General features: G+C 38.8%; 2 protein-coding genes across 3 annotated transcripts; both read left to right on the top strand.

Moving 5' to 3' along the window:
- Positions 1-27,556: 27,556 nt before the first annotated feature.
- Positions 27,557-33,053, top strand: LOC145114993 (B-block binding subunit of TFIIIC). Its single transcript, XM_079051129.1, is given in 11 exon segments — positions 27,557-27,754; positions 27,837-27,908; positions 27,998-28,666; positions 28,779-29,822; positions 29,903-30,058; positions 30,133-30,482; positions 30,575-30,980; positions 31,054-31,742; positions 31,744-32,051; positions 32,141-32,687; positions 32,763-33,053. Coding segments are annotated over 10 exon segments (4,311 nt in total). The 3' UTR covers positions 32,560-32,687; positions 32,763-33,053.
- Positions 33,054-36,238: 3,185 nt separating this feature from the next.
- EER4 (Transcription initiation factor TFIID subunit A) lies at positions 36,239-40,881 on the top strand. Of its 2 annotated transcripts, none has more exons than XM_079074936.1 (8): positions 36,239-37,004; positions 37,179-37,400; positions 39,142-39,678; positions 39,761-39,835; positions 39,916-39,994; positions 40,223-40,287; positions 40,375-40,410; positions 40,505-40,881. In XM_079074936.1, the coding sequence occupies exons 1-8, from the start codon at positions 36,411-36,413 to the stop codon at positions 40,700-40,702; spliced, it is 1,806 nt and encodes a 601-aa protein (XP_078931062.1). In that variant the 5' UTR covers positions 36,239-36,410; the 3' UTR covers positions 40,703-40,881. The 2 variants fall into 2 exon arrangements, with proteins under 2 accessions (XP_078931062.1, XP_078931061.1); XM_079074935.1 differs by having other exon boundaries at positions 36,240-37,004; positions 39,133-39,678.
- Positions 40,882-72,089: the final 31,208 nt, after the last annotated feature.

Here is a 72,089-nt window from a genome sequence, read left to right as displayed (position 1 = left end):
TGGTCTACCAGTGAAATGAGTTTCTCATTGGTAATGGGTGACTCAGCCTCTCTTTTGTCAACCTCCAACACCTCCTCTATAGCTTCCTTGACATCCTTCTCCACTTCTACTTCTTCCTCTTATTCCTCATCTTCAAATTGCAATCTTGGGTCATCAAAAATTTTCCCATCGTTCAATGTAATGGTAGAAACGGTATGGATAGGTTCCTCTTCAGTTTGCGATGATAATTTGCCTTGAGTTTCCAATATACTCACAGATTGAGTAAGTTGTGCAATTTGTTGCTCTAAGATTTTGAGGCTAGCTTTGGTTGTTTCTTGGAAGATTTGGGTAGTAGTGGCAATGCTTTTCACAATGTCTTCCAAGGACATGCTCGACATTTCAGGTTGTTGAGGAGGTGGAGGATATGGTTGTTGGAACTGTGGAGTTTTTTGGTATTGGTCATTTCCCCAAGCTTGGTATGGGTTTTGGTATTGGTTGTTTCCCCAAGCTTGGTTGTTGTCCCACCATTGATCATGTTGTGGTTGATCATAACTCCATTGGTTTGGCCAGTAGTAGCTTCCCATTTCTTGCACTTCTTCCCATTCTCCTTTTAAATATGGACACATGTTGGTATGAGGTCCATTTTGAGTGCAAAAATCGTAAGGAATAGGTGGGGGCTGCACACTTAGGTAATTTTCGATCATCATAACTAACTGGGATAACTCAGAAAGTTGATCTTTAATGTAAGGAGTGTTCATTCCAAGACACTTTTTTATTGTTTTTTTTTGTTGTTTTTTTTTTTTTTTGGAGATGTACCTGCTCACAAAATGCTTGGCATAAACGATTAGTAACTCCGTGTCCCCTGAAACGGCGCCAATTTGTTAGGCATGTCAAACCCAACAAATAAAGGGTACGATATACTCCAAAAGAACACTACTATATTGCACTAAAAGATAGTACAAGGCAAGCAGGGTCGATCCACAGAGACACGGAACAAATATTTATACCTCTTTGCGCAAGGTACTTTGATCACCAACAATAAGAGGGGGGATTTTGAATGCAATGATTAAACAAACAAATTTAAGACACAAGTAATCGACCAAATAAGTAAATTAATTTAAGAAATTGTAACGACTCCAACTCTATGTATGACAACTTAGCAATGCAATTCAAAGATGACAAGATGTTTGGTCTATTCTATCTAAGTTGGTACTTGAAAGTGTTAACAAGCTCTAACACCTCCCATTCACCACATTAATTAACCAAAACAAGCTCTTTGATTAACCTTGACCTTACCAACCTAATCTAAACAAGCTCTTATAATTAGATCAAAAGATTGCATTAAACTTTATGTGAATGTTCCCAACAACACCCCATACTCTTCAAAAGCTCGGGAGCGTAAGAATGTGTGAATAAGATTTACACTAGATTTATTCAAAATAATTCAATTTAGTGCTTGTTACTTGTTCAATTTCACAAAACAATTACGAATTTTGCAAAAGAGATAACTTGAATGACCTAATCCTAATTCAAATGGCGAATAAGAATCACAATTAGAATCAAACATTTGATTAAAGCAAAATCAAATTCACTAGATAGAAATTAAAAGCAAACATCAAGTCATATGATTGAAATCACAACCAAGAAGTCAAAACATGAAGTTGGAGAATCTAGGGTTCTAGCCACACATGATTAGAACAAAACACAAATCCAGAAATTGAAGTTAAAGTCTTACAAATTGAAATCAAAACGAAATCCAAGTGTTTCCAGGTATTAATTGCCTTCCAAATCTTCCAGAAAATCGCCCCAAGAATTCCTAAAATTGACTTAACTTCTAATGGAACCGGTTGCCCCTTTTTAGAAAGAAGAAAAACTGTTTTAAACCCGTGACCACGTTTACACGACCGTGTAAATTAACACTACCATTTACACGGCCCGTGTAAATATAAAAGTACATTGTGCAGAAATCTACGTTTACACGGCCCGTGTAAACACAAGGCTTCCATTTACACGACCGTGTAAATCCATGTAAAGCCAAAATCTTCATTTCTTTGATATCTTGCTCCTCGGTGCTCCGCAAGTCCCGAAATTTTGTCCACAACTCTTATTTACCTCCTCCAACAAGATCCTTCATCCAATAGTCCCTGAAATATCACAAAAATATGTGAATGAAATTGCCTAATGAAAAATCCCAAAAAAAAACATGCAAAATGCATGAGTTTAAGCCTATATGCAATGCACTTTTATGAAATAAAGCTACAAAATGGGTGCATAAAATGCACCTAACAGACGGGTAAAACCCTCTCAACTCGTCGAGTTGTCTCATCAACTCGCCGAGTCTGCAACGTGTCCAAACCATCGGGTAAACCCTAACCGACTCGTCAAGTTGTCTCATCAACTCGTCGAGTCCATTAAGTCTATTTTCTCATTCAGACGTTTTTGGATAGAAATAAGGTCTCATACTCTGGATCTAGCCTTTTAAGGCTGAATCTTCAAGTAAAGCTGCAAGCTTTACGTTCATGCATGGAATATAGGGATCAAAATGCCAAAACAAGCTCCATAAAGGTTTTTATGCTTGAAGACTTGCCCAAAGCTTGATAAAGCTCGAATATTTGGGCTCATAGGGACTCATATAGCTCAAATTTGTAGTCTCAACTTCCATGACCAGCTCAACAACTCCAAACCAAAGGATGGATGGGATAAAGCCCTAAACTCTCTAGAAAGAGATCTAACAAAAGGAATGATCAAGGAGATAGCTTTTTACCTCCAATTGACAGCTAGCACCAAAAGAACACTGGATCCAAAGCTTCTTCTCATTCCAAACCTTATTGCTCTTCAATCCTCTTCTAAAAATGCACTTGAACACAAGATCTTTAGCCTTTCTCTCTCTCTTTTAGCGACTACAGCTCGTATAGGGTTTCTCTCGGTGTGTCTAAATGGTCAGGGAGGCGAAAATGAGGGCCTAAGGGCCTTTAAATAGGGTGCAAGCCCTAAATTTAGGGTTTTCTCAATACAGACTCAACTCGTCGAGTCCATCCCTTCGACTCAACGAGTAGGCTTCAAAACACGCGTGGCCAACTCAGCCCCTACACGACGAGTCGGGACCAACCAACTCGTCGAGTAGGTCCTCCAAAGTTCATTATAACTCTTAAATTTCTCATCCAGGATTCGGGGAGTTACAATAGATATCAAATCGCACTCAGCGGATGAGTCGCAAACTCCTCTGCCTATCGCACAAACATAAAACCCTGATTAGAAGTTAGGCCAGATGCTAACCCGAAAGTCCAAAACCCTAATTCTTGACTTAAGGCAAAAAGGGCTTCTTTACCCTTGCCTCATTGGGCTTCCCTCCTTCCAAGGCCCAAATCCAAACAAAGTCCAAAAAGGCATCCAAGCCCAATTATAAGGCCTCTAAGGCCCAATATGGCCTAACAACCCTCAACATGACCTAAGGCCCAAAAATAACCTGCTACAACCAAGTGGGCCCGAGGCCCAACTTAAACAATTCCAAACCCTAACACCAATCGATACCAAAAACCATTTAAGCCCACAGACCGCGTACGCGCGCGATGTATTTGGCTTGTACGCCCAGCGTACGCTGGTGTTGATTCGGAGTCGGGATGCTGCCCAGTACGTACAGCGGACACTGGAGTACGCATGGCGTACTGGTCTGCTAACCCAAAAACACTTCCATGACTTAATCCATTAAGCCCTAACGTCCAAAACTTAGATCCAAGTTCATAATAACGTCTTAAGCCATAAAGTTGCAAACTTTATGCTTTTGCATGCAAGGATGGGACTCAAACCATGAATTAAGTTCATTAACTCACTTGGATGGTTACTAACACTTGCATGGTGGAGTCTCAACCACCAAGGTCCGATTTTTATGACTCAAAACACTTCCAAGAGTCCAAAAAGACAGCTCAAATGGCCTAGAGTTGCTCATACTCCAAGAAACCAAGCTAAGGGACCAAAAGATGTCGTATTCTACCCTAATCCTAGATCTAAGCTTGAAATTATCAAGATTCAAACTTTATACCTTCAAAGGGCTAGAAATGGTGCAAAACTTGTGGATCTACAAGTTCATTCTTCTCCTTTGCTTCTTCTAAAACCTCCTTCTTCTTCTTCAAAACCAACAAAGATCACCAAAATACCCAAGGTTAGCTCAAAGATGCACTCAATAAAGCTAGGGTTCGAGATTTTCACTAAAAGGACAATGGAGGATGAAAGGGTAAAGATCTTGAGGGACTTAAGGACTTTAAATAGGGTGCAAACCCTAAAAATTAGGGTTTGCCCCTGGCTTGATTACGCCCAACGTATGCATGGGTACGCCCAGTGTACGTCGAGCATCCCCCCAATGGTGTGCATGCAACGAGTACGTCGTGTGTTGATAGGTGTATTTTATGCACCTATTTTGCATGTTTATTTTCTTCAGTTCATAGCATTCTACTTCAAAATTCTTGCATTTAGTTAATCAATTGGGCAATTGCATATTTTATTAAGAATTCCTGGTACTTCACTATTTTTTATTTATTTTGTAGGCATTATGGAGCATGGAGCATGGAACTTGGAGCTTGGAGCATGGAGCTTTGGAGCATGAAGAGAAGATAGATCGGTCATGCCTGGAAGAAAACATGAAGACATAACCCGAGTCCTTGTTGCATTATCATCATAGCAAAGGACTAAGTTTGAAACACGATTCATGTCACACCGACACGGGTCATGTTTGTCCTTTTATATTTGAGCAACATGAGTCATAATGAAGCTAGACTGAAGAAGGAGCCAACAGTAAAGACTTATTGGACTTTTAGCAAAAAGCATGGGCCATGCTAAAAACACATGGTCAAGACACATGGTGTAACATCCCAAAAATCAAGACCAAAAATTTCATTTTAATTCATTAATAAACCATAGTTATCAATTCAGAGTATCTTTTCAAAACACATATTCATTATATCAGAGTAAAACATCCCAGGATAAACATCATAGTGTGTGCGATGCAGTCATCCCGAGCTCTTCCCTCCGCTACCGGAAGTACCTCAAACCAAAACTGAAAACTGTAAGCAAGAAGCTTAGTGAGTTCCCCAACCTACCACATACCATACATATAACCACATACTGGGCCCCCGCCCGCTGCATCGGGACTTGCCCGACATCGGACTCGCTCCGGCATCGGGCCCCGCCCGGCATTAGGCCCCGCCTGGCATCGAGTCTCGCTCGGTATACAGATCTGTTTATCTTAGGCCTCGCCTGTCTCCCGGCCCCGCCCGCTATACATATACAATCACATAAACATACTAGCACATAAAGCAAACATACTCTACTATATTCATGTTCTAAGGACTCGCCTAACTTGGGCCTTGTCCCTGTTCTGCTACTGATGAGTCGTGGAACCCCGTCCACACTCCTGCTGATAGTGAGATATGGGCCCCCGCCCACACTCACTTCCTTCCTACCACAGGCCTCGCCCCTACTCTACTAAATGATGAGATATGGAACCCCGTCCACACTCGGCTAGTGATGAGATACGGGACCTCGCCCACACTCACCTCCCTACCAGGCACATATATGTATCACAAAGACAACAAGTATAATCTAGTATGCAACATATAACATTCCTCGAGCTTACCACGACATCGTACCCTAGTCCGGAAACATACTACCGACACATGCAAGAATCACAAAGACCTATAGCATACTAACATACCTTGGGCCTCGCCCGGCATCGGATCGTAATCCGTAACATATATCATAAGAATGTCTAGAGCTAACCCCCGGGTCTTCCTACTATACACAAACATAATGGGCCGGCATTGTGGCCGTAGACCCATTTACACAGTGAGGAGACTCACCTCGCACTGCTGAAATCTCGCAGATAAACCTCTGGCTGCTAACTGGCAATTCCCCGAACTGCTGCTCCTTAGGCTCCTCGAGCTATCAGTACCAAAATAATACTTAGCCCAAAAACCAATAACCCTCCTTAGGGTAAAATGACCATTTTACCCCTAGTCCAACTTGGTCCATATCTAAGGCCCCAATCCATAATATAAAAGGCCCAACACTAGGTAGGCTTCCCAAACCCACTAATGGCCCAATTTGCTAAATTGGGCCCAATCCCTCTAGTAGGCCTTACCCTAAGCCCAAACATGTTCTTGTCCCAAATTATCTGACTTCTGATGGCCCACTACGACCCAAAGACCCAAAGTCCAAAGCATGGCCCAACTCGAGGCCCAAAACATGCCAAGCCCATAACTGATGAGTATGTGGGGCGTACTCCTCTGTACGCTAAGCATACTGGTTGAATGGTTTGTACGCTGCGTGTACCTGCATGTACGCCCATCGTACTCCTCTGTTAATCCATTTTTCCCATTAAGCACTTAATACTCCATTCCAACGGCTATAAACACAGATCCAAGTCCTCTTCAACGTATTAATCAATAAAGTCACTGACTTGGTCACTTTTCATGACCCTAACAAGCCCAAACTCCAAAATGGCATTCTATTCTCATAAAAATGATCTTAACTCATGCATGGACCCAATAAGACCTTCAAGATGGCAACTTCCTGCCTTAGGGACTCATTTAGAACTGAGAGTGGCAACTCTAAGTCCAGGAATCGGATTTGAACCATAAAGCTCCATACTTGGGACCAAAATAACTCCAAAACCAAACTACACTAGATCTAAGCATACTCGAGGAAAGTTCCAGACTTTATACCTCAAGATGATCTGAAATGGAACCACAATCTTGGATCTACAGCCTCTCCTTTGATCCACCACCTTGTTATGCTCTTCACTTGCTTGGAAAATGGCTTCACAACTCCAAAATGCTCTCTAATGGCCTCCAAAGCTCCAAGGACACTCAAAGGAGGTTTAGGGTTTCGTGGTGGCTGTCTAAAGATGAGAGGGATGCTGATATCTAGGGCATAATGTTCTTTATATAGTGACATGCCCTAAAAATTAGGGTTTAGTGACTCTGAGCGTACGATGGGCGTACTTCTTGTACCCTGGGCGTACGCCTCTCCGCACCCGCGACTAGACCTGGAAAACGTGTCGTGTCGTGTCGGGTTCGTGTCGTGTCAAGACATTAAACGGTTTGAAAGGGCTTGACCCTAACCCGACCCGTTTAATTATCGTGTCGTGTCGTGTCAACCCATTTATTTTCGTGTCGGGTTTCGGGTTAAGGTTTAGACCTGGTAAATATGTTGTGTTATGTCGGGTTGAATTATTTTAAAGGTTGGAAAGTAGGAGTTGTGGATGCAAAAAGGAAAAAGTGAAACACTGGAGTTATGAGATGGAATGACAAAATTTATAGTAAGTTTAAAAGGAAAAATGAAAAGAGTTAAAGTTGGGAGCAAAAGGGATAGGTGGTGAGGATGACTAAATTTAAGTAACTTTGAAAATTTGAATATTACTTCTAATTCTTGAGTTTGGCCCACTACAAGTCTATAACATATAATATATTTATAAAAATATGAAATTTATTATAAATAATATATAATTAAACGCGTCATATTCGAGTCATCTTCGAGTTGAAAGTCTTAACCCTAACCCTACCCGTTTAATTATCGTGTCGTGTCGTGTCAACCCGTTTACATAAACGTGTCGAAATCTCTGACCCTTACCCGCTAATTTCGTGTCGGGTTCGTGTCGGGTTTTCGTGTCGTGTCATGTTTTTCCAGGTCTACCCGCGACCAATCGGCCTTATACGTTGGGCGTAACCCAACTTACGCTGGGAATACCCAGCCGGACACGTGCATGCATGGGGCTTGCTTGCTGAATATTTCCATTAGGGACCATTTATGCCAATAACTTCAAAGTACTATAACTTCTTCGTTCTAAGTCCGTTTCCGACGAACTTTATATCCATGAAAAGGTGGCGGAAATCCCTACGCTCTTAGTCACACCCCCAAACCTAAAACCTTACGAATAAACCCGAGACCCATAAAAGACCGAATCGCCCCTACCCTTTGGCCTCCGAGACCACAACCGAGTACTTTCAAAACTGGTTGTTACAACTCTACCCCACTTAAACTAGACTTCGTCCTCGAAGTCTTCTGCGGATACTTATCTCGGGTACTTCTCATGGGTCACAATAGCCACTCCAAACTAGCCTGAATGCTCACAACCATTCTTATACAACGCTTAACCTTGACTGCTTATTCCGATCCTCGAAAGGACCGCTACACTTGACCTCCTGAGGTCCAACCATTACCCTGCGTAATCGATGGCCTTCCCAAGGCAACTGTACATAATCGAAAACCCTTCATGTCTCTGCGAAGGACAAATCCTTCGCTGTAACTAATCTCCAGCCACTCCCAGTGCTGGTCCCTTCGCTGTTACCCACTGAATGCTTCCACTTACTATGTCCAGATGCTGCTCAACTCAGCGTGAAAATCAGATAATCCTTCAAGTAAAAGATTCATCCCTGCAACGGTTAGACTCATACGAGAGCTGCGCCACAGAGTCAAACCCTTTACTCTGAGATTATTTAATCCAACTGTGAGTGGCTTAGCACCTCTCGGTCAACTAACTGCTCCACTCCAGAATTTTCTTAGCACTATCTGTCCGAAGATCATGCTGTCTCTTATCCTCTTTTCGGATGAACCGGGACCACCCTGGTCCCAATTGGTCTACCATCATATGGGTTACTGGACTCCCACCGGTTACTGAACCCAAGCTCAATCTCTCAGTCGCTCCCAGCGACTTCCGAAGAAACTTCGGCTATCTAAAACTGCTCTATCTACCTTGCCACTCTGGCTCTATAAGTCCTGGGATCCTCGATCCCCTACCTTGACCCTACGGTCTCTACCAGGTCCCACCTGTGCTGCTATAAGTGCACGGGCCTCGCCCACGGGTCCCACCTAAACTATATCTCAGAGCGGCCTCTCCCCCAGGTCTCACCTTTCTAGGGCTATGCAGGCCCACTCCTCCTCGAATCTCAGCTTGCTATCCTTTCCTGACTCTTATCATGCTGACTAGGAGATACGGGCCTCGCCCACACTCCGCTAACTAGGAGATACGGGCCCTTGCCCACACTCCGCTAACTAGGCTGCTACTGAATGCTACGACTGTTGGATTAATGTCTAAGTCCATAACTATATTTGGTATGTACTTGACCCGACCCGGCATGGTCCATTTGGGTTGCACTTCATCGACACAATTTATATGGATAGTCTTTTGAGAATAGTATATTTATGATTTATATTAATATATTATAAGTTCTAATATATTAATATGGAATCATATTATTTAATTAGTATTGATCAAAAATTAATTTAGAATTAATTAAGTGATCAAAAAGAACTAATTAAATATGGACTCTTATATATATGGAATGGGCCAAGTTCATTTAGGTTGGGCTAAGCTTTCATGGATGGTCCATGGAGCTTTTAACCCATGGATCCTATGTAAATGAAAGGTCATGGGTATTAGGGTTTACATGGATGTAACCCTAATCCTCCATAATATATAAAGGGGTCCTTGGCTCACAAAATTGGCACAAGTGTGTGAAAAAAAGTGTGGGCCGATTTTAGTGAGCATACATATTCTCTCAAGTTCTTCCAAGGTGTTTTGGTGATTTGTGATTCCACTTGAGGCTTCCACACTATTGGGGCTAAGCTCTTAAAGTTCAAGACTTCAAGCAACATCAAAGGTATGTCATCTAAATAGAACTTTGTAGTATAGTTGCTTCATAATATGCTATTTAGGATGAAACCTTGGAATATTGATTATTTGCATGTATAATAGAGAAAACATAGATCCAAGGTTTATAGGGTTGCATGTACACCATAGGAGTGTTAGAATGCTCAAAACCCAACAGTGGTATCAGAGCCATGGGTTGTTTTCTGTTATATTGATGCAAATGTTTTATTTTCAAAGTTGAAAAAAAAGGAAAAAAAAAACATGACGTTTGTCAAATTTTAAGATAATTACTTGTTTTTGTGTAAAACTAATTATTTGTAAAATTTGAATCATTTGCTATATGAGTTGAATTAGGTCAAATTTAGTAAAAGATAAAATGATATGATTATTTTATTAGTTTTAAAAGTTTGATCTAAAGAGTTTTATGAAACCTCCATAAGTTATGGATATGAAAAAGTTTTTAAAAAAATTGATTCAAAGTTTTTTATAGAGTTACAAAACTTGGTCTTAATGTTTTAAAGAATTCCATAACTTGTTCTTAAGTTATGGAACATGAAAAGTTTCATCATAAAACAAGTATTTAACTCCATAAGTTATGGAATCCAAAAGTTTTCAAGAGTTACAAAACTTGCCCTCAAGTTTTGGAATTTGGAAAAAGTTTTTTTTATGATAAAAAAAAAATTGAATTCTAAAACTCTTGGGTTCATAACTTAAACAATTAATTAAATGGTTTTAATTTTGAATTTAATAATTGGAATTATGATGTTTTTATTGAATAATTCAATTAACTCTTATGGACTTTATTAATAGATAATTAAAGTGTTTAATTAAAAGAGAATTAATAATTCCATAATGACATGGTTTAAATTTAATTAAATTAAGAGTATAGTTTAATTAATAGATTAAACCACCAAGTATTTTAAATGTCTAAAATACACCCTTATACTATTATAATATTAAAAGTTTAATATATTATATGTATAAGAGCAAGTCGTCTTACCATTAGTAGGCCTCATTCACGAAGCCGGTCTATAAGGGGGGTATAAGGTTACTGCCTATAAAATGGCAGTTTAATGGGTGTCCACTCTCACTCACCGCTTCCTTGACCGGTGGAGGGTCGTTAGCCGAACAGGTAGGACAATGACTATAATTCTCCCTTCATTATAAGTATAATGATAAATACTAAGTAACTAAACACTTATAAATTCCCAATCTTAGTTACTTAGGAAAATGTGAATAAGGTGCTAATCCATGAAATTACACTTTGCACTTTGTTTAAGCTGTTAGTGGAGCGTGTGTGGTTAACCGGCACACTAACCTGGACTTAACAAGGTAGGCAAAGGGTAACTTAATGTTTATCATAGTATCGTTGGAGCGTGTGTGGTTAACCGGCACATCGATTGAGGGGTAAATATTAAGGGTACCAAGTATATTTGCATGGTTACTTCACACCTTGTTTTGTGATCCTCGGCATCCCAGTCACAAAACCTGAAGGGCATACTCGAGATTGAAACATGCCATTGAAAAGTTCAATGAATCTCAAAAGAATCTAGGAGTTTCAAAACCAATTAAAACCTAATAATACATTTCGTTTACTTGGTGGAAATTGGTGAATCGTCATTCACCTACCTTCAAATATTTTATAGCTGGATTACGGCATCCCTCTTCCAAGTTATAAAATAGTTTGTTGGGTCCTAGCCTTAATATATCATATTGGGTGTTATATTAAGGACTTAAATCAACTTTACGTTAATTTCTCCCATTGTTGATGTCTGGTTTAGACAACAATGATCTTCCCAAACCAAGCTTTCCTAATGAATATGACTTCTCGAGTTTGGCTCATGGAAGTCATACTTCTCTTCCTCCACCTCCTCCAACTATTCTCCCTAACCCACAAGTTCAAGGTCACTCAAGCCCTAATGGCAAGCAAGGTCTATGTGTGATCACATCTTAGAGATGAAGTCACATATTGACAAGCCGAGAGAGTTGGGTGTCAAAGTCTTGAGAAAGTTGGATGTTCAATCACTTTCTAAGTCACATAGTGAGTTCCTTTGGGACTACTATGAAACAGACTATGACATGAACCGTAATGATCATATCTATTTGCTTGGTGCTGCTGAATCAGCAATGATTTGGAACGATAGTAAAGCAAATTTGATTAGAAGATCAACTTCCCAAAAACTTTATGGACAGTGACAATGGTGACACTGGAAATCCAGAAAAAGCATTCTCTTCCCAATGGAAAGGGATTGGCCATAGTCAACCCGGTTGACCAAATGGTAAAGAGAAAGGCTAAGTCTGAGATAGTCCCATTACCAAAGGGTCCACATGTTTATTTTACCAAAGGAAGGGGCGTTGATTGCAAAGCTGCCAAATTTACCTAAGGATGTTAAAGTCAATAAGTTTGACTCTACATCAGGTAGAGCCCATTATCTAACTCTGTTAAGTTCTATTCTGAGATCCTCATTACATGATGTGACTGGGTCACATGTTGATGTTTTAAGAATCAAAGAATAGAGAGAAATCTTAAAGGAAGTATATGTTGATTCTGATCGCGAAGGTGGATTTCGATCGCATCAGAATTTTGAGCAGTTGCTCAAGAAGTTATGAAATATTGCTAAGGAATAGATAACAACAATTTTCAATGTGGATTGTAAGGATAAGTTTTTCCGCAAAGTTTTAAAAGAAAATTGTTTAATTTTATTTATTTGAAGTATCCTTACAATGGCATTTGTGGAAAATTGTTGCTTATATGATTCCACTGACAGCAATATTGGAAAATGGATTTGATTCTTTCATTTGTGGTAGTGTCTAAATTTACCAAATCAGGAAAGTTCCTCATCACCCAAGTTTCAATTGGACCGAAACTTGGAATCATGCAAGTTGAATAGTATGATGAATGAGAACTTTCAAGCATTGGAAAATCAAGACTAATTACTTGTTCACATGGATGTGTGAGTCAAGTGAAGGACTAAAGGGATCGACTACACATTCTTGTGCACTGGTCATGTCCACCACAAAGCTCGTTAATACTATTTGATTTACTAAAGTTTAGTAAATATGGTTATACTTACAAGTTTAAGTATAATTCTAAAACATTGGAAAAGTCTCAATGTATGGCAGAACGAATGGGAAGAATCAAATTAGGCAGAAAGATAAAAGTTTCTCAGATCTGAAAAGATGGGAGAGTACTTTAGTATCATGTTTGTGATCATCTTAATGATTTAGAAATCATATCACAATTAGTCCTATAAAGGTCATCTTAGTGCATTCTTATGACTAAGAAGAGGAGTCATGAACTATTGAAATGGTTAGATCAGGAAGATGAGTCATACTTCGTTCCAAAACAATTCTTAGAGTCATACTCCAAGATTTTAACTTGAGTGACATATCTTAAAGAAAGGTTTAAAACACTTGTCAAATGTAAGAGTAAAAGTGTCCTACTCTTGTACATTTGAAATTGGTAAGTTGTGATGTTTTGGATAAAACAAAGACCAACTAAGGCCAAGTGTGTGAAGTGTTTGTCTTGATAAAGAATCCGCACTATCTCTTGAATATTTTGCAAGATAGTCTTATATGTCAAGAGGATAGTCGGAGTCTTAAAGATCCTAAAAAGAATTTCAAGAACTAATCAAGAATAAAACCTGAGGTTCTTCACTAGCACACGACTTGAGGTTTATAACCTATCATGTTGACATATTTTTTGCCCATTCGAGTTAAAGTTGGCTTTGTATAGGAGTTCTGAAAGTTCTCAATTGGTTGCATAACAACTTGGAAGCAATGGCAGGCCCCGTACTGCCAGGTGGCAAGAAGTTAAGATTGCATAAGTTCAGTCCATATGAGTTTGGATTTGTCATTATCCTTGTCTCGTGACTATGATTTTGACGATTCACATGGATAAGAACACATACACCATAAAATCTAAGGGTCATAAGGTTTCTCTCTGATTCATGAAAATGATGGTGAGGAAACACTTCCACCAAGTAGATTTGAAGCAAATGACAAAAGGTCTAAACAATTGAGACTATGATTACGGCATCCCTTTTCATAGTTCTGAAATTGTTTAGACACACATGTATGCTATCTAAGGAAAGGTGTATGATTTTGATAAAGTTTTATCAAAGCATCTCGTATCAGAAATCTGAACTTTGGTAAGAAAGTCAATAACGTATTGATTTCTAGAAGTCCAGCTCATTTCTGAGTACATGTCAAAGCTAGTGGGAGCATAAGTGTTATGCTAATAATCATCATGTTAGTGGGAGCATGATAATTATTGTTAGTGTTGCAAGTTAGCAATGTTAATTATAGAAAACAAAAGTTTCAATTCGTGAGGCTGCAGGGATTGAAAAAGTTGTTTTGATATAATTAAGGGAGATGATATACTTCATTTCAGTTCTAAAGGCTTAGATTGAGACCTTAATCATCTTTAGTCAAGAATATATATATGAATTTCATGTTGGATTGGTTCAACTTAAGGAAATTCTATATATTGCGTTCTCAAAATTCGATTATGATTACGGCATCCCTCTTCATAGTCAAATTTTGAAAACATGGCAAATAAAAATATTGTAGCAAAAGACTGGTCTAGAATCATGTCTTTATGTGAGACATCATGAATCGTGTACCATTTGCTTTGGGTACAGGATCGATTGCATGTGCTATAATATTTGTCATTTCTAAATTTTTCCAAATGCCCAGAGGCATTAAGAAGGGAAAAGGTCTAGAATTGGATATGACTAAAATGATTAAGCAATTGTCGAGGACAATCTGAGGTTTACCAAAGATTGGTTGCTCAGGGACAGTTGGAAGTATAGTGCTAATTTTGGAAGGACCATATTGACATATTCTGAAAAGAGGCATCTCTTGTTCAGAAGTGATAGTCAAAATGAGAATATGGAGTTGTCTCCATAGGTGGAAGTTATCTGTGTAAGATTAGAAAACTTAATGCAAGAAGCATGTCCAAAGCAATGTACTTTGAATATGAGACTTAGTTTCCATGGAGTTGATCTCCATTGGAATACCTTATAATGACTGTTGACAAGTCTTTGTGACTTTGTACATATTCATTACAGGAGGTTCAGTGCATATAAGTTTAAAATCTAAACATATTTCGATAAATGATAGGAATTTGAAATTCTCACATTTTTCGATAAGGATTTGGGAGTGTGAAATTAGAATCATTGAAATTATGTTCAATTGGTTTATTTCACAAAGTAAGGATCATAGACAAACATAGAGTGCATACTTGGTGTATGGCAAAGCTATTGTTTACGAAAAACATAGTGTACATGCTTGGAGCATGGGACAACTAGTGTTTTTAATTCAAGTATAAAGTTGATAAAACCGAAACAATGAATAATGAGTAATCAGTATGGTGATAAATAAAAGTGTTTATTTATATTCATAGGGTTTGATACCATATTTGATTCATTTATTCTTGTGTTTCACTTTGCATGTTTTGACTTCCAGAATAACTAAGTCGCTATTTCTGAATGATTAAGTTATTCAAACCATCCATAGTCGTTCATATGTTGGAAGTAGATATGAATCAAGACTGTCATGGGTTGGTTTGTAGAGGTCCAAGTTGGTGGACAAAGTGGTGCTACAACACTCATGAGTGCTCATAAGTTCTGAGTATTGAATTCAACCCGCGCTCATTTGAATCACTTCATGGATTTTATCACGAGTGATCATGAGACGATAATATCTTATATTCTTCAAACCTAGAGATATGAGTTGTTACTATGAGTTGGTTATACATTGATTGCACGAAAACGCATTTGGTAACTCGATGTTATAAAACGTGCCTTTGTGTATGATTCAACAAGTAGTAGAACAAGCCATATGAGTCGAAGTTTATCCATTCCTTTTACCTTCGGGATAAAAGCGATATCTGTGGGCCCCTCGATGATTTAGCGATGACACATGTGAGTGCTTGGCCAAGCCAGGATTGATTTGATTTGTTCAATCAGTCAGTCATCATAAATCGAAAATCGGGAAACAACAAATGGACAGAGAGAATGATTATAATCCATGTCTCAGTCCATATGATATCTAGAATGGAGGAATATATGATCCCTTATCTAATGGACAAGTCATTGACAAGGTCAGAGTTCGACAACGGCTTTAAGAGCTACGATTGCCAGTTAGGTTTTGAAGTCATACTCAATAATAGTTTTAGACTTATCCAAGTGGGAGACTGTTGGATTAATGTCTAAGTCCATAACTATATTTGGTATGTACTTGACCCGACCCGACATGTTCCATTTGGGTTGCACTTCATCGGCACAATTTATATGGATAGTCTTTTGAGAATAGTATATTTATGATTTATATTAATATATTATAAGTTCTAATATATTAATATGGAATCATATTATTTAATTAGTATTGATCAAGAATTAATTTAGAATTAATTAAGTGATCAAAAAGAACTAATTAAATATGGACTCTTATATATATGGAATGGGTCAAGTTCATTTAGGTTGGGCTAAGCTTTCATGGATGGTCCATGAAGCTTTTAACCCATGGATCCTATGTAAATGAAAGGTCATGGGTATTAGGGTTTACATGGATGTAACCCTAATCCTCCATAATATATAAAGGGGTCCTTGGCTCACAAAATTGGCACAAGTGTGTGAAAAAAAGTGTGGGCCGATTTTAGTGAGCATACATATTCTCTCAAGTTCTTCCAAGGTGTTTTGGTGATTTGTGATTCCACTTGAGGCTTCCACACTATTGGGGCTAAGCTCTTAAAGTTCAAGACTTCAAGCAACATCAAAGGTATGTTATCTAAATAGAACTTTGTAGTATAGTTGCTTCATAATATGCTATTTAGGATGAAACCTTGGAATATTGATTATTTGCATGTATAATAGAGAAAACATAGATCCAAGGTTTATAGGGTTGCATGTACACCATAGGAGTGTTAGAATGCTCAAAACCCAACAACGACTATCCCGTAGACTGGCAACCCTTTTCTCACTGTCTGACTGCTGGTGGATGCTACGGCTATCCCGTAGTCTTACATCCTGGTTAAACCTGCGTCCTGCCGGAAATTCTCCGACCTGGTTTCTCAAACCAGCTATCTACTGTCGTGAATACACGAACTCTACGTCAGGAAGTTTCCCAAACTTCCATTTCCTGCACTCCTCTATCCAAATGGTCAGTCGGGCTGCTTCCCTACCCAACAGGATGCGAACTTATCCCAACTCGCACTTACTTCTGCTCCTGAATACTTGGATGGTTCTCCCCCACTTCGATTCAACTAACTGCTTACATCTCACAGCATTGGAAGGGATTCCCCATCCTTCTTACTGTTCAATGATCGATCTGCTCGCAATCCGACGCTCACCACTGCTAGTGATCTAACTGACCAGTACCAATCAATACCTCTCTTGAAAAAAAAACTAGCGACACATATCCCGAGTTCTAGTCACGCTTGCTACAGTTACTGCATCCTGAGAACCTTCTCAAAAAGGGAACGACCTCTAACTACTATTCTAAAATCCAAGGTATGCAGATGGCATATAACTCAATCATAAGCACGAAACATAATTCTGAAATACATTTACTAATATCGATGCAGCACCATAACAATAAAATCATAAATAAAAGCTGATAGGAAGGCAAAACATACACACCTGCAACATCTGAAGCTGCTCGCGCCTCCTCTGTGGTCAGCTGGAAAGCCCTGCTCCTCACCGTAGGCACCTCTGCCCGGCCCTAGCGATCGTCGGTGATCCTCAAAGTCGTAGGGGCAGGTGCTATCACCTGTCCTGATGTAACCAAACTCGGACAATGGGCCTTCTTGTGGCCCTGCTGACTGCAATAAAAGCAGATCAGGTCTGATCCCTGGGTGGTGGTAGCAGTACAATCCCCGCTATAATGACCGATTTGGCCGCACTTGAAGCAGCCATAATCACCACCACTACCGCTCCTACACGCACCCTCGTGTGTCCTGCCGCACTTCCCACATCTGCGGCCCTGATAATCTTTCGACCTCGAATCTGACCTCTTGGGCCTCTTGCCCGAACCCTCTGATGTATGTGCCTCATCCAACTTCCTCTTCCTCTCTGACTCTAAATCAATCTCTCTCTCTGGATCGAGCGATCATATCCTCCAGCGTCTTGCAGATGGAGCGGCTCACAAACTGTCTGATATCGCTCCTCAGCATCTCATGATATCGGGCCTTCTTCATCTCCTCGTCCGCTACATATTTCAGGACAAGAAGAGCCCTCTCTCTGAACTTAGCGGTGATCTCAGCCACCGTCTCTGTAGTCTGCTGGAGGTTCTGGAACTCCCGCGCTATCTGTTGCATGTAACGCCTGTGTTTGTAGGCTTGGCATTAATATTGACGTAATAGTCTAGGTTAACGTTTGTAACTCATTTTGAAGAAATGAAGAGTAATTATGTGATTATTATGTGAATTATGTGTTTTATGCTTAATTATTAGGATTTAATTAATTAAGAATAAAAATGAGCATCGAAAATAAATATTAGATAAAGCCGATATCTATTAAGAAAGTTGTAGTGGTCGTGACGAGGATTCCGGATATATAAAGAATACTGAAATCCGAGTTATAACGAAGAAGTTATGACCTGTCGAAGTTCCGCGACAAAACCGGCACGGTGCCGAATGACGTAAAAAGTGAGTTTTTGATAAACTACTTTTTAGCCCTAGTGATCTAAATAAAAGTCGTAGTGTTCGTTAAACCGATAGTATGCATAAAAAGAACGCCAAAATCTGACTTCGTATGACGAAGTTATGATTTTTCTAAGTTTCAGCTTAGCAGTAGACAACTAAAAAGTCGAATTTTAGATCGAATGATTTTTAGCCGACACAACCTAAACGATAATCGAAGGTCTCGTCAATAGTAGTACAACGGTAAAAATACAGACGAAAACGGACGTCGGATAAAGAAGTTATTAATTTTTAACGGATTTCCTGTCCCGGTCTGTTAAAAATAATAATATTAAAATTAAATCAAAATTAGCCGACGAAGTCTAAACGAAAGTTGTAGATCGTAATTTTACCTACGCGTGCATATAAAGAACGTCAAAAACGGAGCCCTTATGCGAAAGATATTGATTTTAGAAGTTCGGGACACAAAAATCGCGAAAATCCCAAAATCCGAGAAATTTCGCATGGTGAGACTTCGGCCACGTCACCCTCGCTCGCAGGCCGCCTCGTGTCTGCCACGTGCTCGTTGCTGGTTCAACCGAAGGAGCGGCCCGGTAAGGACTCGACACGCCTCGCACCGGTGGCAGATCCGAAGCGCGGTCCAATGGGCGTCCGACGCGTGCCCTCCTTGCGTGTCCGAGCTTCGCAGGCGCGCCACCTCTTCCCCCCTCGCACCCTAAACCTCGGTCCAATCAGAAGCCACCACCTGGAGCCTTGCATGCGATCCGCGTGTTCACTTATCCTCCCCCTCGGTCCGAAGCCTCCCCCTATAAATAGAAGGGTGCGAGACCTCCCGGGGATAATTTGGAAATTTGCTATTTTACACCCCTAAACCCATATTTCTTCCATTCCAACTTCCCCCAAAGCCCCGGTATTATACCAAACACCCAAAATACGTCCCGAAGTGCCCGAAGACCCGAAAAAATTTATCTCTTCGGTTTTGAAGCCCAACCCTCGCAGAACCCGGTTTCTCAATAAAACTCTCGGTTTTATTAGAAACGACTGTTTTAGGAAATGAAGTGCTGCCCGATTATCGTTAAATCAAGTGAGTGTGTAGTCACTTTCATCTTACACCTAGATATGAAGTATTTTCTATAAAATACGTGCTATGTGTAATTATATTAATTGTTTATTTGAGGTGACTGTTGAATTGATGTTTTATACAAGTTTTAAACTGTATATGTATTTTATCTACAAATATGTTGGGTAAAACATGGGTAGATGAAATAGTCGATGTGTGTTAAAATGATGAGAGGCCTCGATGTTGTTGTTGTTGTTGTTGTTGTTGTAGTCGTCTAGCGGAGTATAGATGACGACCACGAACCTTTCTAGACAGTCCAGTGGAACTCTAGCAGGTTTGCATCCTGTAGGTGTTGGTGAACTATATGTTCATTGGTGTACTCCATCCCCCTCATGGTTGCCTTTAGGACATGTATGGCTGAGGAGTCCCCTTAGCAGTAGTGTCCATCCCGATGATAATCCTTAGGCTAGGTCCCTTGTGATAGGTGTTTAGGGACGTAAAGTGAGGATAACGGGAATGGGTAATCAGGGTTATTGTTGATTGATGAACTTAATAAGTTTATTATTATTGTGGGTTGAAAACTCTATATGCTCACCAGGCTCCCAAGCCCGACCCACTCAGCTTTTTATATTACAGGTAGTGGACCCCGAGCATAGTCGGATGATGATGAGAGATTTTTGGATTATAGGACAGTAGTTGTAAATAACTGTTGTAAGGCTTATAATGTCTTGTTTATGCTTTTGATCTGTATCGGAACATGACATCCCGAGGTTTTGATATAAAATGAAAATATATATTTCTTAAAGAAAGGTTTTGATAAATTTTTATCATGTTTTGTTTTGGGAACAAATTCCGCAACATCTTTTAAAAGGATCACTCTGATTTTATTTAAAAAGCATAAATTAAATCGGTCTTTTCTGGCTGAGAAATTAGGGGATGTCACAGTTGGTATCAGAGCATTAGTTTAAGCGAACTAGGAATTTGTAGGATTTCTAGACTTAAACTTAGAATGCTAAGTGATGATTGTGAGATGAGTGTCTACCATATTTTAGACACGAGCACTAGTTTATTTTAGGAAATATGCCTAAAATGATTTTATGTGCTAAATGCTATATGTTTGCCATATATGACATTATTTGTTCGGATCTATGGTCTGTTGCCGACCGGATCTGGAAACCTTATGTGTGTAGGATTCTAAGCGTACGATTACGATATTAGAACTAACATATAAACGTTTCGGAGTGATAAGGAGAATTTAAATACCTATCGAGGATAAAGATCTAAATTTGCCTTATTTGGCATATAGATCAAAATGGCAAGAACTCGAAGTGGAGCTGGAAATGCAAACAGAAACCAACAACCTCAACCCCAAGTGATGGAACAGGTGCCTATAGCAGGAGCTGCACCAGAACCCATCTCCATGGTTGGAGTACAAGCCATGATTCAGACAATGATGGCTGAACAAAGGGAGGAAATAAGGCAAATGTTGCTGAACAACTGGAGTGAACCCTCAATTCCTGTTGAATAACCTGAATTAAATGACAGTCAGTCTGAAGAAGGAAACAACAGTAGATCTGTTGGTCAAACTGAACCGCTTGTGGTTGGGAGAAATAACCACGAGGATAGAGTGGAGAGGAATGGATGCAAGTATAAAGACTTTATGACTTGCAAGCCATCAACTTTCACTAGAAAAGAAGATCCCGTCGGAGTATTGGATTGGATCTCGGAAATGGAATTGGCTTTCATGACATGTGGTTGCCAAGGCAAGTTAAAAACCACATTTGCAGTGCGTCAGTTCAGAGGTAGCGCTGTTCGTTGGTGGAACACTCTGGGGAAAACTCTAAGCCCTAATGAGCCACTGCAACTGACTTGGGCAAAGTTCTTGGTGCACTTCAAGCGCAAGTACTGCTCGACCCAAAATGTGCTAGAGCTAGAAAACCAATTTCTGACATTGAAGAAGGGAAGTATGACCGTTGATGAATACACAAATAGCTTCACAGACAAAATGGAGTTTGCTTTGCGTATCGTCCTAGATGAGCTGACAAAAATTGACAGGTACGCAAAGGGACTTCCATGGGAGTACGCGGTGCCAGTACGTCAGGCACTTACTTTGGAGGCAGCTATCTTGGATGCCAAGTCTGTTGAAGATATGATTAAGGGGAGAGCCGCCAGCAAGGTTGAAGTTGGCGAAAAGAGAAAGTTTGAAGGAACTTCAGGTTCCAATAAGAAGAACAAATTCTCAAAGACTGGTTCGAGGAAATTCGGAGGAGGAGCCGAAGCCAAGTGGTGTGACAAGTGTAAGAAGAAACATGTTGGGAAATGCAGCGAGGAAGTCACTTGTTACAAATGTGGAAAGTCTGGCCATTATGCCAATGAATGCACCTTTGTTAAGAAAGTCTGTTTTGGGTGCAATGAAGAGGGGCATATTTTGAAGGATTTCCCGAAGAAGAAGGATGCAGCAAAGCCCAATCTTCCACCAAGCCGAAGGCGAGAGCCTTTCAGATGACACTTGAAGCTGCGAAAGAAGAAGCTGATGTCGCTTCAGGTACCTTTCTCGTAAACGAATAGTCTGCCCAAATTTTGTTTGATTCTGGAGCCAATTACTCCTTTATTTCGCATGAATTTGGTAGAAAACTAGCTTTGACTGTTGATAGACTAGTTAATGCTTTAATAGTCGAGGTTGCTAGTGGCAAGTTTATACCTATTAGCCATCGTATGAAAAACATATTCATTGACTTGAATGGGAATAAGTTCCACGAGGAATTGTTACCTATCGAGTTAAATGGTTTCGACATAGTTCTAGGAATGGATTGGCTTAGCGCCAATGATGCCGAAATATTGTGTAGGAATAAGATAGTAAAAGTAAAATAACCAGGGAAAGAGTCGTTTATGGTGTATGGAGACAAACGCAAAGTAAACTCTGGAATCATTTCCCTAATGAAAGCCAGAAGGTGTTTGGCCAATGGATGTACATCATATCTAGCATTCGTGATCGATGCTAAGAAGGAAAATAAGGAGGTGGAAAATATTCCGGTGGTGTGTGATTATCCTGAAGTCTTTCCTAAAGATCTTCCTGGATTACCCCCTGATCGCCAAGTAGAATTCCGTATCGACTTGTTACCAGGAACGATGCCAATAGCAAAAGCATCGTATCGATTAGCACCAACAGATATGAAAGAGCTTATGACACAACTTCAGGAATTATTGGACAAAGGTTTTATTTGACCTAGTTCATCACCCTGGGGAGCTCCGGTGTTATTCGTAAAGAAGAAAGACGGGAGCATGATAATGTGCATCGATTATAGAGAGCTGAATAAGGCGACAATAAAGAACAAGTACCCGTTGCCGAGGATTGATGACCTGTTCGATCAGTTGCAAGGTTCGAGCTATTTCTCGAAGATCGATCTGAGGTCAGGATATCATCAGCTAAAGGTAAGAGGGCAGGATATTGAGAAGACTGCGTTCAGAACAAGATATGGACACTATGAGTTCTTGGTTATGTTGTTTGGACTAACCAATGCTCCAACGACTTTCATGGATTTGATGAACAGGGTTTGTAAACCATACCTTGATAAATCCGTGATAGTGTTCATAGATGATATTTTGATTTATTCAAAAAGCAAGCAGGAGCATGACAAGCATCTGCGTGAAGTGCTAGAAGTTCTGAAAAAGGAGAAGTTGTATGCAAAGTTCTCCACATGTGAATTTTGGATTCAAGAAGTCCAATTTTTGGGTCATGTGGTTAACCAAGAAGGGATAATGGTTGACCCAGCAAAGATCGAAGCTGTGATGAAGTGGGAACAACCAAAAAGTCCTACGGAGATCCGAAGCTTTTTAGGATTAGCTGGATATTACCGAAGGTTTATCCAAGGCTTTTCTTCGATCGCTACTCCATTAACAGCTTTGACCCACAAAGGAGGTACTTATACTTGGAATGAGAAGCATAAGGAAGCTTTTGAGAAGTTAAAGAAGAAATTGTGTGAAGCACCGATTCTTTCGTTACCTGAAGGAGTTGATGACTTCGCAGTTTATAGTGATGCATCTGGAGTTGGGTTAGGTTGTGTTCTGACCCAAAGGGATAAAGTGATAGCGTATGCATCGAGGCAATTGAAAGAGCATGAAAAGAACTACCCCACTCATGATCTGGAGTTGGCAGCGGTAGTATTCGCCTTAAAGATATGGAGGCACTATCTTTATGGCACTAAATGCAAACTTTTCACTGATCATAAGAGTCTTCAATATCTCTTTAATCAGAAGGAATTGAACATGAGGCAACGACGCTGGCTAGAGTTACTCAAGGACTACGACTGTGAGATACTTTACCACCCTGGTAAAGAAAATGTTGTTGCTGATGCTCTCAGTCGGAAGGTAAACCTTGAAAAGAAAAGGCCAAGAGTGTTGAGAATTGAAGTTGTCTCGACAATTATGGAAAGTATAAAGAAAGCTCAAGAGGAAGCTTTAGAGAAAAATGACCGAAAGGAAGAACGTTTGGGAAAAACGTTAGTGTTTGATACAAACGGTCAAGGACTGAAGGTATTCCAAGATAGGATTTGGGTACCTAAGACGGGAGGAGTGAGAGATCTTTTGATGGAAGAAGCTCACAAGACCATGTACTCGATTCATCCCAGCAGCACAAAAATGTATAGGGATCTAAAACCCTACTACTGGTGGCCGACGATGAAGCTCGATGTTGCTAAGTATGTGGCCGAGTGTGTAACATGTGCTAGGGTTAAGGCACAACATCAAAAACCGTATGGGAGTTTAGAACCTTTGCCTGTACCCATGGGTAAATGGGAAGACATCACCATGGATTTCGTGACTAAACTGCCCAGAACAAAGAACGGTCACAACATGATTTGGGTGGTCGTTGATCGCTTCACTAAGAGTGAGATTTCATAGCAGCCAACGAGAAATGGTCTATGGATAAGCTTACGAATTCTTACGTGAAGGAAATTGTGAGGCTTCACGGTGTTCCGTTAACGATGGTATCAGATCGTGACAGCCGTTTTACCTCAAGGTTTTGGAGAAGTCTACAAGAGGAATTGGGTACGAAATTGTGTTTGAGTACAGCTTACCATTCGCAAACCGACGGTCAAAGCGAACGAACAATTCAAACATTGGAGGATATGCTACGAGCATGTACCCTAAAATTCCAAGGTAACTGGGATGAACATTTACCTCTGGTAGAATTTTCCTATAATAATAGTTTCCACTCAAGCATCAAGATGGCACCTTACCAAGCTTTATATGGAGAAAAGTGTCGAACGCCGTCATGTTGGCTGGAAGCTGGGGAAAAGCAGTTTATGGGACCTGAAATAGTCTATCAGACTGCTGAAAAGTTGAAAGTGATTAGGGAAAGACTGTTAGCTGCTCAAGATCATCAAAAGAGTTATGCTGACAAGAAAAGACAACCGATATCATTCGAAGTTGGAGATTCGGTTTTACTTAAAGTCTCGCCGTGGAAGGACTTATAAGATTTGGTAAGAGGAGAAAATTGAGTCCAAGGTTTATTGGACCGTTTAAAGTTCTTCAGAGGATCGGGAATCAAGCTTACAAGCTAGAATTACCAGAAGAACTAGAGGGTATTCATAATACCTTTCATGTGTGTTATTTGAGAAAGTTCACGGGAGATGTGCCCGGCATAATTCCAATTTCTGAATTAAGGTTGGATGAAAACAAGAGGTTAATTAAAGAACCAGAGGCAATCGTTAACCGTAAGACTAAGAAGTTGCGACACAAGATGGTCGATTTAGTGCTTGTGCGTTGGAAACATACGAATGGGCCAAATCTCACCTGGGAAACGGATAGTGACATGATGAGTCGCTACCCGTATTTGTTTGCTGATGTGTGATTCCGGAGACGGAATCAACCTAAGGGGGAGAGAATTGTAACGCCCTTGTTTCTAGGCTTGGCATTAATATTGACGTAATAGTCTAGGTTAACGTTTGTAACTCATTTTGAAGAAATGAAGAGGAATTATTTGATTATTATGTGAATTATGTGTTTTATGCTTAATTATTAGGATTTAATTAATTAAGAATAAAAATGAGCATCGAAAATAAATATTAGATAAAGCCGATATCTATTAAGAAAGTTGTAGTGGTCGTGACAAGGATTCCGGATATATAAAAAATACCGAAATCCGAGTTATAACGAAGAAGTTATGACATGTCGAAGTTCAGCGACAAAACCGGCACGGTGCCGAATGACGTAAAAAGTGAGTTTTTGATAAACTACTTTTTAGTCCTAGTGATATAAATGAAAGTCGTAGTGTTCGTTAAACCGAGAGTATGCATAAAAAGAACGCCCAAATCTGACTTCGTATGACGAAGTTATGATTTTTCTAAGTTTCAGCTTAGCAGTAGACAGCTAAAAACTCGAATTTTAGATCGAGTGATTTTTAGCCGACACAACCTAAACGATAATCGAAGGTCTCGTCAATAGTAGTACAACGGTAAAAATACAGACGAAAACGGACGTCGGATGAAAAAGTTATGAATTTTTAACGGATTTCCTGTCCCGGTCTGTTAAAAATAATAATATTAAAATTAAAGTCAAAATTAGCCGACGAAGTCTAAACGAAAGTTGTAGATCGTAATTTTACCTACGCGTGCATATAAAGAACGTCAAAAACGGAGCCAGTATGCGAAAGATATGAATTTTAGAAGTTCGGGACACAAAAATCGAGAAAATCCCAAAATCCGAGAAATTTCGTATGGTGAGACTTCGGCCACGTCACCCTCGCTCGCAGGCCGCCTCGTTTCCGCCACGTGCTCGTTTCTGATTCGACCGAAGGTGCGGCCCGGTAAGGACTCGACACGCCTCGCACCCGTGGCAGATCCGAAGCGCGGTCCAATGAGCGTCCGACGCGTGCCCTCCTTGCGTGTCCGAGCTTCGCAGGCGCGCCACCTCTTCCCCCTCGCACCCTAAACCTCGGTCCAATCAGAAGCCACCACCCGGAGCCTTGCATGCGATCCGCGTGTTCACTTATCCTCCCCCTCGGTCCGAAGCCTCCCCCTATAAATAGAAGGGTGCGAGACCTCCCGGGGATAATTTGGAAATTTGCTATTTTACACCCCTAAACCCATATTTCTTCCATTCCAACTTCCCCCAAAGCCCCGGTATTATACCAAACACCCAAAATACGTCCCGAAGTGCCCGAAGACCCGAAAAAATTTATCTCTTCGGTTTTGAAGCCCAACCCTCGCAGAACCCGGTTTCTCAATAAAACTCTCGGTTTTATTAGAAACGACTGTTTTAGGAAATGAAGTGCTGTCCGATTATCGTTAAATCAAGTGAGTGTGTAGTCACTTTCATCTTACACCTAGATATGAAGTATTTTCTATAAAATACGTGCTATGTGTAATTATATTAATTGTTTATTTGAGGTGACTGTTGAATTGATGTTTTATACAAGTTTTAAACTGTATATGTATTTTATCTACAAATATGTTGGGTAAAACATGGGTAGATGAAATAGTCGATGTGTGTTAAAATGATGAGAGGCCTCGATGTTGTTGTTGTTGTAGTCGTCTAGCGGAGTATAGATGACGACCACGAACCTTTCTAGACAGTCCAGTGGAACTCTAGCAGGTTTGCATCCTGTAGGTGTTGGTGAACTATATGTTCATTGGTGTACTCCATCCCCCTCATGGTTGCCTTTAGGACATGTATGGCTGAGGAGTCCCCTTAGCAGTAGTGTCCATCCCGATGATAATCCTTAGGCTAGGTCCCTTGTGATAGGTGTTTAGGGACGTAAAGTGAGGATAACGGGAATGGGTAATCAGGGTTATTGTTGATTGATGAACTTAATAAGTTTATTATTATTGTGGGTTGAAAACTCTATATGCTCACCAGGCTCCCAAGCCCGACCCACTCAGCTTTTTATATTACAGGTAGTGGACCCCGAGCATAGTCGGATGATGATGAGAGATTTTTGGATTATAGGACAGTAGTTGTAAATAACTGTTGTAAGGCTTATAATGTTTTGTTTATGCTTTTGATCTGTATCGGAACATGACATCCCGAGGTTTTGATATAAAATGAAAATATATATTTCTTAAAGAAAGGTTTTGATAAATTTTTATCATGTTTTGTTTTGGGAACAAATTCCGCAACATCTTTTAAAAGGATCACTCTGATTTTATTTTAAAAAACATAAATTAAATCGGTCTTTTCTGGCCGAAAAATTAGGGGATGTCACAAAGCTGGTTCAATAGTAAACACCAATATGCTCCACTTATATCGTTATGCAAAGCATTTGGGAAGCTTACAAAGACTTGAAATTACCAAAGAGGACGATGCAGACAGAGTAGTTGTTACAGAAGATGGTGATTCGGAAGAACACATCAAAGAGGATGTACACATAAAAGACTATGCACCTGATATAAAAGCTATTTGTGATAGACTAGAAAAAGCAGATGGCAAGGTTACTATCTACATTTCGGTTATTTACCTAGCCTTTATACTTAATCAGATGCTAATTCTTGTTTGTTTTTATACCTCATAAGGTTCTTGTTGTTGGAGATATCAAGAAGGAATTAGGTTATCGCAATAAAACTGGACATAAAGCTTGGAGTAGTGTAAGTTATAAATTCTCACCATTTAGCATAATTACGCTAAGGTCCATTTAATTATCTCAGATTCAAGTTTATTGCACAAATGCTCTCAGATTTTACACAGGCTGAAAGATGCTCATCTAGTTGAGGAGTTTCATGCTACAGTGAACCAGAAGGAAGTTAAGTGCTTACGTCTGCTAAAGACATTTTCTCCTAAAACTTGTGTCCCCAAAAGTCATGGAGGTGGAAACAGTGGGCAAATTACTGAACAGCTTCTTGAACTTCCTATTGAGCAACAAATTTATGATATGATTGATGCTGAAGGTTCAAAAGGGTTGATTCTTAACAAGGTATATAAAAGGCTTGGCATAAACAATAAACGATACTACCCTCGCATTCTTGATATGGTGTCTAGATTCCGGATGCATTTAAAGTCAGAAAACCTTAATAGAGGTCTAGTCTACCGAGTTTGGACTTCTGGAAACTTCAATACTGAAGCTTCCACTTCACTCCCTGGTAAATCAGATCATCATCTGACCATTACAGTCGATGCTGAAGCCAGTGAAGAACAGAATATCGATCCAATTGGTTCAACAAGTTCACACAATCTGCAATGTGACACAAATGGCATAACTGTAAATTTAAACCCTGCATCAAACTTGGAGATATCTTCATCTGCTTCACCAGCACCCAGAGTTCGACGCTCATATACAACATATCCATGTCTAGGTTTTAGTTCAGCTAGCTCAAAGAGGGAACAGAGGATACTTGAAAAACTACAGGTCAATAGACAATATATTGATCTTTGTCTTCTTCGACTTGTTATATTTGTGTTAGAATTTTCCTTTTTTTTTTTTCCTTTTTTTTTTTTTTTTTTTTTTTTTTTTTTTACAGGAAGAAAAGGTTCTTATAAAACCTGAACTACAAAGGGTGCTGGAGAGTCTGGAGAATCTTGACAATAAGTATACAACGATGGACAGAAAGACATTAGAACGCAGTTTAAATAAGCTTCAAGAAGACGGACATTGCAAATGCATTTCGTTTGCAATCCCTTCTGCCACAAACTGTGGTCGCAAACATACAGTTGATGTGATCCTCCATCCATCTGTATACAAATCTGAAGACCTATCGGATATTGTTCATGAGAAAATTAGGTCATTTGAAAAGCTAATACGCACCCAAAGTTTTCCCCGACATACAAATGGTAAATCAAAATCAATCCCGGTTTTAAATAACGTGGAGAGAATTCCTACAAAAAACGATGTTCAATTTCAATCCGAGACGTTTATAGCAATGAGGGAAAACGGTTTTGTTTTGGCAAAAATGGTTCGTGTAAAGCTGCTTCATGTTTTTCTGTGGGGATATCTCACAGATGATAGTAGATCAAGAGAAGACGATGTATATGAAGGGAAGAACCAGTATAGCAGTTGCAAATTGTTTGAATTAAATGCAGCTATTAAGGCCATGCCACTTGAGTTGTTCTTGCAAGTTGCAGGGTCCCCTGTGAAACTCGATTCCATGATTGAGAAATGCCGGAATGGAATACGTCTTTCTGATCTTCCGATTCAGGAATATAGGTCTCTCATGGATACTCGAGCCACTTCACGTCTTTCGTATCTTATTGATATCTTAAGACGTCTGAAGTTGATACGATTGATTGGTGGAGAATTTATGGAGACTTCTGTGGGCCCACATACTACTACTACTACTACTCTTAGACATTCGCTAGAACTTAAGCCTTACATTGAGGAACCTGTCACAGTTGTTTTGCCATCGCCAGGTGTCAATTCTTTTGATCTTCGTCCTCATGTCAGACATGATTTTGTTCTTGGAAGTAGAAAAGGTGTTGAGGAATACTGGAATACTTTGGAGTATTGTTATTCTGCGTCTGATCCAAAAGCTGCTTTGCATGCATTCCCTGGATCTGCTGTTCATGAGGTTTCTTTCTTATTCTTTCTTTTCTTTTCTTTTCTTTTATATAAATTCCTTTCTTATCTTCTGAAACTTCATTTCATCAGGTATTCCTTTCGCGTTCATGGGCAGCAGTCCGAGTTATGACAGCTCATCAGCGGGCTGAGCTGTTAAAACTTGTGGCAAATGACGACTCAAATCAAAAGATATCATACAAAAAGTGTGAGAAGATTGCAGAGGATCTTAATTTGACCTTGGAACAGGTTTGTTTTCTCTTTGTATTTGGTAAAAGTATTCCATTAATTAATTGCAGAAAACTGATTGATTTTGTTTGTAGGTGCTTCGTGTATTCTATGATAAGAGACAAAAGCATAAACTAAAGGGAGCAACAAGCACCAAAGATCCACCAACAAATGCTTTAATTACTTACAAAAGAAAAAGATCATCGAAAGGAAAAGGAAAGACAACTTTAATGGAAAATCTACTTGAAGAGTCTAGCAAAGTGAAGCATCCCAAATTGTTCCATGAAGATAATGAAATTTCAGCGTGTAGAATGGATGACATGGATGCTGCTGCTGATGACGTGGCACTAACTGAAGATGAAGACGGTGGTCAGTCGTACTCTGTGTCAAAGCTACAACAGCCTACACGCATCAAAAGATTTCCATGGACAGAAGCAACAGACAGGTAAAAAAACTCTTAAATAGGGACTGAAATTGCGAATTAACAAATAGCCCAGGGACGTTATTTGTAAAATTTTGATGATCTTTGTTTTTCAGGTTGTTGGTGATTGAGTACGTAAGACATCGTGCTGCACTCGGAGCAAAATTCCATCGTGTAGAATGGAGCTCACTTGAAAATCTCCCAGCACCTCCTAAAACATGCAGAAGAAGAATGTCAACTCTGAACAGAAACAATCAGATCAGAAAAGCTGTAATGAGACTCTGTAACATGCTTAGCGTCAGATACGCAAAGCATCTAGAATATTCCAAGAACAAAACACTCATTCATAATCGAAAACCTCCGGATGTTGTTATTCATCCTTCAAATGAGTTGGATGTTGATGAACAATGGGATGATTTTGACAAGAAAGACATAAAAATAGCCCTAGACGAGGTCCTTCAGTACAAGCAAGTTTCCAAATCTGCAGCAACTAAAGGTGGATCCAACTGTCCTCGATTCAATGTAAGAATTTGATAAATTATTTAATTTTTAACAAATCGTTTTTAATCATTAATCTTTTTTTACTGGTTTGTAGGAATTTGATCAAACCACCTCCATACCTAGAGATGAGTTTTTGGATAGTGGAAGGAGGGAAGCTTCTGGAAGAAGATCAAGAAGACGTTATCTGCCTAAAAGCTATGACAATCTTTTGAATAGAGGAAAAGGTTTTAGTACACAAACCTACAAATCATTAGCAGTTTCTAATGCAATCGAGCTTTTCAAGCTTATATTTTTAAGCACTGCAAAAGCAAAAGCAAAAGCAAAAGCTCCAGCTGTCCCAAACTTGTTAGCTGAAACATTGAGGCGATATTCAGAACATGATCTTTTTACAGCATTTAATTACCTCAGAGACAGAAAATTCTTGGTCAGGGGTAATGATGCGAGTCATTTTGTACTCTCGCAGCAGTTTTTACATGGTATTTCATCTTCTCCGTTTCCTGTTAATACTGGAAAAAGAGCTGTGAAGATGGCGAGGTGGATTCATGAAAGAGAAGATGATTTGTTAGAATATGGAGTAAATCTACCTGTTGACCTTCAGTGTGGTGATGTTGTTCATTTATGTGTGCTGATGTGTTCAGGGGAAGTGTCGTTGTTCCCCTGTTTGCCTGATGAAGGTGTTGGGGAGATTGAGGAGTTAAAGAAACGTAAACGTGAATGTGATAGTGATGATAAACAAGAACAAGTGTGTGTTGAAAAAGCTAAAAAGCCGAAAATATTAGACAAGTGAGATTTTTTCACGTAAAGAAAAAGGTTTTCCAGGTATTCAGTTATGTTTAAACCGTAGTTTTATTTCCAGAGTTGATGCAATTACATTCTCTAGAGATAGAGACACTTGTTCTTCTGTTTCCAATTCATCAGCTTCTTCTGTACACGTGGCATCTTCTGAGTCAACATGGGAAGCTATGAGTAGCTATGCAAGACACGTGGCATCTTCTGGGTCTTTCAATCCGAATATGTTTCAAACTGTGTATTCAGCCATCCAAAAGGCTGGCGACCAAGGGTTAAGCATGGAAGGTATCTCCCAACAAGAAGGTATGTATGCAATTTGTTACTTACCTGTTTTTTCTTCTTCTTCTTCTTCTGTATATGAATCTCATTTCCACAAATGTTATGGTTTGTAGGGGGAAAGATGGGAGAAATTATTGTTGAGGTGCTTGAGGCATTTGGGCGGGTTTTAAAGGTGAATGCTTATGATTCTGTCCATGTTGTTGATTCTCTGTATCGATCAAAATACCTATTGGCCACCTCAATGGCATCCCATCAACATCAACACCAACACCAACACCAACACCAACACGAACATGATCTTCCTCATCTGAAGGAGCCCCAAACCTCCTCCATTAACGATGAGTTGCAGCAAGAAAATCATACAAGTACTCATCCTGATGATGAGGTGCATAGAGTCACCATTTTAAACCACCCAGAACCAGAAGAAAACGAAACAAACAAGAATGTGAAAGCAACTTGTTCAGGAACAGGGGCAGAAGAGGGATTTTGTATTGCTGATGGTGATGGTTATAAGCCAATTGTGCCTTGGTAAATGGAGATGGGAGTATGAATGAGATTGTTTACAAGGGACTTGTACGCCGTGTTCTTGGTATTGTCATGCAAAGTCCTGGGATTTTGGAGGACCAAATCATAAGCCAGATGAATGTTCTAAATCCTCAGGTATGTCAATTTCATCTGTTTGAATTTGATTTTACTTATGAACAAGAATTAATTAATTAAGCCTTCACATTTCAGAGCTGTAGAAAGTTATTGGAGCTGATGATTCTGGATAGTCATATCAGGGTGAGGAAGATGTATGCATCTGTATCGAATGAGCCCCCAGCCATGTTACGTTCTCTTTTTGGTTGCAGCTTTAACAAACCAAAGCTGCTTTTTAGACAACATTTTTATGCAAACCCTACAAGTATCAACTGTTTGTAGAAGTGTATATATTAAATTATATATATGTACATAAATTACTATCCTTTTTTTTTGTCATATGAAGACCTTGCCCCATCCCGGCTGCTTTCGAGTGTGTTATGATTCTTTTTAGTTTTGGCCCTGTTACAATTTAAAAGCAATTTTTTGAAAGATTTATGTTAGACTTGACCAATATAAAATTGTATAATTTGTAGATTACAAAGTAAACTAATAAACCCAATACACATGTCTTGTTCATTTCAATGTTATGAGTAAGTTGTAAGACAAATATGTCATGGGAAAAGACATTGTGAAATTGTAGTGTTATGACGAAATTGTAGTGTTATGCCTTAACAAGAACTGTTGGGCATATATATATGCTAATAGTTGTTCATAATGAATCCCTGAACTACAGATTCATAAGTATGAGTGAGTATGCATCATCTGATGGGTTGAACGAATATATAGTTATATACTGACATATATATGCTTATAGGTTTTAGATGGAAGTAAGTACACTTAAAAGGGGATTTTCTAACTCCAAGAGGGTTTATACAATTTAATAAGGTACCATGCATGTTGCACCACCATCAAACATGCCTAAAATGAGGAAAATACCTCGAGTGCAAACATGTCGTAATAGCGGATGGCATACAAGCTGCACCAAGGGTATCATGTGCATGTTTTACTCCAATATCTGTAGGGCCTTAGGGGATTGAGGGGAAGTCCAAAAGAGAGTTCGAACAACTTGACAAAGGTTTCATATAAGCTATACATATGGACCTAACAATTGAATTGGATAATTTAGTGTAAAAAAGACGAGGTTTTTAGCCATTGACCTCATTTCCACTTCCTGAATTGTATGTGTGTGTGTTTTATGGTATGGTTTTGGAGTGGGCATGTCTCAAGACCATTTGGATAGGAGATCTAACTCATTTTGGTTGGATTTACATCCCCAAGCCAAAGGATGATCCACAATTCATCTTCTTTGTGGCATATGAACTTAAAGTTTGTTAAATTAGGGATCTTTGTGGGTAACGGGTTAATTAAGTATAAAACCCCGAATATAAGGGAAATTGATGACATACTCTCTTACATTGATGAAGATAATATAAACATATGAATTCCTAAATTTATATTAAGCGTGTGTAAGAATTGTAACTCCAAGTTTGGGAGTTGGAATGATTTTCTAGGTTTTTGGTTGTCAAAACACCAAACCCATAGTGAGATATTATACAAGAGTGATATATCAAATAGTTAGAATTATGAATTATCATAAACAATGTCAAAATCCGTTGTTGTAAGATTTTTGGGTCTGGAGAATATCAATTAACTTGGATAATTTTTGGGATCGTGATTGCAATCACTTTCCAAAATCTGTGATTTCGACCCTTATACCTGGGGTATCACAAAATATGATTTAAGATAATCCAAGAGATGCAATTTGGAAATCGAGCTACTTCGAAATTCGAAACACAGAAAAATATACCTTGATGTTTTGTGTTTTTTTAGAGATAGAGAAATTATAATGTAATCTCGAGTGTATGAATGTTCCAACCCTTTTCTAAAACCAGATAAGAGTTCTTATACTTGAGGGAAAAGTGGTTAAAATCGGTTAAACCAAAAATGGCGCCAAAACTTGGTAGTTATTGGACACAACCGATGCCTACATCATTATGATGTCATCGGTGGGTTTTTGGAGGAAAATTGCATGATTGGAGTCACACCCGAAGCAAAATCCATTTAGGTTTTGGGGCGCTGCCATGAGCTCTGCCCCTTGGACTCCACAAGGGGCGCTGCCCCTGGACCCCCGTATTCCCGAGTTTACATTCAACACATCGAGTGTGCACCCCGCACCTCCTATCTCGGTTAGTAAAGTGAACTCGACCTATCTCATTATTAATAATAATTACACCAAAATATGTTGATAACACTAAAATCACCAACAGTTGTTAGATAGTAAACGATGTTAAAACACTAAATTGCTTGAAATAAGCAATTAGTAAATGGGATTTTAAATATAGATACGAAAACCATATGCACACGTCTTGCTAATTTGACTTCTAAACACTATCTTAAGTGGATACCGAAGAATTGCTCACACTAAGCTCAAACACTTACAATAAGATGATCTTGAATGGTCTTAGCCCAAACCAAGACATAATATGAGATATGTAAGTGTATTTTTATAGATGAAAGTGAAATGCAATCTTTTGATGTGTAATTGACGTGCTATTTTTTTGTTCCTCATCATTTTAGTGTTTTAGCTAAAACTTCCACGTAAATAGAATGGTTAATAAAATAATAATTTTTATATATGTGACAAGACAAATTAATATTGAGCGTATATTTCATATTTCTTCCATTTGACCGACATCATTAAATGATATTATGTTTAAGGCTTGTGTACTATGTGTTCCACATGTAAAAAGATGTCTTAATCATTATGTTGTTTGTCATTAGGTTTAAAGTTATCATCGTATATTTTGTATTGTCTTATCACCAACCTCATATTCTCTCAAACTCATTCCTATTTTTGAATTTGTAATAGGCGTAAAAACATAAAATGAACTGTGTTAGTTGGTACAATATTTCTTTACTTTTTGCTACTTTGTAATCTTTTTTTGCTAGCTTCTTACTAGTGTTTCAATAAATGATTATTTTCCACTTTTCAATAATACTGCTAACTCAACCTTAATATCTAAATCAAAAGATTCTCTTTCCCTTTTGTCGATGGTTATTTTATTCATTTGGCTTAGTGTTAAGAAGTCATTATTTATCATGTTTTTAAAACCGATAAGTATGTAAATATACAAAAGCCATAACATTCGTAACAAACTAAAAAACACAAGAAACTACAATGCAAACATTATGGTTAAGATCACGAAGAAGGTTACAAAATCAAACTTACATGAATCGAACTTGAACTTTATCATTTAACTGAAAAAAGATATTATGTGAACTCTTTTTCGAGAAATCCTTGTAATTGTCTAACGTTAAACGTATTGATTTTGAATGTAAATGGAAATCGAACCATTTAATCTTTTTTTTTTCTTTTTGAAAATTCTACGTTAACACTTTGACCGGGAAATAGATAATAACATGTCAAAAACCGTTATTTTTAAATAAGTGGTAGTTATTTTTCACCAAAAAGAGTTTATGTTAATGTCAAAATAATATAGTTGCAATCTCAAAAGTCATCATAAAACTTTAAAACCTAATACAATTTGCCGATTCCTAATATCCTCAAATTAGGGTTTATTTATGATTTTTGGAAGAAATATTGTAGTGATTTATCGGCTAGTAGTTTTATATAAATTGAGCGGACCCATTCTCGTCTCTTACCGAGTAACCTTCATTCCAAATTCCCTCTCGATCGAGTTTTCTTGTTACTGCCACTTTGTTCATACTTTCTGATACACCAATTATCTCCCTTCCCATATGATTTAATCATTCAATCTCATTCTATTTTTCTCAAATTTGATGATGGCGGATGGGTCATCGTCGTCCCCAATTCAATCAACCATCACCAACGCCACCACATCCATGGATCAACAACAACAGCAACAATCGATTTCTCAAAACCTCCCTTCTTCAATCGACAACACCATTGGTCAAATCATGTCAACCCCATCATTGCCATCCCAGCAACAACAACAACAAGCGCCACAAGTTAATTCATCCAACGTTCTATCGCAACAGCAGCAGCAACAACAATTGCTTCAACAACAGCAACAACAAAGTAATTTGATGGGGACAGCCAATTTCCAAATTCATCAACAAGGTTTACAGAGGTCTCCATCTATATCGCGTTTGAATCACATGCAACAGCAGCAGCAGCAACAACAACAGTACAATATGAGTGCGAATAATGCTGCCAGAATCTATGGACAGATGAATTTTGCTAGTGGGCAGCAGCAGATGCCGCAACAGCAACAAAATCAACAAATTGGTCAGATAGGAAACGCTACCCTAACCCGCTCAGGCTTGATGGGTCAAACCGGTCACATGACAATGTTGCCCGGTCAAGCTGCCGCTGCTGCGCAACTTAATCTACAATCCCAATTATCAGCATCGGTAATCGTTCTCACTTCTCAATTTGTAGCGTAATTGTACGATTTGAGGCCCTTTTGAGCAAAAGTAATAAAGGCTACTTTCCATCAGTGTTAGTAGGTCTGATTCAATAGAAAATAAAGGGTTACTTTCTTTGGTCAATGTTATGTCTGATCTGTTGTGTCATTGTGTTTGCAGCCTAGGCAGAAAACCGGGTTAGTTCAAGGGTCTCAGTTTCATCCAGGAAATACACCAGGGCAATCACTGCAAGGAATGCAAATGGGGATGAACATGATCAGCCCCTACAATTTGAATTCTCAAATTAGGGCAAATGGTTCTCTTGCTTTCTCCCAACAAAGGATAAACCAGGGGCAGATGAGACCACAATTGGCCCAACAAAATGCAATAGCATCTAGTCAGGTAAACATATTATCTCAATAACTTGATTCTCTGTCAATGTTAACTTAAGCTGCATGAAAGACTATTATATTTATATTTTTAAAGTCACACATGTAATTGTCAGGCCTTTGTGAGCATTGTGCAAATGGGTACTTATGATAATTCTCCTTGCTTCACATAAGCTACCAATCTTTTGTTCTATATGGCTTTTTAGCAAGTGAAGACCATGCTTGCAAATAGTTGTATTCACAGAATATGACAGATGTTTTCATGCTTCTTACTTTTATGTCCAATAGAACCCTAACAGTTTTTGACATATTAGGTGTTGTAATATGCACGCAAGTACATTATATTATCAATTTTTTCGATGGTTTCTAAAGTATATCTGGATGTCAAGTGATGTTTCCATAAACAAAAATATTATACATTAGTGCCTACTATTTCTTTCTGTAAGATTTAGTATGATAACACCTTCCTTTATACAAGAATTAAACACATGTCTACAGCCTTTAGACATATCTACAGTTTTGATATACCACATGTCAAGAAAAAGATAAGTTGTGGATCATTTATAGTTGTTGTCATCAGATTGATTGTTTTTATTTGGGTTTACAACTCCACTTTTCTTTTTGGCATAGAAGCCTTTTATAAAATCAATGTGTACATGGACTATTTGTAACTAACGGTTGAAAAGATAATTATACATCACTAACTAACAATCAAGAATTAGAAACTATGCCATGGCATCACATGATAGTGGTAATGGTTGTGTCCATTAGATATATAGACTGTTAAATAGCTAGTGTGCATCTCATGCTTGTCTTTTTAGGGATATTTTAGTCATTTTACCATCTTCATCTTCTGCATTTATTCTTCACTTACGCTTTTCCCCCATATCTTTGATAATTTCTTTTTGAACTCCATCATCATCTTCTTCAAATTAATTAAAAAACCAACATCAAACTTCTTTGTTCTTTGTTAGACAAGAAAACAAATTTGTGAATTGTTATAAGTGGCTGTTTGGCATTGTTAGGCTTTAGTATAGAAGGGTCTTCTTATCTCCAACTCAAATATGGGAAGAACCATTTGAAAAATGAAGTTTTTATGTACTTGTATTATAGAGCAGTCTTCAAAAAAGATAGAATGGAGTTGAAGGAGATAAAGTAATTTGCTTTGACTTGGATTTATCATCATTTTAAACAGGAAAATGAGTTTATCACCAAATGAATACATTTTTGACTTTCTAGTGTTTTAAGGTTGTTGATGTTATTAATCGATTTTGTCAATATATTTTCCAATCTGTTAATTTTGATCTTTACACCGTTTCCTTTAGGATATAAACTACAAAATATGAAATTCAATTTGTTTCTCTTATTGGTTTTCTAGACTTAATGCACTCGTATCTCTTAACCTCACCATATCTTTTTTTTTTTAAATTTGCAAATCCTTCTGTTCATATGTCACACACTCGGAGAAGTCCTTTTCTTTTTTGTATTCTATTTTTAGATTTTCTATTTATTTGACACAGTTTGAAAAAAAAAAAAATTGTTAGCTACACGCTACCGATTTTTTATTCTAATTATACACTAGGTGGTGTGGTGGGCCCACCTTATGACGTCAAAACGCGAAACTTTCGTTGAAATTTGAATTTATTTCACTGAATTTCTACAATTTGAACACGGAAATATATATATTTTTAAGCACAACCTTTTTCTTTTCATCTTGTTTGCTAATTTCATTGATTTATTTCTAGAAATTGCAGGCACAGGGCCTATCACGGACCCCATTTATGAACTCACAGTTATCAGCATTAAGTCAAAATGGTCAATTAGCCATGATGCAGAACAACCTCACACAGCAACAATGGTCAAAACAAATGCCTGCCATGTCAGCACCTAATTCTCCTTCATATCGCCTTCAACAACAACAAAGACAACAACAACAGCAGCAAGCACTTTTGGGACAACAACAACAGCAGCAGCAACTTCCTTCTTCTCAAATGCACAATTCCATGTCCTTAAATCAGCAACAAATCTCACAAATGGTTCAGCAACAACAACAACAACATCAGAATCAACAACAGCAACCAATTGGACACCAACAGAATCAGCAACAACTTTTGCAGCAACAGTCACCAAGAATTGGAGGATCCACGGGTCAAAAGTCTTTAAGTTTGACCGGGTCGCAACCCGATGCAACAGCTTCTGGGACGACGACACCTGGCGGAAGTTCAAGCCAGGGGACAGAAGCTAGCAACCATCTTCTTGGTAAAAGGAAAATTCGAGATTTGGTTGCACAAGTAAGTAGTGTGATTGCAATTTGGTATGAAATTTATTGTTTATATTTATTATTTAATAATGGTTGTGTGTTTTGGTGTTCAGATTGATCCAAATATAGTTTTAGACCCCGAACTTGAAGAAATGCTTTTGATGCTTGCTGATGATTTTATTGATTCAGTGAGTGAGACTTGTTAAATTATAAAATTTAAATTGTAATGTGTAGATAATAAGATATTTAATTTTCCTGATTCTTTTAGGTTACTTCATTTGGAGCCATCTTGGCCAAGCACCGCAACTCTTCAATTGTAGAATCAAAAGATGTGTTGCTACACCTAGGTATTTACAAATTTGTCCCTGAAGTCAAGTTAGAAATATCGGTTATTGTCAAAAAAGTCCTGTGTATTTTGACCTTTTTTTTTTATTTTCCGAAAAGGCCATCCTTTTTTTTAACAAAAAAGTCCTGTGTCTTTTTTGGTTTAAAAAGGGTCAAAATACACAGGACTTTTCTGAGAATAACCTCGGATTGATATTTTTGTGTTAACATTTTTTTTTTATTGTGTACAGAAAAGAACTACAAGTTGACAATTCCTGGGTTCTCAAGTGAAGAGAAGAAACAAAAACAAGACAAAGTAAGTTGACTTTTTTTTTTTTTTTTTTTTTTTTTTTGTGTGTGTAGAAAATTAAAATGTAATTGATTGTTTGAAACTAAAATGCAGCCACCAAGTGATTTACACAAGAAGCGTCTAGATATGGTGAGAGCAGTATCTATTATATATTATCTGTTTGTGATTAATTAATTGATTTATTATTATAATAAAGCGATTATTGTTGACTATTTGACTCCAGATACAAGGGCTGATGGAGAACTCATGCTCTGAAACAAATATGAATAATAATAATAATAATAATAATTCTAAAGAATCAACGATTCCAAGAAACCAATTTGGTGGAAATATGCAGATGAGGGCTTCTGCAAGTTCTGAGCAGTTGATGATGCAATCTCAAAATAAGCATCTTAATAAACAAGGCTTTGATGGATATTAGATCGTTTACATAGTTAATGGTAAAACTGTTTTTTCTTTTGTTTTTATAAATTGTGCTTATAGATAGAGACCCAAACCAAAAAATAGGTGGTGATGCTGATGCTGATGCTGATGTTTTTATTTGGAACTGGTTTTGTTTTTTTTAGCATGATATGATATGGTAAATCTATTTCTGTTTCCTGTTTTTTTAGTGTTACATGATATATGCACTTATATGTTAGTGGCTATACTTGTGAGTTCTACCTAGCTTCTATCTTTTAATTTTAACTATGTATTCTTCAAGTATACATAAAAACAAGATATTCTAAAGTCTACAAATAAAACCCACAACAATTTGTTTGTAAAAAATAAAAATGTACCTCAAGACAGTTTTAGTTTTATGTACAAATTCACATATCTATCTCTACCCTACATAATAAAAGAATAATTTTAGGATGCCACGTGTCAGCCTAATATGGATCTATATTTATTATGTGTCACGTGTCAATCTTTTGGAGCTCTCATTATAATTATAAAATAAAATATTTATTTACAGCAAATTATTTACAAATAATTACAAAATCCCGAAACATTCATTCTAAAATTGCAAAATCCACTTTTTTGGTAACAATATCAAGATCCGTTTAAATGATTAATGATTTTAACGAATCCCATAAAATCAAGATTACATACCAACTATACACTTCAATCTCCATTTAAATTTTATTTGTCACACGGTTTTACGTTTCATTCCAATTCATAAAGAATAATTTGCTATTACATCTTCAATTTGTACGCCTTCTGTAAGAGAGACTTTATACCAAAATCTGTTAGTATGTATTTGTATTCTGAGCCCATTATGTACGTATGTAGCCCATGTATATATTGGTATAGGCCCTATTGTATTGGTATATATATGCTTGTACTCTTCTGATTTGAGCAAGGAGAAGATTACCCATTATTCTATTCCCTATTATGGTATCAGAGACCATCTACTCTCCTAAAATAATCCCGTGATTTCTTCCTTACCTCTTCAACACCACCGGCGGCAACCCTAATCATTCACAGAAGCACTGCTGTTCCACCATTACTTTTCTTGTTCTAATACTACTCTTCCTCTATGTCGACTCCAACAGCCCCAGTCCACAAGGTCTTTACTGTTGGTAATATCAAGTCGCATATCCCGCTGATCCTCGACCTTGAACGCCTAAACTATGACTCATGGCGTCATCTCTTCTCCACTTTCTGTCAAGCTTATGATGCCTTGGATCATATCGACAATACACATGATCCACCCAATACCGCACCCACCACCACCGAATGGAAAAATATTGATATTGTTGTCCAGATGTGGATCTTTTCCACACTTTCTCCGGTTTGACATGGTTCTTGTTCCCGGTTCTAGTGCTCGTCAAGTGTGGGTGAGTCTCGAAAAAATCTTCCGAGACAACAAGGAATCGAAGCTTATGCAACTTGATAATGACCTACGAAACATCACTATGGGTGACCTCTCGGTTCTTGCATATTGCACCAAGATTCAAAACTTTGCCTCTCTAATCAGAAATCTTGATGCTGACTCTAAGGTTAATGAAAAACAACTGGTTAACTATGCTATCAATGGACTTTCCAGCCGTTTTGAATACATTTCTGTCATCATCCGTCACAACAAACCTCTCCCATCTTTCTCAGAAATGCAATCGATGTTGTTTCTTGAGGAACGTCTTTTGACAAATCGCAATGTGTCTACACAACCCCATGTCGATCACTCCTCGTCACCCTCCATTTTGCATGCCGGATCAAGCAAATCTTCACGCAACTCCCGCCGGAATGACAACCGACGACAGCCACACAGCCGCCGCCGACAACCAACATCAGGTGGCATCCTCCTTTGGAAATCAACGACCTGTCTCTCATTTGGGTTGGGTGATGGTGCCGGCTGTACAACAACCTCAACAACAACAATTTTACTACAGGCCCACCTATGCAAGTCTACACTCCACTTGGTCCACACCTCAACAAAGCATACTTACTTGGTGCTCCTCCCACTCGGCCTATTTCTCCTGCTCAATCCCATGCTGCTGTAAGCCCACCAGATAGTGTTGGACATCCCAAAACCAATTCTGTTCCACCTCCTTGGACTTGGTTCGGCCCAGATCAGCAACCCACATTATTGCCTCAAATGTTCAGCTCTATGTCTTTACAGGAACCGGCCGAATGGATTATGGATACGGGGGCGACGGATCATGTTCACGCTAATGCAGGTATCCTCGATTCTATTTGTAATAATCATAACTTTCGTGTTTGTTAATGTGTTTTTTTCGTCTTAGAGTTAATGATCCTGTTCCATATCGGCATCCTGTAATACGAGAATGATCATATTCACGCTAATGCAGGTATCCTCGATTCTATTTGTAATAAACATAACTTCCGTGTTTGTTGATGCATCTGACACATCTTTTCCATATTGGATTATAAGTATTGGGAGCTGATTTGTACACAAGATTTTTCTCGGTACATAACATCTTATGCTTTAAAAGGTACATAACATCTTATGCTTTAAAATGTTGTATTGTACAAATCTATAAAGCATGAATTGTTGTGTATAGAAAAAAAAGTTGTACAATATTACCTTCAATGTTTGTACATCTCTTCTTTTATCCTACTCTACAATGGCTGTAACACATAGAAATAATGAGAAAACATCACAAAGCTACATATGAAGAATATCAATACATTACAAGTACATAGATAATACCATAATTCTGTCAGCATACTTTTACCTAAAATGAACATGAGCAGCTTTTGCATACTTTTACCTAAAATGAACATGAGCAGCTTTTGCTTGACACTGCTTTGAAAAATAAGACTTATATCACATGATTTGCGTTACTGGTGTGTAGATAGTAACACAATCAAACAACATTAATTCCCTTCCCAGATTTGCATAACAACTTGAAACGATTCCTAATTCATGTTAAAACGAGAATATTAATTTTGTTTGGATCAATGCAAACCTCAATGCAATAAATGCTCAAAAGCTACCATGCGAAAATATGTGATTGAAGAAATAGGAACTCAAGTAGTCCTATCTAAGCGAAAGAGAGAAGCACAAACATCTTATTGATTAAAACACCCAATTGTCATTAATCATTTATGCTTCGCAGGCCATAATGATCAAACATTGTCGCCATGTTTGCCAATTACTCGGGCAGTATCTTGGTGGTGGTGACAGCAGTCATGTGGTGCGATTTGAAAGTGTAGGGTTTGGAGATGGATTTAAAAATGCATGAGAATCAAAGAAGAGTTACATGAAGAAGAAATTCCAATCAAAAGAAGGGTCAATTCAATTTAGGGTTTAATCTCTTTGGGAAAGTATTAACCACCAAATGATCTGTATGCAGTGATGGTCGAATATAATTAAGGAGACATGCATACGATTTGTGTAGACACCCATCTTTTGATAGAAGTATGATGTGTGTCTTATACATTTTATTAAGAAATAATGTAACGTCCCAAAAATAAGACCAAAAAATTTCATCTTTAAATTAATAAAACCAATATCCCCAAAACATCATCATAAAAATCCAAATAAAACAAATGTATCAATCATCATCACATAAGAGTAAATCAAGAAAATACAAAACGAGGTGGTGTGCTCTGCAATCATCCCGAGCTCTTCCATTTGAAAACCAAAGTACCTAAATATAAACTGAAAACCATAAGCACAAAGCTTAGTGAGTTCCCTAAAATACCACATACCATACATATTATACATATAATGGGCCCCACCCACTGAGTATAACGGGCCCCGCCTAAACTCATATAACGGGCCCTGCCCACTAAACATATAAACATTCAAACACATGCAAAAATCACAAAGATAATAGCATACCGTACAATCATCGGACCCCGCCCACATACAACTCATATACGCATAACCAGATACTAGCATACAGAATAACCATCGGGCCCTGCCCAGTAAGCATACAAGCGCATACACATGCAAGAGTCACGCAAACATCTAACACCCTACATAACAAGCCATGAGTCGACATTAGTGCCTTCGACCCGCCAAACATAGTGCGAAAACTCACCTCACTCTGCCGAATCTCACAGAAAGAATTTTTGGCTGCTGGCCTGCTAAAATCCCCGCGCTAACAATCACAAAATAATAATCCAGTCAATAATCGAATCCCGACCCACGCTAAGTGTCCAAACTAGGGTAAAAGACCTTTTTACCCTTTTCATAACTTGGCCCAAAGCCAAGGCCCAATCCAACAATCCAAAAGCCCAAATTCCAAATAAACACCCAAGGCCTAGTAACCAAAATAATCATACAAGGCCAAAACATGGCCCAATTTTCCAGATTGGTCCCAAATCCCTTCCATGGGCCTTAATCCAAGGTCCAACATATTCCCAACTTAAAAACAAAAGAATTCAGATGGCCCAACAAGGCCCAAGGCAACCAAAGACTAACATAGCTCAATACCGAGAAGCCCACCACACCGAAGCCCAGTTGCTGAGTACGTGAGGCGTACTCAGCTTGTACGCTAAGTGTATTGGCTTTAGGGCTTGTACGTGGCACGTACGAGCTTGTACGCCCAACGTACTCACTCATTCAACCAAATCTCATTTCCAAGTCTTAATCCTTAAAGACTTTACTCCAAAACCTAGATCTGACTTCATTGAGCTGATTTATCACGTAAAGTTGCTAACTTTACGTGCATGCATGGCTTAATGAAACTCTTAAAGCTAAGAAGGACTTCATAGGTGACTTAATGCATGCATGTGACCACAAACCCCATAAAGCTTGCACCTTTATGCTTAAGAACTTCATAACATGCTCAGATCTAAAAGGACAAGCCCCACAAATGTCTTAACTCATAAACCAACCCAAAAATGTACCAAAAGCATAAAATTAAGACATAAAGAGATCTAAGCATTCAAAAGCTAAGGTATGAACTTGATACCTCAAAAGACTTGCAGAATGAGTGATGATTTTGGATCTCTAAGTTTCCCACCAAGCTATGAACCTTCAACATTCTTCAATCTCTTCAAAATGAGCAAAACAAACACCAACTTCTTCTCAAGAGCTCAAAAACACAACAATGGAGGCTAAAGGTCGATTTTAGGGTTTTAGGGCAATGGAGGCTGGTAAAAAGGCCAACCCTAGGGACTTAAGGACCTTATATAGGGTGCAACACCCCAAAAATAGGGTTTTCTTATCCATGAAATACGCTATGCGTAACCCTCGTACGCCCAACGTACGAGACCTCGCACCCCTGATCAGCTTCTCCTTAGTACGCTAAGTGTACCATGTAACGCCCGTAGAAACGGGCTAGTCAATTTAAGGACAATGAGCGTCAAAAATGACTTTTTGATGGAAGATTATTTAGAGGGAGTAATCTTAACCAAGTTGTAGTATATTTCGCAAGGTTTCCGAAAATATAAAGAATGCCGAAATCCGAGTTATAACGAAGAAGTTATGACCTGTCGGAGTTTCGCGACAGAACCGGCACGACACAGCGCGGCGTAAATAGTGAATTTATGATAGAGCGATATTTGGATTTAGCGACCTAAACAAAAGTCGTAGAATACGTTAAACCGAGAGCGTCCATGAAAAGAACGCCCAAAGCTGACTTCGTATGAGGAAGTTATGATTTTTCGAAGTTTCGGCTTAGCGGTGTACAGCCCGAAGTTCGAATATGAGATCGAGCGATATTTAGCCGAAAAAATCTAAACGAGAATTGAAGATCTCGTCGATAGTAGTCCAACGCTGAAAAGACAGACGAAAACGGACGTCAGATGAAGAAGTTATGATTTTATAACGGAGTTTTCCTGTCCCGGCCTACTAAAAATAATATATTAAAAATAAAATCAAAATTAGCCGACGGAGTCTAAACAAAAGTTGTAGATCATAATCTCACCTACGCGTGGATATAAAGAACGTCGAAAACGGAGCTCGTATGTGAAAGTTATGAATTTTTGAAGTTCGAGGCACGCATACCAAAGCTTATCCGAACTACGACCCGCGTAGATCTTCGTACGCCCAGCGTACTGCTTGTAGAGGCATTACGCCCAGCGTAATCAGGATTTACGCCCAGCGTAAATCGGGGTTTCAGCCCCTATAAATAGAACTCAAGGGCTGCCGAGTTTTGTTGCTCCATTCTTCTTCTCTCTCTCATTATTGCCTCGTTTTGCGTGCAGCTTATACCCCGAAGCCCCGGTATCATTCCCGAGACCCGAAGCAAGTCCCGAAGCCCCGAGGATCCCGAGAAGTAAAGTTTCCGAGCCGAAACTCTGCCCGCGTAAAGCCCGGTTTTGGAGAAAACATCTCGGTTTCATCGAAGATTATTATTATAATAGACGAGGTGCTGTCCGATCATCGTCTTATCAGGTGAGTGTATAGCTACTTTCTTCTAACACATAAATATGAAGTATTTGCTATGAAATACGTACTATGTGTTAATAAATTGTTTGTTTATCTGAGAAGGGTGTTTAATATGAAGTTTTGGCTATAAAATACGTGATATGTGTTAAATAAGTTGTTTGTTTATTTGAGATGGGTGTTGAATTCAATGTTTGGTGCAGTTTTAAATAAGTTAAACTGTATATGCATTTTATATCTACGAATATGTTGGGTAAAACATGGGTAGATAAATGATGAGGTATGAAAGATAATTAAGAATAATATTGGCAGATGCACCAAATAGAGAATCTCAAAATACTAGCAGATGCGCCTAAGAATAAAATTGGCAGATGCACCAAATAGTGAATGTCGTAATCCTGGCAGATGCGCTTAAAGGATAATGTCGGCAGATGCGCCTAATAGTGTATGTCGTAATCCAGGCAGTGACGCCTAATAGTGAATGTCGTAATCCTGGCAGAGGCGCTTAAATGATAAAGTTGGCAGATGCGCCTTATGTAGCAATGGATTTTGTGCCAATTCCTTAGGTCAATCCTTAGGAATGAACGAATGAAGGATAGTTGATTCTTAGGGTAAAACCTTAAGAAATAAAGAAGACAATGGGGATGGGTAATTGAGTTGATTGTTTGATGATTGAAATTAATAATAATTATATTATTGTGGGTTGAAAACCCTATATGCTCACCAGGCTCCCAAGCCTGACCCACTCAGTTTATTTGTATCACAGGTGTTGATACGAAGTTGCTTTGCACAGAGAGATTAAATGAGATGTAAATCACTAGTGTAAATGAATGTATGTTCTGTTTATGCTTTTGGTCTATATCGATGTGGACATCCCGAGTTTTGTAATAAAACGAAAATACATTTCTTTAAGAAATGCTTTGATAAATATTTATTATATTTTGTTTTGGGGACAAATTCCGCAACACCTTTTGAAAGATTACTCTGATTTTATTTTAAAAAGCATAAACGAAATCGGTCTTTTCTAGCCGTGAAATTTGGGGATGTCACAGTTGGTATCATAGCATTAGTTTAAGCGAACTAGGAATTTGTAGGATTTCTAGACTTAAACTTAGAATGCTAAGTGATGATTGTGAGATGAGTGTCTACCATATTTTAGACACGAGCACTAGTATATTTTAGGAAAGATGCCTAAAATGTTTTTATGTGCTAAATGTTATATGTTTGCCATATATGAAGTTGTTTGTTCGGATCTATGGTCTGTTGCCGACCGGATCTAGAAAGCTTATGTGTTTAGGATTCTAAGCGTACGACTACGATATTAGAACTAGCATGTAAACGTTTCGGAGGGGGGTGGTGGCGGCCAGAGGGAGGCCACATAGTGAAGGTGACGGCTATAGTTTCCTTAGGGTTAGGGTTTAGTGGGTTATGATGAATATATATGAAGGTTAACATGGGTGACGGGTACACCCGTATCCTTCTTCAACCATTTGAATATTTTACACATTCAGTCCCTCTCAAATAAGAGATCTTATCAAATTTAATCCAATATTTACAATTTAAACCCTGAATATTAAAATCCATTACACTTAGGTACGGAAATTACCAAACAGTCCCCTATCTTCCATAATCTCTTCAAATGAAGTCCTAATAATTACCCCATAGACCCTTCCTTCACAATCATTTACGAAACTAGTCCGAAACTCACATTTTAACCCTCGGAAATCAGAAGTATATTATTTGGCTCCCCGAAACCAACCCTCCACTAATTATTATCTGATTTTGGACTATAATTACATATAATAATAATAATAAAAATCGCTTCTCGGGGTTCCGGGTTTATTATTAAATTATTATATTTTAAATGGGATGTTACAACTCTCCCCCACTTAAATTTGATTTCGTCCTCGAAATCGTTTCTTCTCATTCCCTTCACGCCGAACAACTTGAACTACAATCCCGAGCTTAACCCTAGCCTTTCCAAGGAAACCGTAACCAACCCTCGCAGGGTTCTAAAACCTGAAAATAAATGAATTCCTTGCACTTATCTCCCAACTGGCTACTCAATTTTTGATAACCTGAGGTTCCTACTAGAAGATCGAGCCACATACCACAATTCCCTGCAGTATACCTATACTTAACAGGAAACTCATCCGAAATGCCGGATTCCTGCCCGGTTGCTGAACCAACGAGCGATCTTACAGTCGCTCCACGCGATTCCCAAAAGAAACTTCGACTAGCAAGAACTGCCCTAGCTATATCGCCACTCATGGCTCCATCAATCCTTCTGGTCCATCCGACCATAATAGTCTAACAATCTGTCGCCATCGAACCAAATAAGAAAAGTGAACGCTACCAGAATATTGTAGTCTTACATCTTATCCGGTCTCCAACGGCCTACGGTTTCCTGATTCCGATTATGCTGCGGTCTACCCGCAATCTTGCGAACTGGCCCACCCCGGCCTAATCGTCTCAAGCAATTCGTGAATGCTACGGGTCCTCCCGTAGTCTCACAACACTTCCCTCACTATCTGACCGCTAGACTCAACGGATTACATACAGAGTCTTCAGCATGAATGGACCGCCTCACCAGGCCTTCAGCCTATCTGGACCACTCTCAGAACCTTCAGCATGACTGGACCGCCTCTCCGGGCCTTCAGCATGTCTGGACCGTTCCCCGAGCCTTCGGCCTGACTGGTACGCCTCGCTGGCCTTCAGTCTATCCGGACCGCTCTAAGTCTGTTGTGCATAAACTCGGACCCATCCTGGTGCCCTTTCCCATATAGCTAGTTCTCCCCCGCTAGGGGTTTCGAACTCCTGATCCAATTCGTGGACTATAATCTCGGCCTAACTCTAGACCTCATGTTGATCGCCCACTCTCTCGGGAAACCGTGGTCTGATCCCTGATCCGCGTATCTACCACCTATGCTAAATAACTCGCACACCCGTGCTGAATGTACTGCCGAGCCCTGACAGCTAACAAAACCCTCAATCTATCAATTCAAAAACCCTCAGAGTCGAGCACACACTCGACCGAACCCCCGAACTGAACTCAGTTCATGACTAGTACCCCAAACTGGTTCCCCAAATTCTGCTATCAAGCACCGAGAAGACGCGATACACATACTGGGGAGTTTTACCGAACACCCAACTCACACAACCCTCAAACCAAACAGCTACTTGGGCCGGCTATCTTCCTGACAACGATGCGAAACTTATCCCATTTTCAAAACCGATCCTGCTTCTGTATTCCGAGTCAATTCTCCCCCAAGATTCAACTAAGTCTTCCCAGTACATGGAAATTTGAGAATTCCCAATCCTTCTTACTTCCAACGATCGATCGGATAACAACCAGACCTTTCCAACTAGTACTCCTTTACAAGCCAACCCCAAATGATCACATGCTTCTAATAACTAGATGAACACTTCATGAAGCCCAGTGAAACCGACAATACCTAATACTTGAATGATTCCACACTCAAATCTTGAAGTCCAAAAGATAGATACTCCAACTAATACCTCAGCCACGGGCTACTCCCCTTGGCGCTTTCATCCGCCAATCAATAACGGTTACTAAAACCGCTGAATCCTGACAATGTTGAATAACCATCCTGGGGAACCCTCTCTGCAGGCCTCCCGCATAATGCTCTTCTTTCCACTGTGCTCCAAACTAATCTCCCGTTTTCGGGTTCTAGAAATCATATCATTCAGGGTCTCGCACCCTGACTCTCTCACCAGCTCAATCGTCCACAGCTGAATTGCAGCAGCGGAAACAACCTTTGCCCTAAACCGGGCTACGACTACTCCCAATACATAGTCTCCAATCCCGAAAGCGCAATAAATCATACAATCAATCCTTGTCGCTTGATACAAGAGACCCAAGGCAAATCGGATCTTAGCTCCCATGGGTCGGAACAGTAATCGCGTATACTTCATAAATACTTATGCCACATCGACCCACCTGTGCTCACCAGCGCTGAAATGTTGTTGCCAACCCCTGCGACTAACTGGCCCCGAGCTGAAATACACCCTAATGCAGGGGTCACAATCCTGCTCATTCTCTTGAGATCGAAAGACTGAAAGGGCGTAATCCTTTCCCTAGAAACGACATTCTAGATCACCAATTAATCATTCTACTTCCAGCTGCAAAACCCCAGCTGAACATGATCATCACTCCCTTCCGGAGTCCCTGCGACTCGAATCCCGGCCTCGAACGAAACTCCCGAAGCCTCAAATCCTGAAACTCCTATACCAGCCTCTCCCGCTCAACCCATGAAACGTAACGAGTAAGGAACATCTCCCTCAACCAGCTCCTCCCCTTGCCGTCGTTACAGCTGTTGAAGCTGCCGCGGCAGCCGTCTCGGCAATGACTGCATAGCGCTCATAAAAATACTCAACCGTGGCGGTCTTGATAGACCCAAACATCTCCGGAATCTGACCCCGGACAACCTCGATCACCTCCTCCTGGATGATCTCACCGACACGATCCACTGGCAATGCTGGCCTATCCTGGCTGCCAGCTCCCGATCCTAACTCAGATCCGGTCTCAAGACGTCTCGTAACCACCATTCTGGTAACACACCAAAGAGATCCCTGATAACCCATATAATGACATGGAACCAATTCCCAACCAAACCCTAGGGGTTGTAACTTCCTTGCTACGCGTATGGGTCCTGTGCTTTCAGTAGTACGGGCCCATACTACCTTCCACACCTACCCATATTTGTCTCAAGTATCACCACAACACCCTAACAATATACATAAACATAGCGAGCACTCAATCCTCACTCCTAGAGGAAAGCTAACTGTCTCACAACTGACCTACCGGTCCCACACAACTCACCGATCCATGAAACTTCCACCAACCCTGCAGCACTAGTGTATGCTAGCCATACATAACGTTGGACCCTATAGACTTTCGAATATCCAATCCTACCCTAAGCTCCCAATCAAACAAGAACAGAACATAAGGACAAATTAAACATTCTCAGGCTATAACATCTTAATTATGTATAACCGTGATGCATACACCAAGCAACTACAGTAATGATGTCAATCTCATATAAAGGAAAGCCTAGGCTAGCAGACATCATGTAATCAGGCAATTCTACCATGCAATTCCTGAAGATCCCTAGCCTAGTACTAGCATGCTGTTCTAACATATCACAAATCAAATAATCCGTATGGTATTTTGGGGTCTATCCGCGAGCTCCGGCTGATCGTACACTTGCATCCTCCTTTTTATTATTTTGAAAACATTTTAAGAAAATCGTTTTATAACCTTGTCCTCAGTTTGAGACTGGAGGCACCTGAGTGTTTCCTCCAATTCACTCAAACCAAGGCTCTGATACCAACTTGTCACACCCATAAAACTCAAGCCAATTTAAAACTTTTTAAAACATTTAAAACCATTAAGTTATTACAGTTTACTTTCAAAATAATTTAAACATCAGAGTATCCCCAGAATCAATCATGAAAATGTAAGGAGGTGCACGATCACGCCTTCGCCTTCCCGCGATCATCAGAATACCTGAAACAATAATCGATAAATGTAAGCTCGAAGGCTTAGTGAGTTACCCCCAAAATACCAATGTCATACATATATAACCATATCATATAAACATATAAGAAAACAGCAAACCGCATGCATAATGAGCCATCAGCCTGACTGGACCGAATCCCGGTCCTCAGTCTATCTGGACCGCTCTCCGAGCCCTCGGCACGTCTGGACCGCCCTCCTCGGGGCCTTCAGCCTATCCGGACCGCTCGCTGGGCCTTCGGCCTGACTAGATTTGCCCGGCCCGGGCCTGCAGTCTACCCGGTCCGTCCAGGGTGTCTTGGCCTACTGCACACAGCAGGACCTGCCTCAACCCTTTCCCCAAACCAACAAACATGTGCACATACATATAAACAAGTAAACATGCAGATCTAACAGATCAATAACATGGCAACCATCCTATAACCAGGATACCGATCTAACCGATCTCTAGCATAGCAACCATCCTAGACCAGGATGAAATCTAACATAGCAACCATCCTAAACCAGGATGAAATCTAGCATAGCAATAACATAACAACCATCCTAACCCAGGATGTAAATCATAAAGGGCCGACCTTGGTGCCGTAGAGCCTGTTGATATAGTGAGGAGAACTCACCTGGCACTGCTGAAGTCCCGCAAGTACACTTCCAGCTGCTGATTGACAGATTCCCGAACTGTCAACATCAAACAATACCCAATTAATAATTGGGTTCCAAGCCCAAGGTCCAACTCACACCACAAAAGCCCAAAAGTAAAATAATGGCCAAAGCCCAACATATGGCCCAATTTTCCAAATTGGGCCCAGACCTCTACACGGTCTTTCCTTAAGGTGCATTCGATTATTCCAATCCAATTCCCATGGCCCATTATCACTTAGTCATAAAGGCTCAATTATGGCCCAATTTTCCAAATTGGGCCTAAGTCCTCTCATGGGCCTTATCCTAAAGCCCATCTACTTATTTTGGTCCATTAACTTGTTCTTGGACAACCCATCAATATTCCAATCACCAAAGCCCACTAGGAAGGCCCAACCCAAAGCCCAAGTGAAATTAGAGTTTTCACATGAAATGACAGCTAGGGTTAAGTGTCCTACTTAACCCATTAAGGACTTAATCCCCTAAGGACTTAATTCATTAAGTCCAATATTGCCTTAGGTTAATTTGCCAATAATTATTATTTAATATTTCAAGTTATTAAATAATCTCGTGTGTGTGTGGATTAGTTCTCAAGAATTAGGGTTTTATGCAATTAGGGTTTTCCAAACCCTAATTAGGGTTTCCTACCCAATACTAGCCCATCAGTCAATTGGTTGGGTTTTTAGGTCACTTTGGGCCTCATTGGGCCCATTAGGGTTTTATTAGCTCAATTAGGGTTTCCTTGGGCCCATTAGGGCTTCATTGGGCCCACTAGAGTTTCATGCATCCCAGACGAATCAAACACACCAAGGCGAAGCACACCGCCACCCGACACGACGGCCGGTGGCGGCAGCCACCACCTCACAGTGGTGGTTATGGATTTTTCTATTATTATTCTTATACCGATTACAATTTACAACCCAATATGAAACACACTCACACACTAATCTAATAAAACACACACACACAACCGCACTGTGGCGGCAGGTGGTGATAGATGGTGGCAGCCACCACCTCACGGTGGTGGTGATGGCTCACTTTTATCCCATAATACAAAACACACACTTAATGCAATGCAATAACAGTACACACACCTAAATACATAGCAAAAACACACACAGCCACCTTCCACGGTGGCTGGTGGTGACGGAACGATGGCAATAAGCGGCGGCCACCATGGCTGGCTTCCATGGTGGTTACTTTCCCCGATCTCCGGCTAGCATCATGTTGGGTCAAAAATATGGTTTATACTTTGCTTTTCTAGGAAAATGTATTTTTATGTCTAGGACCGTAAACAGCTCAGTGTTTACGGCCATATATGTGTTTACGGTCAGTGTTTACGTCCGTAAACAGGTTTACGGCCGTAAACCCATTCACAGCCCATGTCTACTATATATAGGGTGAGGAGTGCATAATTGCCATAGAATAGAGGAGCTTAAGTGTGTGCATTTGAAGGTGTTCTACAGATGAACAGAAAAGGAGTGTACGGCCAAGAGAGAGAGAAATGAGCTTTAGTGTGTGTTAGTGTGTGTGAATCTTGTATCCGGATCTTCATTCTAATCAAATCATACAAGATTCATCATCTTCTTCTTCTCCTTCTCTTCTATTTGATCTGACATCATCCAATTGATTGGGATTCCGCACCATCAATTGGATCTGATTGATACACAAGCATTTTTGGGGACTTACAATTGGTATCAGAACTTGGATTGTATCAGTCAATTTTGTCAGATCTGGAGCTTATTTGATCTTATTTTTGAAGGATTCCAACGTTTTTGGATAGATCTCTGAAAAATAAGGGGGGTTTGTTCTTCGCGTTTTTGATAAAAACGAGTTTTCGATCGAGTTTTGGAGCAAAAATAGGTGAAAAACGTTGTTTTTCACGTAATCTGCGAAGAGTTTACGGTCGGCGGCAGCGTTTACGGCTAGGGTTTCCCGGAGTTTACGGCCGGAGTTTGCGGTCCGAGATTACGGCCAGCGTCGCATAGGGTCCGAAGTTCGCACCTCGTCCTCGCAAGCAGAAGCTTCGTCCTCGCATCAGCTTCGCATTAAAAATAAGGAAACGATTTTGGGGAGTGCCGAGGATCGAACCCGCGACCTTTGATTCATCAGCCTCACGCCTTAACCAACTCAGCTAGGCTACCTGTTGATACTTCCCTTCCGTTTTTAATTCAAAGAGACTCCCCTTCGGTTCCTAATTTCGCAAATTGACACTTTTAGCCCAAAAATTCAATTTCTTTTATTTTAAAATTACATTTTCAACCAAAAATTTTAGTTTTTAAATTTTGACTTTTATTTTTGATTTTTTACTTAAAATTTTGACTTTGACTTTTAAAGTTTGACCTTTGACTTTAAACTTTGACTTTTTCGTTTAACTTTTAAATTTTCAAATTTAGCTTTTCGGTTTGACTTTTAAGTTTGACTTTTCAAGTTTGACTTTTGAGTTTGACTTTTTAAATTTGACTTTTAAGGTTGACTTTTGAGGTTTATAGTCAAAGGACTTTTTTAAATTTAAGTTTGACTTTTAAGTTTGATTTTGGCTTCTAGTTTTGTTTTTAATGGCTTTTGAGGTCAACAAGGGAAATGAAGACATGAAAGGGAGTCAGGATATGTTAAGACAAAATTTCAACATGTTCAACTATATCCCTGGAGAAACCCTGGAAGCTCAGTTGTATCGATTTACTACACTTACTACTGAGATGAGTATAGCTGGGATTTTCTTGACTAAATCTGAGATAAATAAAAAGCTGCTGAATGCACTTCCAAAGTCGTGGGATATGAACGTGGATGTCATAAAGAAGACAAAAGATCTCAATCGTCTTAGTCTTGCTGCTGTAATTGAAGAACTTGATGCTTTGAAGTGTGGAAAAACAATGAGTTCCGCAAACCTTCCGGTCAATGAAGTTTCATGTTCTCAATCTTGTGAAACTACGATTTAATTTCTTCGGGAACAAATTGATTTATTAAAAAGAGAAGTTGGGGACCTGAGATATGAAGGATATCAACTTAGAAATGGACAAAAACCCCTAAAGACCCAGTTAGAAACAAAAATAAAGGACTTTAAGAGAATTCAGGAAGACTACAGTGAAAAATGTGAAAATTATGATTATATCAAGAGACAGAATGATGAGTTAATTACTGAGCTTGATACATTAAAGAGACAATTTGAAACTGCTAATTTTGATTTTAAAAGGTTTGATGTATCAAGCGAGGCAGTTGCCAACATGATTGACCATTTCCTGCAGTTCAAACGAAACCAGCAAAAGGGTTTAGGATACGATAATGTACCTCATCCTTTTAATCATACATATCAGTAGCAACCTTTGTCTAAAGAGGAGATTGCCAACGAACCATTCATGGTTTATGGCAAGCCATCTAGTTTTGTTTCAGGAGGATTTATTAATGTTGAAAGTACTAATGTTTCTACTTCCCCTGCAGATCAATCCTTAGATCAATCAAAGCACGAAGTTGAAGGATCTGTTTCTGATAACAAAACTGAGTCTGAACCTGATGTTTTTGTTTCAAATGAAAAATCTTTTGTTTCTGATGTTAAAAATGACAATGTTTTTTGTGATACTTCCGCATCTGCTCCTGCTGAATTAAATTTTTTAGACATATTTGATGATTTGTTTGAAAATACTGATATTCCTGTTTCTAGCACATCTACTTCATGTGCAGGTAAAGTAGCAGAGGATGAGAACAATGAGAACACCATTGAACAAACCAACATCTCCTTGAACTCTGAATATGTTGCTTCGAACTCAACTGCTTTTGATCAACTTGCTGTTGAGAAATACAGGCCACCAAATCAAGTGAAACAACCGACGGCTTGTTGCAAGTGTGCATGTGGGAAAAATCAGAGACAAGGCAAGGATACGTCACCAGGGGCAGGAAGAAACAACTTCAGAGTGAAGAAAAAGACATGTTTTCACTGTGGAACACCTGGACACATTGCCAGAAATTGTCCTAATCGCGCATACGTTCCCTACTATGGACAAGGCTGGCAGAACGCGCCAAGAGGGAGATACTTCAAAAGAAACCCCTCAAGATCACGTTCGACCATGGTGACTGGAACGCGCAGAAGGCCAAGAATCAAACCCACAAGGCCAAGAATCTGAATCCCAAGAACAAGAAGGGAATGCCGGCCAAGAAGCCAAATCCAAGAGATGCTCCCGTGAAGCCAAAATCAAAGTCATCTCAACGGCCGACATCGAGATCAAAAGCAAGTACTGAGCCACCCATCAGATCGAAAAAGAAATGGGTTAAACCCAACTACAAATGGGTTCCGAAGGCTCAATCTCCCAAATCAACTAATGACTCTAATATTTCTTCATCTTATGTTTGTGATAAACAGGATATGTCATGGGAGAGAGTACTCTGCAAAGATAACAAAGGTCGACCCAGTTTCAAAATGGACTGGGTTCCAAAGACCAATTGATCCCGCTCTGTGTCGGAGCAGCTATGGAGGCATATCATCAGAATTCGGTTTGTTGGTAGTGGCTGTTCCAGGCACATGATAGGGGACATCTCTCAACGGTATAACATTCAGATCTTTGTTTGAGAGTATGTGTCCTTTTGCGAGAAAGGAAGAAAGGAAGGGATCACAAATGGGGTTAGTGCTTAATGACATGAAGAATTTTCGGATCTGTTCTGAGATTATGCGTGCTGTTCTCAGACCTTCTGGATGCAAATTCAATCGGTGAATTACGGTTTGCGTTTTCTTCTCTATACTCCTGAGTTTATCTTACTCTAATTCGTTTTAAAGACAATTTTTCATTTTCTTAATAGTTTTTCGTTAGTAGTTATTATTGGGAAGTGATATGAAGTCTAGTGCTAAAGGGCAATATGCAATTCGTGTAATGCACTAAAGCCGAATTGTCTAGACTCTGTATTCAATGTGCTGGTAGGCACAAAGGATTCAAAAGGACTAGACAATATAGACTTAGATAGTTTCATTTGGACTGACCATACGACGCTCGGGTAGATTGAGCAGTGAGATAAACATGGGAACCTGCGAGATACACTAAAAGTTAATTATCTAGAACTGTGGCTCAACATTTCCTTGATGTATGGACTTATGTCCTTAATTCCGGTATTGATAGGGCAACTGGGGGGTTCTGATAAAGTAGGTATGTAGGAAATTATTTTCTTGCTTTCTATCTGTCAGTCATATGTTGCTTCCTTTGCGTGATTGGAACATATCTGACCTGAATTGCAACATATGCAACTCTAATTCTACGCACCTCCTTATCTATGAAATTCTTTCTATTTGTTAGCCATATGTTGTCCCCTCTGTGTGATCGGAAGATCCGACCTGGGACACAGCATATGCAACATTCTACCTCTCAATCCCTCTATCTATGTTAGTCATATGTTGTTCCCTCTGTGTGATTGAAAGACATCCGACCTGGGATACAACATATGCACTTCTATATCTGACTTCTTTCTTAATGATTGAATACTCACCTAAAGTAAGGAGTTCTTTGGAAGTTCTTGATTACTGGGGTATATCAGGAAGTGGGAAACATGTTCTAGTACATCTAAAATTGAACCATTTAATAGGTTGTCTGTAGATCTTGCTGCTTAATTTAAGTGGACAACAATATCCTTGGTCGTCGTCAGCTAAATGTCCATTTAGGAATATATATCACAATGACTTGTCACCTATAATATGTCCAAATTGTCAACATCCTTTGTGTTTAAGTGGACCACAATATCGGTGATTGACCAGATCTAGACATGCAGGCGTGTGCTGATAAACGATATTGGATTGCTTGACAACTTTGATCCCAAATATTTTTGTTTTTGTTAAATTTGTTCATAGTTTTTCTCTATGCACAAATTTAGGGGGAGAATTAAAAAAAATTAAAAAAAAAACAAAAAAAAACAAACAAAAATCAGAAAAATTCAAAATAAAAAAATAGTGTTATATTCTGTTTTATTTCTTGTTCAAGAAAATCAAAAATCCAAAAATATTTTTGTTTCTGTTAAATTTTTTTCAGAAAATATGAAAAACCCAAAAATATTGTGTGCTAAATTTTCTTTTAGTTTTGTTTTGTCTTGAAAAGTGAATTCAGGTGAAGATGAAACTCATGGAGTTTGTGTCGAAGATTTCTGAGCCAAGGCTTCATCCGTGAGCATCAAAGAATTCTCATTCGAAGGAGCAAGAAATGAAGATTATTCTTTCGACATTCAATCTTTCAACCCCAGAAGCAAGGTGAAGCTGCACTTGAAGATTAGGTGACGGATTGCATTGAAGCCTCCTCAATCAGTCTGCTGCTATCTTGAACCTGCTGAAGTGATCCAGAAGATTTGTTCTCTCTGATGTTCTCTCTGAAGATTCTCAAGCTGAAAGCGCTATCTTTCAAGAATCAGTACATCAAGCCTCCTCACCCGACGTGCATTCAAAGCCAAATTCTGAAGAAAAGCCCAACTGCTCAAGATGAAGTCATTCATTGAAGATTCATATGTTCATCTTGAAGTCATGAAGATATCGAAGATTAAAGCTGAAGCCAAAGCTCCCAATGAAGATTAACAAGAAAAGCCAGCTACTTTTTAGGGGGAGATTGTTGGGTCAATTAAGAAAAGAAAGCTATAAACCAAGGGGGAGATTGTTGGGTTAAAAATATGGTTTATACTTTGCTTTTCTAGGAAAATGTATTTTTATGTCTAGGACCGTAAACAGCTCAGTGTTTACGGCCATATATGTGTTTACGGTCAGTGTTTACGGCCGTAAACAGGTTTACGGCCGTAAACCCATTCACGACCCATGTCTACTATATATAGGGTGAGGAGTGCATAATTGCCATAGAATAGAGGAGCTTAAGTGTGTGCATTTGAAGGTGTTCTACAGATGAACAGAAAAGGAGTGTACGGTCAAGAGAGAGAGAAAGGAGCTTTAGTGTGTGTTAGTGTGTGTGAATCTTGTATCCGGATCTTCATTCTAATCAAATCATACAAGATTCATCATCTTCTTCTTCTTCTCCTTCTCTTCTATTTGATCTGACATCATCCAATTGATTGGGATTCCGCACCATCAATTGGATATGATTGATACACAAGCATTTTTGGGGACTTACACATCACACGCATACGACATCTCTTTACTAAAACACATACTATAACACCCAAAATTTCAAACCAATTTAAACTTTTAAAAACATTTCAAACCATTAAAAATCATTACAACTTTGTTTTCAAAATGTATAATATCAGAGTTTTCCCAGAAACATAGACAAAACATGAGGAGTTGTACGATCACGCCTTCGCCTTGCCGCGATCCCCTGATGTACCTGAAACAATAAACTAAAACTGTAAGCCCGAGAGCTTAGTGAGTTCCCCCAAAATACCGATACACATACAGTCCACATAAACATATCATAACAAACTGAACAACATGTAATGGGTCCACATCTTTACAAGCCGGATTACCCCTGGGCCCTCAGTACGAGTCTGGAATGCCTACCGGGCCCTCAGCTCGTATCTGGAATACCATCGAGCCCTCAGTACGAGTCTGGAATGCCTACCGGGCCCTCAGCTCGTATCTGGAATGCTCCCGAGTCCTCAGTATGAGTCTGGAATGCCTACCGGGCCCTCAGCTCATATCTGGAATACTCTAGGGTTTGTTGGCTACTGCACGGAGCAGTACAACCTCAACCCATCCCACATAACATATCAACTAACAAACTACCAAGCATGCAATAATCATATAACATCACAGGTAGTCCTACAGATCTACCCAACTGGCATAACCACTAGCATGCAACACTAACTCATACTCAACATCTAATACTGCTAGGATAACATATCCAATGGGCCGGCCTTGGTGCCTTAGACCCCTTAGTATAGTGAGGATAACTCACCTTGCAACTGTCGTCTGAAACTAGAAAGCTCAACTCCTGGATCACCAACACGAACTCCACCACCTATAGTTACCATAAAACCCTTTTTCATAAATCTCCAAATTACCAGAATACCCTCAGAAGTCAACTGGTCAACCCTTGGTCCAAGTCAAAGTCCACAGTCAAAGTCAACAGTCCATGTTGACTCGACTCGTCGAGTGCAGTTCACCGACTCGTCGAGTCCTTCCTGAACTCGAGAAGTCGTGAAATCCTTGATTGGCTCGTCGAGTTCCCCTTTAAATCGCCGAGTTCATACGTGTCCAAGAATTGGAAGAAACCCTAGCCGACTCGCCGAGTCTTCGAACAACTCGCCGAGTTTAAGGCAATCTTCAATGGACTCGCCGAGTTGTTCATCCAACTCGTCGAGTTCATGGCCATCTTCAACGGGCTCGCCGAGTTGTTCATCCAACTCGCCGAGTCCTTGCAGACCTTTATCCATGCAGACGCTTTTTAAGTCATGGCAAGGTTCCAGATTACAGATCCAAGCTTCTAGGGCATGTTTATCACGTAAAGTCGCAAACTTTACGTGCATGCAAAGCTTTAAGACCCTTAAATGGCAAAACTAAGCTTGCAATGAAGTCTCACACTTGAGGGAAGGCTCCTACTAGGCAAGGCTGATGACTTTATGGATCTAGAGGTAAAAGGGAGTCTAGATCTGAAGTTACAACTTCAGATCTTAGCTTAAACATGGGGAGCCTTTCATAAAACCCATCCAAAAGAGGTTAAAAGAGAGATGAGCTAAAGGAACAGCTTAATACCTTCCAGAGAGTGACAACTGATGAATCTCTTAGCTCCCCACGAGTTCCTGGCCTTGATTTCCTTGCTTTCCCAAGTGTTTCCTTCTCCAAAGTTCCTCCTCCAAGCTTGAACACACCAAAAGAACACACACACACACACACGATTTTGGGGTTTGAGAGGGACAAGGGGCAGTAAAGGGGAGGCTGGGGGAGGCCAATGATCCTTTAAATAGGGTGCAAAACCCCGAGATTTAAGGTTTCATCTGCCAGCTCCTACTCGTCGAGTCCCGCCGCCGACTCGGCGAGTTGGTCACTTAACACGTGGCCAAAACCCGCTCCGACTCGACGATTTAAGATACCTACTCGTCGAGTCTACTCCTTTATTTACACATAGCACCCCGAACTTATATTCCTGAATTTGGGATGTTACACATACCCAAACGGACATCTTGAGGCAACAACATCAGCGGTCGGTCGGTAATGTATCAGTTATTTGCGATGACAGCCACGGTGGTGGCGAGTTTTCTTCCCTGCCAAGCAACACACATCCACATGAGCACCCAATGTCGCGAGCTTAACACTGATATGCACTCCGATCTCAGCCACACTCGTGGTGGCACAAGGTAGTCGAGAAAGAACACCAGCTGCAACAGCCGGTCGAATACCGACATTGGCGACTGAGCAGCAGCAGAAGAAGACGGGGAGAAATGATGCAGTTCGACCGGTTGTTGGAAGCGGCGGCGACAGAAAGGAAGAAGAAGAAGATGCCTGTCGATGGCTCTCGTCGGCGGCTGGACAGCGACTGCCAAAGGCCCATGGCGACGACTCAAACGTTGGCTGGAACAATGGTGGAGAAGAAAGAGGATGGCAAATGTCTGGTGGTCACTGTTGTCGCCTGTTGATCGGAACGGGAGTCAAAAGAGGGGGGTGGTGGCGGCCGGAGGGAGGCCACATAGTGAAGGTGACGACTGTAGTTTCCTTAGGGTTAGGGTTTAGTGGGTTATGATGAATATATATATGAAGGTTAACATGGGTGACGGGTACACCCGTATCCTTCTTCAACTATTTGAATATTTTACACATTCAGTCCCTCTCAAATAAGAGATCTTATCAAATTTAATCCAATATTTACAATTTGAGCCCTGAATATTAAAATCCATTACACTTAGGTACGGAAATTACCAAACAACCCCCTATCTTCCATAATCTCTTCAAATGAAGTCCTAATAATTACCCCATAGACCCTGCCTTCACAATCATTTACGAAACTAGTCCGAAACTCACATTTTAACCCTCGGAAATCAGAAGTATATTATTTGGCTCCCCGAAACCAACCCTCCACTAATTATTATCTGATTTTGGACTATAATTACATATAATAATAATAAAAATCGCTTCTCGGGGTTCCGGGTTTATTATTAAATTATTATATTTTAAATGGGATGTTACAACACCTTTTGAAAGATTACTCTGATTTTATTTTAAAAAGCATATACGGAATTGGTCTTTTCTAGCCGTGAAATTTGGGGATGTCACTGTTGGTATCAGAGCATTAGTTTAAGCGAACTAGGAATTTGTAGGATTTCTAGAATTAAACTTAGAATGCTAAGTGATGATTGTGAGATGAGTGTCTACCATATTTTAGACACGAGCACTAGTATATTTTAGGAAAGATGCCTAAAATGATTTTATGTTCTAAATGTTATATGTTTGCCATATATGAAGTTGTTTGTTCGGATCTATGGTCTGTTGCCGACCGGATCTAGAAACCTTATGTGTTTAGGATTCTAAGCGTACGACTACGATATTAGAACTAGCATGTAAACGTTTCGGAGTGATAAGGATGATTTGAATATCTATCGTAAATGAGGATCTAAATTCACCTTATTCGGTGTATAGATCAAGAATGGCAAGAACAAGAAGCGAAGTTGGAAACGCGAACGAAAACAGGAATCAACAGCCTCAACCACCAGTGATTGAGCAAGCACCTATTGTAGCTACTGCACCAGAGCCAATGACAATGGCTGGTGTATAACTGATGATTCAGACGATGTTGGATCGTCAGATGAAAGAAACGAGACGTCTGCTTCAGCAGAATCGTGAAGAACCTTCGATGCCGATTGTGCAGCCCGAATTAAGTGAAGGGTAGTCGGAAGGAGGTAACTTCAGTGGGACTGTTGGTCAAGCCAACCCACCGATTGTTAGACAAAACAATCGTGATGAAGGAAATGATGGAAGAGGATGTAAATACAAGGATTTTATGGCATCTAAGCCACCGTGTCTATCCGGAAGCCCGACGCCGGTGCAAGTTATGGATTGGATCTCTGAAATGGAGACAATGTTTGAAAGTTGTGAATGCAGCAACAGGCAGAAGACCGCTCTTGCGATCCCTTTGTTAAAATCTGGCGTGTTGAGTTGGTGGAAGCTGTTAGCTGACTCTATGCCCAAGGGAGAAGCGAGCAAAATGTCTTGGGAAGACTTTGTGGAACAACTGAAACTGCAATACTGCTCCGAGCAGGACCTTCTGGAAATCAATAATGAGTTTCAGAATTTGAAGAAGGGAAAAATGAGCGTTACTGAATACGCTGCTAGTTTCACGGAAAAGATGAAGCTTATCCCATACCTAGTTCCAACAAAGCTCTCAAAGGTCAACAAGTTTTCCCTCAGACTACCAGCGGACTATGGTCCAATGGTTAAGCAAGCAACCACATTGAAAGCCGCCATCTGGGCTGCTAAGAATGTTGAGACTCAGATCAGGGAGAAGGGTCTGGAGAGATCAGAGGTTGGTGAGAAGAGGAAGTTTGATGGGTCTTCAGGGTCCAATGAGAAAAGAAAATTCTAGAAGTCTGGAGAGGGAGGAGGGGATGAAGCAAGATGGTGCGATAAGTGCAAGAAGAAGCACTCGGGAAAATGTGGCACGGAGGTGACATGTTTCAAGTGTGGAAAGCATGGGCACTACACCGATGATTATATATTCAACAAAAAGGTATGTTATGAATGTAATGAAGAGGGGCACTTCAAGCAAGACTGCCCAAAAAGGAAAGGAACTACGAAGCAAAACGCGCCACCAAAGGCAAGAGCTTTCAGATGATCCTTGACGAAGCAGATAACAACGCGAGGAATCAATGATGAGGACTTCATACCCGAAGATCGATATATGAAGTAGTAATGTAAATAATAACATGTGGTGTAGCCTACTAGGGGCATAGTATAGGGTAAACTTGAACCTCTATGTAATCGTTTCAAGTAATAATATGAACCCTAGTTTTGTTATCTGATGTGTTAGATGATTGTGTGATTTTATTGTATGGTGACTTGGATTGACTGTGGGACAATACTTGGGACGAGTATGAGTAGGTTTGAATGGTAGTAGAGGCCTATACTACCGGAAGCACAGGACTCACACTTGGATCAGGGAAAGTCACAAGGTTACCAAGAAACTAGTAATTGATTCTGTTTCGTTCATGTACGTCATTACCATTGTTTCGGTAATGACTAAGCAGATAATTGTTATTCTGACCCTAGTGGTCATATCAAATTGAGTCTGATACGATGAGTTTGTTACGTGGTTCAGATAACCAAGTTCGATGTAACATCTGACTTAAGTCAGAAGATTGAAATCAATGTGATCATTGGTAACGCGCTCATTGTTAATGAAGATTGTAGCTGGAGATGCTACATGTTAAAATGTGGTTATATCGAATTAGAATATGAAGGGATGTATATTCCATTCTGGAATTTAACTCTAAAAGACCTGAGTCTAAGCGTTGCATCATACGATGAGAGGTCATTAGAGCACGACCCATCGGTCTGTTACAATAGATAAAGGAAAGTATTTATCCTAAGAAGAAGAAGGAGTCCTCAATAAGGATTTATTTTGTAACTCGAAGGTTGCAATTGAAAGTCCAACATAAATACGAAAAGCAAATGCAAGATTGAGCATCGTCTGCAGTCAAAGAGCCCTAGAGTAGATACTCTTTCGAAGAAACACAGAAGTTACGATTATTACCTAGGATGAAAAGATAACGTATGGAATCATTATACAAGCCCTATTTCGTTGATGATTCCAGGACGTAATCATCCTAAGGGGGAGATAATTGTAACGCCCGTAGATCCGAGCTAGTCAATTTAAGGACAATGAGCGTCAAAAATGAATTTTTGATGGAATATTATTTAGAGGGAGTAATCTTAACCAAGTTGTAGTATATTTCGCAAGGTTTCCGAAAATATAAAGAATGCCGAAATCCGAGTTATAACGAAGAAGTTATGACCTGTCGAAGTTTCGCGACAGAACCGGCACGACACAGCGCGACGTAAATAGTGAATTTATGATAGAGCGATATTTGGATTTAGCGACCTAAACGAAAGTTGTAGAATACGTTAAACCGAGAGCGTGCATGAAAAGAACGCCCAAATCTGACTTCGTATGAGGAAGTTATGATTTTTCGAAGTTTCGGCTTAGCGGTGTACAGCCCGAAGTTCGAATATGAGATCGAGCGATATTTAGCCGAAACAATCTAAACGAGAATTGAAGATCTCGTCGATAGTAGTCCAACGCTGAAAAGACAGACGAAAACGGACGTCAGATGAAGAAGTTATGATTTTATAACGGAGTTTTCCTGTCCCGGCCTACTAAAAATAATATATTAAAAATAAAATCAAAATTAGCCGACGGAGTCTAAACGAAAGTTGTAGAGCATATCTCACCTACGCGTGGATATAAAGAACGTCGAAAACGGAGCTCGTATGTGAAAGTTATGAATTTTTGAAGTTCGAGGCACGCATACCAAAGCTTATCCGAACTACGACCCGCGTAGATCTTCGTACGCCCAGCGTACTGCTTGTAGAGGCATTACGCCCAGCGTAATCAGGATTTACGCCCAGCGTAAATCGGGGTTTCAGCCCCTATAAATAGAACTCAAGGGCTGCCGAGTTTTGTTGCTCCATTCTTCTTCTCTCTCTCATTATTGCCTCGTTTTGCGTGCAGCTTATACCCCGAAGCCCCGGTATCATTCCCGAGACCCGAAGCAAGTCCCGAAGCCCCGAGGATCCCGAGAAGTAAAGTTTCCGAGCCGAAACTCTGCCCGCGTAAAGCCCGGTTTTGGAGAAAACATCTCGGTTTCATCGAAGATTATTATTATAATAGACGAGGTGCTGTCCGATCATCGTCTTATCAGGTGAGTGTATAGCTACTTTCTTCTAACACATAAATATGAAGTATTTGCTATGAAATACGTACTATGTGTTAATAAATTGTTTGTTTATCTGAGAAGGGTGTTTAATATGAAGTTTTGGCTATAAAATACGTGATATGTGTTAAATAAGTTGTTTGTTTATTTGAGATGGGTGTTGAATTCAATGTTTGGTGCAGTTTTAAATAAGTTAAACTGTATATGCATTTTATATCTACGAATATGTTGGGTAAAACATGGGTAGATAAATGATGAGGTATGAAAGATAATTAAGAATAATATTGGCAGATGCACCAAATAGAGAATCTCAAAATACTAGCAGATGCGCCTAAGAATAAAATTGGCAGATGCACCAAATAGTGAATGTCGTAATCCTGGCAGATGCGCTTAAAGGATAATGTCGGCAGATGCGCCTAATAGTGTATGTCGTAATCCAGGCAGTGACGCCTAATAGTGAATGTCGTAATCCTGGCAGAGGCGCTTAAATGATAAAGTTGGCAGATGCGCCTTATGTAGCAATGGATTTTGTGCCAATTCCTTAGGTCAATCCTTAGGAATGAACGAATGAAGGATAGTTGATTCTTAGGGTAAAACCTTAAGAAATAAAGAAGACAATGGGGATGGGTAATTGGGTTGATTGTTTGATGATTGAAATTAATAATAATTATATTATTGTGGGTTGAAAACCCTATATGCTCACCAGGCTCCCAAGCCTGACCCACTCAGTTTATTTGTATCACAGGTGTTGATACGAAGTTGCTTTGCACAGAGAGATTAAATGAGATGTAAATCACTAGTGTAAATGAATGTATGTTCTGTTTATGCTTTTGGTCTATATCGATGTGGACATCCCGAGTTTTGTAATAAAACGAAAATACATTTCTTTAAGAAATGCTTTGATAAATATTTATTATATTTTGTTTTGGGGACAAATTCCGCAACACCTTTTGAAAGATTACTCTGATTTTATTTTAAAAAACATAAACGAAATCGGTCTTTTCTGACCGTGAAATTTGGGGATGTCACATACCATATGGTACGCCCCGCGTACTACTCCAAGGGCCAAAATGCAAAACTTTATAATATGAAGGGCCAAAAAGAAACACACTCAACCAAGCGTTACAAATACAATCCTTTGTTATTAACATTATAATTTAATTTTAGCATTCAACTTTCATTTTAATTTTTAAACATTTTAGCATATTAGTTTCATCTCTACTTTTGTATTTTCCATTATTATTTAATGTCTACGAATATGATTGTGCTAATTAGCCAACTTGATTTGTTGAAAGTCGAGTTCACCCTCCAAATTCGCGTAATGTGTTTGTGGATATTTAATTTTATTTGCAAGTTTTATGTAATTGAATATATCTTTCAATGATATAAACTTATCTTTTTTGGAACTCTCCAAATCCGTGTAATTTGTTTGTGGATATTTAATTTTATTAGTAACTTTTATGTAATTGAATATATCTTTAAATTATATATTTTTTAAAATTTTTAAGGAACTAAAATTGAAGTTTATATTCAAAATAAATGGGTTGGTTAATATATTTAATAGTGTTTTCTTTCTTACCCATGTTTTCCACGAGTTTTAACCTAGTACATAACATATAAAAAGATGAGAAAATTATTATACTAGCCATAATCACTAATTACTTATCCATTTTAGCCAAAAAAAATAGCGTTTATCCCATAATAGCCAGTAGGTTTCGTAATTCGCCTGCTCTTTCGCCTAAAACGTACGGTTTCCTGCAAATCTATATAAAGAATTTTTTTTTCATTTTCAAAATAAAAAACTGTATGTTTTTTGAAACCTACGATTTGCTCTCAAAGGTTTACGGTCTCCCAAAGAGTAGTTTTTGAAAAATCTACGGTTTCCTCAAGGAAACCTACAGTTTCGGTTTTTTTTTTCTTTGAGGAAACTGTAGGTTTTTCAAAAACTACTCTTTGGGAGCCCGTAAACCTTTGAGAGTAAACCGTAGGTTTCTAAAAACCTACGGTTTTTGATTTCGAAAATGAATAAAAAAATCTTTATATAGATTTGCCTGAAACCGTAGGTTTTAGACGAAAGAGTAGACGAATTACGAAACCTACTGTTTTAATGGCTATTATGGGATAAGTGCTGATTTTTGGCTAAAAGTAAATAAGTAATCAGTGATTATGACTAGTTTAGTAATTTTATCTAAAAAAATAGTTCAAGCAACGAAAGAGTTAAATATTATACAAAAAATAGAAAGATATCTGCAATTCTGCATGACTATATTACGACTGTGAAAACGGGTTTTAGATATTGGGCCTAACCGAACTTTTTCAGCCAGGCTGCTTCAAATTGATTGCAGAACTGGTCTCAAGCCCAATACCAGTCCATACTGATTTTATCTTGCTTTACAGTTTTGTGAATACTTTTATTTTAGTTTATTCCTTGTACACCATTCATAAAATATCAAGCTGACAGCCTGACACATCGCCTTATGAATAGGTTTATCTGAGTTATGTTGTATCTTAGTTCAATGTATCAGAAGCTACTGAAAATATAATTTCTTAAATTTTTTATTGCATTTAAATAGTTATTGTAGTTTTTTTTTTTTTTGGAACGGATTGTAGTTATATTTAACATATTAACTGTTTATAAAATTTAATGTATTTTATATCGACCAAACTCGATCCAGATATCCAACCATTTCACTGATGGTACCTGTGAATTTTTAGGCTATTTTATTTATATGAAAAAACTTAAGTTTTTGTTTAAATTTTGAAATATGATTATAAAAATTAGTCAATTTTTTTTCTAGTTATTAAAAAACCGAAATTTAGTAATTAGTATAGTATTGTTTCAGATCCTCTCTATCTCATAAATCAAAATCTTTGATTAACCGCATAAAAACTTGCTGAAACTCCCAATATGACAATATCTTTTAATAAATAAATGAAAAAGATTAACAATAATAGTTTTTATTCACTGTCACGAGTAATATCTCGTTTTGTTTTACCCTTTGAATAGAAAGCCTACTTGCAAGTTGCAAGGAAGGAGTGTGGCCACTGACATTTATGCAGCATGCCATGACTGTATTAGTCTACACCCTGTGGCCTGTGCACTCTCCCCCACCATATTTTGATACAACTAGTCTATATCTATGTATACTTACAAAATCTCTCATTTTACCATTTACGCTGATAGTAAGTATTGTGACACCTCATTTCCCCTAAGCTCCACCTACAATTTATCAATGCATGCCACTTTTTTATGTTTAAAAGGTCTTGTTGGAAAGGGAGCAAAATGGAAGAAAAGAGAGAAAAAAAAGGGAGAGGACGACAATCAGATGCCGTTTCTTGGGCATGCCGTCCCTGGGGTGTTGTTCCCCTACTCCGTTATGAATAATTAATATATAAAGCCGATTTTAAACAATAATAAATTGATTTCCAAAACAAAGTGATTGTGGGTAGAGGTGCAAACGAGTCAAGCTACCTGTGAGCTATCTGGGATCGATTCGTTAAAAGCTCGACTCGAAACCAATTTTAAACAAGCCCGAGCTGAGCTCAAGCTTAATATTAAGCTCGTTTATTAAACGAGTTTGAGCTCGAGCCTATGTCACATGTATTACATTAGTTAATTTAAAAAAAAATTAAATATAAAGGTCTAAATATCTGAGAACTTTAAATTTATAACAAAATAAGAAAAATAATGAATTATTAAATTGAAATAATTTTTTATCTTTTAAATTTACACAAATAATTTAAATAAATAAACTAATAAGCTTTAATTTGGAATTTTTAAAATTAGAAGGTAACTCCATTAATGAAATTGATATCCAATTATTACTACATTTATTGTAATTATTGCATTAATATTATGTGGATATTAATAAAATAAGAAAACCATAAATGACATGTGGAAAAAAAAATTCAAAATAACCACAAAATAACATTTGGCAAATTGAATGAGAGTGTGATATGTGGCAAAAAAAACTTTCATTTATTAGAGTAGATTATTTTTATACTAGACGAATTCCCGCGCGTTGCGCAGCGAAGATTAAAAATATATTGTTAAAATATTAAAAAATATATATTTAAAATGGTTATGGTATTGACATTAATATTTAGATAATATTTTTAAACTAATATATATAAATATATATATATATATATATATATATATATATATATATATATATATATATATATATATATATATATATATATATATAATCTCTATTATTTTGAATAATAATATTCATTGACATCAACCCACATTCTTCATTATTAGAATTAAATATAATTATCTATTTAGTATTATTTTTAACAATTATTATTATTGATTAATTATATTTTTACTTAGGCGATCATTTTCTAATTTCAATAATGATGTTCATTTAAAATACAATTTATTTATAGCTAAATGTAATTTATAATTTGATGTTATTATCATTTAAAATTGTTATTCATTAGTTTTAAACCACTTATTATTAATAATAAGTTAAATAAGACTTTTAACAAACACTTAATATTATTATTAAAATGTGAAACATACACTAAATAATAAAGTGATAAGATAGACAATTTGCATTTCAAAAGAGACTTGCATGGATAATATGACATATCCATGTAATTTGATTTTATTATTTATAATTATTGCTTATTAATTTTAAAACCACTTGTTATTATTAATAAGTGAAAGAAACTTTTAAAAAACATTTATTGTTATAATTAAAATGTTAAACATATACTAAAATATAAAGTGATAAGATAGACAATTTGCATTTTAAAAAATGCTTACATAGATAATATGGATAATATGACATATCCATGATTTTTAATTAATTATTGTTTTGAAGCAACATGAACATACAAACATGTATACAATAGTTAATTAAATGTTATATATATCATCTTCCATAACATATGATCGATAAATGAATCTAATCTAATTTACATTAAAATTTCAACCACAACATACAATGATATTATTAAAAGAATACTTAAATCAAGAAAATACATAAAACAATTAGTATATAA

The sequence above is a fragment of the Lactuca virosa genome, chromosome 1 (assembly GCF_052849685.1).
Source record: "Lactuca virosa cultivar CGN04683 chromosome 1, Lactuca_virosa_CGN04683_v6, whole genome shotgun sequence".
NCBI classification, from domain to species: domain Eukaryota; kingdom Viridiplantae; phylum Streptophyta; class Magnoliopsida; order Asterales; family Asteraceae; genus Lactuca; species Lactuca virosa.
Note: the sequence above shows the minus strand (reverse complement) of the source record. Positions and strands in the feature narration are given on the sequence as shown.

Bases quoted from the DNA above. Each gene is read 5' to 3' on its own strand.
- EER4 (XM_079074935.1), top strand. From the start codon at position 36,411: ATGATGGCGGATGGGTCATCGTCGTCCCCAATTCAATCAACCATCACC. The intron at 37,401-39,132 runs GTAAACATATTA...ATTTATTTCTAG, and splicing joins ATGCAATAGCATCTAGTCAG to AAATTGCAGGCACAGGGCCT. The intron at 39,679-39,760 runs GTAAGTAGTGTG...TTTGGTGTTCAG, and splicing joins TTCGAGATTTGGTTGCACAA to ATTGATCCAAATATAGTTTT.